The sequence below is a fragment of the Engystomops pustulosus genome, chromosome 1 (genome assembly GCF_040894005.1).
Source record: "Engystomops pustulosus chromosome 1, aEngPut4.maternal, whole genome shotgun sequence".
Lineage (NCBI taxonomy): Eukaryota > Metazoa > Chordata > Amphibia > Anura > Leptodactylidae > Engystomops > Engystomops pustulosus.
The window spans coordinates 221099212-221171300 of record NC_092411.1 but is presented as its reverse complement, the minus strand read 5'-3'; positions in this window follow the sequence as shown (position 1 = coordinate 221171300).

The window sequence follows — 72089 nt, the reverse complement described above, 5'->3', positions numbered from 1 at the left end:
AAATAAGTTGTTGCTGCACCCTGTGTCAGTAACTATTACTTAAAGATGATGGATTTTTTTCTCTAGCTCCCAGTATTACAGATAAATAATCTCTGTAAATTTTAGCAACCAACTCCTTTGTAGGCTGTACGGTCATGTGTTTCTTGGATGTCAGCTTTAGCCCAAAGCCACCCACCTTATTGGTTAGACTTGAAGGACTGATGTTTTTTTCTAACCTTTTTTTACTATGATACTATGACAGCTGAGAGCCTAATTATCTTATTGAGTTATGAAATTAATAGCATTGATTGTTCTAGAATGATGGGGGCCAGAGGAAGAAAATGACATGTGTTGTAATTAATGGAGTTGGAACTACTAAATAAGGAATTGTAGAAGGTCAACTTTACACATCCATCTGCATAATTGGATAATGAGAAATTAAGGTCAGGCTGAGCTGGATAACATTGAGTTAATAGATTGCAATAATTTTGAATGATTAGTACAGCATCAATTGGGTCATATAGACATTCCAATTAAATCTCCTAGGTTCAAAAATGTGGAAGTCCAATCAGTGAAAACCTAAAAACTTAACATTTAATGATACACATAAAAATAGACCCAAGATGTACAAATTAATTTATTATATGGCTCATGACAAGATAAACCATACATAAAACAATGATTGTCGCAGAGCCTTTGCATTAGTATTTGTATACTACCGATGATATATAAGCAGATAAAGCGGAGATGTCGGTGTCATATATATGGAGTATGTATGATTGATCAGTAAGAAAGGATAGGGTGTATTATTGGTCAAAAAGCTAGTGCCTTCTGCCATTCACCATGCATGGATTACCCTGCAGAGCATCCGGACACCATTGGGTGCACTAAGACACTTCTCCTTCAGGTATTTTTTGTGTCAAGAGAGAGTTGTTTATACGGGTTACCCTGTTTTTTGAACCTTAAAAGCAGGACATGCTTTTATTTGTTCTATGATATACCCCTGATGAGCCTATGATTAGGCGAATAACACATTAGTTATGGGGTTAGCGGTGTATTAGAGTTTATTAGGGCCACTGTTCATCAAGGGTTACAATAGGGTGGGACACCACGGTGACGCTTTTTGACCAATAATACACCCTATTTTCTTCTTATGGCCAAGTCATACATACTTGATATATGACACCGAATCCTCTGCTATATCTGTCTATATCATTGGTACTGCTGACGGTTCCCTATACCAATACTGATAGAGAGGGAGATGCCACAAGGTATGAAATTATTCATTGAGGCGTTATTGTTTAATGTATGGTGCATCTTGTCATGGGCTGTTTATTCAATTTTATTTGTACATCTTGGATCTATTTTTAAGTGAATATCATTAAATGTTAAGTTTTACATTTTTTTCACCAATGATTTGGAATGAATATGTTCATATTTTGTGGAATAAACAGAGTTTAGGATTTGATTATTTAACCATCAGTAAAGCAGACTATTTTACAATACTGTATGCAATCATCTAGAAGTACAATTGCATAACAATTCAGACAATAATCTGGTCTACAGGACAACTACAACATTTAGAATAAACTGTATAGATATATGAATCTTCTAAGCCAGTGCAATGTTCTAAGTCAGTGCTTAGAAAATTCCCACCTGGCTTGCACAGGGCAAAAGCTAGGGACTCATGGAGATGTAGCATCTGTACATCCTTACATAACTTTCCATCACAATAACTTGCTGCATAATGATATCTTATCTTTGAGGTGGCAAGTCAACCCTATGCACCACAATGGGGCAGATTTATCAAGCTGTCTGAAAGTCAGAATATTTCTAGTTGCCCATGGCAACCAATCACAGCTCCCCTTTGAAATATTCATTGGTAATTGGTAAAATGAAAGCTGAGCTGTGATTGGTTGCCATGGGCAACTAGAAATATTCTGACTTTCAGACAGCTTGATAAATCTGCCCCATCGTGTTTAATGGGCTGTGAATAAAGTTAAGCTTTACTACATCTTTACCATATATGGTTGTCTGTGCCTTTAAGCTCTTCTTATCTTAAATTCCACTGCATCTGTGTTTTCAACTTTCAGCATATAATTGATATTGTTTGCATAATTAAAAGTTATACAATTTCCCAATATACTTTATCAATTCCTCACTGTTTTCTAGTTATTTTCTTGCCGATATTCAACAGTAAGCTTCATTGTTTAGTTCCACGGACAGAAATCTGTCCTTGCATCTGGTGCACCTGTGTGACATCACATGATCAAGGATCAATGTTTATCCATTGTTTCCAGTTGAATAACAGCAAGCAAAGACCAAAATGGAGGGAGGAATTTATACGGAACATATAGAGAAAAATAGCATGAAAACGAAATATTAACCTAAATATTGACCTGTGGTCATCCATTGAGGGTACTTATTCTGACGCAACACATTTCTGCAAACACAATAAAAAAAACATATATTTAGTATTGCCATGTCCATATCAAACTGTACAATAAATCTAAAGCAATATTAGAGCCACATGGTGACTTACATTAAAAAAATCGCACATCCCCTCACAAAAAAGTTCTGTGCACAATATGACACCACTGAAAACGGCAACCCTTTTTGCAAAAAAATAAGCCCTCAACTACTCAAAAAATGCAATAGTTATGCCTCTGAAAAGCAGTCGATAGTAAAACAAATGCCATTTTCTCCAATAGGTAGTACTGTAATTGTGACTAGAGAATATATATATATAACATTATATTTATGGAACTGTAAGCAGCCAAAACAATGGGGCACATTTACTAAGAATGTGCACTCTGCAAACTGCTCTGTAAACTTTTTCGGGTCTATCTTTAACATGAGGCGTACAACACACTTGGGACTGAGCACAGGAACGCCCCCAAATTTGTGTTACATGATGCCTAGTGCAGCTGTGCCATAAAATGATCATGTGAGACACATTTGTGGTGCAGACACTTCTTAAATACCTGTACAAGCAGTTTACATCAGAAAGAACATGCAAAGTCCGACAGAAATCTGATGTAAAGCCCGTAATAAATGCACCCGCTGTGTTAAAAATCTGAAACAAAAATGTATGATTTTCTTTGTGTTCACTTTGAAAAAGTTTTTAAATCTTCTGAATAACCTATAAACCTCCCAAAATGAAGTATATGTACAATGTATCTTGCAAAAAAAGCTCTCAATGGAAATTTACCATTTATTTTAATGCATTGTGAACACAACCAAAACATACCTTGAGAATGCTGTAACGACACTGATGCAGAAACATATTTTGTTTAATTCCTGAGCTAAGTGGTTTTGCTGAAAAAAAAACTATTATCAAATTATGATAATAAAGCTCTGTCACTTCTGGGCCTGGGCTCAGCGCTTTTCGCCTAACATTAGTTATATACTGTTCACAGGATGATGTGTTCTTCCTGCCAGGTAGAATAATCAATTGCTGCACCATCCCCCAGCAGCTGTGTATGAGTTGGCCAGCTAAGGTTTACTAGTCCTGTATGGACAGTTCAGGAAGCTCCATGTGTAATGTGTTTATGCATGGCAGTTAGCAGCACCCAGCTTTTCCAGGGTCCTGAGTGTTATATTGTTTTTTTTTAGAAAAACCACTCAACTCGTTAAAGGGATTTAACAAGATAGGGTTTTGCATCAGTGTAGCTACCTTTAAATGTCTGCATTATCACCAAAATACATTTTATAGCCTGTACAATGTGACAATACACATCTGCTTTGAATGTTTCTGCTTTCATTCAATGCCCAGTCCTTTGCTTATACAGCAGTTTACCACCACATATGGGGTATCGGCACACTCAGTATTGGGCTTCAAACTTTGCAGAGCAAATTATCATTTTATCAATTGTGAATGTGTAATGTTTGGCCTAAATGAATGTATTTTCCAAAAACATTACAGTTTCTAAATCACAAGGGTTAACACAAGTCATAAAAGTTGATTTATATACATTGAGGTGTGTAGTTTCTATAATGGTGTTATTTATGGGGCTTAATCTAGGCCCCTCAAAGTCACTTGAAAGATGAGAAAATAAGAAAAATCACACCTACAGTTTCTAAGCCTAACACCCTAGACCAGTGATGGCGAACCTTTTAGAGCCTCAGTGCCCAAACCTCAACCAAAAGCCACTTATTTATTGCAAAGTGCCAGTGCAGCAATTTAAGCAGTAATGTATTTCTCTTTGTTCATTAACAACTTTCAATCCTTCAGCCTCCCAAGGACACCAACACAGTTGAAAGGAAGGGGGTAAATTAATCTATCATTGTAGGATGATTCTGCAGGCAGATTCTTTGAGTTCTGCCTGGTGAACTTCATTCTGGGGTGATGGCCTGGGTGCCCAAAGAAAGGGCTCAGAGTGCTGCCTCTGGCACCCGTGCCATAGGTTCGCCACCCCTGCCCTAGACACATGAAGAGACACATCAAAAATTGAATAGTTTACATACCATGTCACATACCATGTACCTCTTTCACATGTGACCCCCTGCATGGGGATATTGTAGCTGTGAGGATTGTACAGCTTATTATTTGCATTCTTAAATAAAATTATTTAAAAAAACATGAGGAAGACATTTTGCACCTAGATATGTGTTCCAAAATTATAACCAATTACCGTGACACGTCAGATTCTAAAAATAGGTTGTGGTCACAGTCATGTAAACTGGCTTCAGTGGCAAGGGGTTAAATTATGCCACCCTCAAAGGTTTAATTGAAAAAGATACATTTTTATTTGTGGGTAAATTTTGAGATATCTCACAGTATACAGACGGTCCCCTACTTAAGAACACTCGACTTACATACGACCCCTAGTTACAAACGGACCTCTGGATATTGGTAATTTATTGTACTTTAGTCTTAGGCTACAATAAACAGCTATAACAGTTATCAGAGGTGTCTGTAATGACGCTTTATTGTTAATCCTGATTTTTATGACAACCCAACATTTTTAAAATCCAATTGTCACAGAGACCAAAAAAGTTCGGGCTGGAGCTACAATGATAAAATATACAGTTCTGACTTACATACAATTTCAACTTAAGAACAAACCTACAGACCCTATCTTGTATGTAACCCGGGGGCTGCCTGTATTGCACAAAACGTAATTGGGCACATTTACTTAGGGCTTTGCGTCACACTTTAGTCAGACTGTTCACGTTCTTCATTGCTAAAACGGCTTGCACAGGTATTTAAGAAGTGTGTGCGCTGCGGTGTGGCACATGCGACCCCTTTGTGGTGCAGCTGCGCTGCCTTCCATGCAACACAATTCAGGGGGTGTGCTGTTGAACAGTCCGACTGATTCAGACCATATTTAACTTTCAAATTGCATGCCCTACATTAAAGATACACCACAGAAAATATGGTGAACTCTGTCGGGCCAGTCCAGGGAAGTGACACATTCATGATATTGGGCGCACAATCTTGGTGAATAGCCACAAGTAGCATTATAAATGGACAATGCACTCTCAGTGAACTCCAGTGACCTGGTAATTAAATGTGCCCCAAAAAATATGGAATTATAATTAAGGCACCTAATTAAGGCAACTTCCATCCCAATGCTGGTGCTGCCTGGCAGTTGTTGGCAGTAGTGGATTATAATATAGGTGATTTGGGTGGTAGCCTGGGGCCCAAGCATTCAAAAGGGCCCATGGTCACCCAAAGCACCCTACAAATTTTATAATGAGAAGTACCCTCACCCATGAAATTTGTCTATGCTCTCAATACATATGTAAACAAAAGCTATGTCAGGACCTTTGAAGGCCCAAAGGTCTTGAAATCGCATATTGAAAGCAGGCAAAAGGGACACAAGCTCCATTCCTCAAGAATGTTGTTCCTCAAGAACCAGTGAATTTCAGACTTGTAGGGTCTATAACAGTGATGGCGAACCTTTTAGCGGCCGAGTGCCCAAACTGCAACCCAAACCCCCCCTTATTTATCGTGAGGTGCCAACCAAAAATTAAAGCAGTAACTTATTGCTCACTGTTCAACAACTTTTAATCAAATTGGCCTCCTGAGGACAGCAACACAGTAGAAAGATGGAAAATTTTCATCATTATAGCTTCTTTCCAGTGTCCCTCTGTACAGAGAAAATCATGGGGCCAGCAGGAGGTCCTCCAAAGATAATTTGGCCCTGTCTATTCATTCTCCCTCTTCCTACAGTCCCAAGTAGCGAAGTAAGTATCAAAATATGACTGAAAGAAGCATCTTTTAAGTTGCTTGGAACTGCAGGAAGATTCTTTGAGTCCTGTCTGGTGTGCTGATGGCCCGGGTGCCCACAGAAAGGGCTCTGAGTGCTGCCTCTGGCACCCGTGCCATAGGTTCGCCACCACTGGTCTATAATATACAGCCCATGGCCCATGGCAGTGTTAACCCATCCCTGGTTGTTGGTAAGGCATATTTGGCAATGCAGATTTTACAGACATGGTAAGTAGCACAGTATTTGGCCGGTTTAACAATCTAATTCCTGGAATTCTAGGTCACTAAGGACATTAATAACATAATATACAGAGCCTAACGTTTGGGAAGTCTATACTTACGAGCCATATTACTCATTACATGTTTATCTCCTCCATCTTAAAGGTAAGTCTTAGTACTTCATGTTATCTAGCTAAAATTTAAATCCTGCCAGTAATTCACTCATTGAAAGAAATAGAGGGAGGGTTTTGGAACAGGGAAGCATGCCAAGACATTAGATGATCTGCCAGACAGTAACATTTCCATTTTCTCTTAATTTGTGGCTCTGCGCGCTGTTTGAGATTGTCATTCTTGGGAAATAAACTTTGAAAAGACTCTGCAGATGACAGTGTGAATATCTCCATGGAACAGGCAAGTGACAAGAATTCTTCAACTGTTGCAGGGATCAGCAAGCAACAGCAGTAAAACCTGCTCCTTAGTGAACTGACACACAGAAAATGTTCTAGATGGTAGAAAGTCTTCTATTTTTTAGCATTTTCAAATATTTATACATTTATTTTATTTGTTTTTTTATTTTGCTTATGAGTGACACCACAGCCGGAAATCTATCATACTTCTCTACTGGAAGGAGAATAGAAATGTGTGTCCTTATATATTCACACATGGATTGTGCTGCTGAACTTAAAGGGAACCTATCACATTAAGAATACAGTAGATACCTGCAGGGAGAATGTTATAGAGACGAGGGATTTGACCAGGTTGATTTAACATTTTGTTAGAATGGTTTCAGACTTGAGATTTGAGAAATAGGCCACACAGGTCTTGCCTCTCATAAAACTGACACTCTAGAACAGTGATGGCTAACCTATGGCACTGGTGCCAGAGGTGGCACTCTGAGTCCTTTCTGTGGGCACTCAGGCCATCACCAGAGATGACTCCAGGTATCTTCCTGCAGTCCCAGACAGCCCAGAACTTGCTGTGCACAGAGTTTTTTTTAAAGTGACAGCTCTACCTGGGACTATTTTCTGCTTTATTGGTGTCCTCAGGTGCTGGTATCAATGAAAACTGTGACAGAGCGGGAGTATAAATCACAAATTAAATTTCTGTGTTTGCGATAAATAAGCAGGTCTTTGTTGTAGTTTGGGCACTCGGCCTCTAAAAGGTTTGCCATCACTGCTCTAGAAGGAAAATGTATGTATATATGCGATCACAGGGCAAGGGAATTACTACATGTTGGATATTGATATGAATAGACTTGTAGTTTTTTAGCCTCTAATTGTTATAGTCTCAGATACCCCTCTATTATTTAGTATTTGTAAAGCTACATTCACATTAACGCCGTAAACGTCGGCAACCGGATAGAGGAGGAGGGGATGAGCGCTGCTCACACCGGTCCCTCTCCACAGACTAACATTGCGCATGGTGCCATACTCCGGGGAAAGATAGGACACGTGTGCTGCACCGTACCGCTCCCATACAGCGCTTTGCGCACATTGACGTGTATGGGGGACGTATATACCCCTTGTGATTTGCACTTAATTTGCACTTTGTTGTAAAAAATTGGAGAAGTTGTTTTCTGTGCTATGTTTGCCCTATTTTTCTTAGTAGGGCTTTTTTGATTTGCAATTTTATTTGTTAAGTGCAAAAAAAAGGCACAGAAAAATTGCAAATCACAACTTTTTGATCAGAGGACTTGCACCTTTTATAAAAAAGATAAAACCAAACATGAGTTTGAATACATTTAACATAGCAAAAAAAAAAAAACCTTTTGATTAATAGGCAAAAAAAAAGAAAAAGAAAAGGGCAAAAAAAAGAAAAAGAAATAAGAACAAATAGATCTCACTATAATAAATTCACCCCAATGTTTTATTGGCAGAGGTACAGTTCAGTAAAATGTATTCTGTGGCTTTGTGTAAATATTATTTCATTGCCTGTTAAAAAAAAAAAAAAAGTTGCTCACCGCTCCCTCCATTCAGGACCTAAATGGGCACATAAAAAAATAATTTCCTGTAATAAAAAATACTTTGCTCCGACATTACAATTATAGTTGAAACTGTTTAGTAAATAGCTGACCAATTATTCTTCCTACACATCCCATTTGATGAGTTCACGTAGTGGCATTTAGTCCTGATATAGAAGTAAAATTCGTAAACTTGCATTCTGTTCGTGAAAATTATATGAATAGATGTAAATGTGTTTAATGTTTTGCTTCTCATTTCATGATCCTTTAGATGTTACTCATAATTAATTGTATACAATGTTTGGCAAGGTTCTAAATAGATAATAGAAAAAACTATAAAATTACAGGCAGTCCCCGGGTTACATACAAAATAGGCATCATAGGTTTATTCTTAAGTTGAATTTGTATGTCAAAACTGTATATTTTATGTATTCCATTATTCCATTATGTATCTGGTGAAACACCTGAAAATTCTGCCTGACACAGCTCGTTTGATAAGGGGATGATGTGCTGTATATCCTCTTGCGCTCCAGAGTCTGGGGTATAGACAGTTGAAAGTTGCGCATGGAGACATTGGTGGACACTGTGGAGGATCGTGGAGGCGAAATGGACAAGAAACAGCAGGGGCAGTATGAATGGATGCCTCTGAGGCTGCCTAATCTTGGAATGGAGCTGGCGGTCCGCTGCCAGACGAGCTTTCGCCTGTCCAAGCCCCTGTCTCTCGGCTCCTCCCCACCCAAAATGGGCCTGGGGGCCAGAAGCGTTTACTTTGAAAAAATAATACATTTTCAAAGCAGGCGGGGTCGTTTGAATATTTCATCTAGGAATAATGGAATAGCATAGCGGTTCTATTTTTAATTGTTTTTTTCGGAAATGGTTCCATGATTAAAAGCGACAGTATGGGGCATCTATATTGCGCTGCTATGATTGCAACTTCAGGTCTCCAGCATGGCGGCGACAGATGCGCCGAGTTCCATTATGTATCTGGTGAAACACCTGAAAATTCTGCCTGACACAGCTTGATTGATAAGGGGATGTAGTGCTGTATATCCTCTCGCGCTCCAGTGTCTGGGGTATAGACAGTTGAAAGTTGCGCATGGAGACATTGGTGGACGCTGTGGAGGATCGTGGAGGCGAAATGGACAGGAAACAGCAGGGGCAGTATGTATGGATGCCTCTGTAGCTGCCTAATCTTGGGATGGAGCTGGCGGTCCGCTGCCAGGCAAGCTTTCACCTGTCCAAGACCCTGTCTCCCGGCTCCTCTGAGAGTATAATTTTCAAAGCAGGCCGGGGCTACAAACAGCACTTCTAAGAACCTTTTGTATAAGATCAAGTGTAGTACTGTTCTTATAAGTAATTGGCTTGGTTATGGTGGGTGAAGGGATTGTAAATGATAAAAGTTTGCCAGTATATTTTGTGGATAACACAGCAGGGTGGCGACAAAGTTAACAAGTTTGATGCGGAAGCCATGAAAACAACTCAAAATTCTGCCTGACACAGCTCGTTTGCTAAGGGGACGATGTATGGAGGCAGCTATATGGACGACTCTGGGAGGCAGATATGGAGATGACGTGTGGAAGTAGCAATGGAGACAACGTGTGGAGGCAGCTATAGAGACGACGTGTGGAGGCTGCTATGGAGACAATTAAATTTGGATAGTGCCTGTATGTGGCAGTCCAAAAAATTTTCAAACCAGAGCAGCAGGTAGGTAGCCCTCCAGAAAAATTAAATAGATTGAGTGCCTGTATGTGGCACTCCCAAAAATTGTTTAAAACAGAGGACCGGGCAGGTGGCCCTCAAGAAAAATTAAATACATAGAGTACTATAGCTAGAGCCAGTTGGCCCTGGCAAAAAATAGCCAGTTTCCTCTGCTTTAGTGTACAAAGAGGAGGAGAAGGAGGAAAATGAGGTGGAGGAGTGCATACATTATTCAGGTTGAGCTTCTTTCACCTGATGGAGAATGGAAATCCTGAGAAATCCAGGCTTTATTCATCTTGATAAGTGTCAGCCTGTCAGCGCTGTCAGTCGACAGGCGTGTACGCTTATTGGTGATGATGCCACCAGCTGCACTGAAAACCCGCTCAGACAACACTCTAGCGGCAGGGCAGGCAAGAACCTCCGTGCGTGCCACATGTCCAGCTTTGAAACCCAGTAGTTGTAGGGAGCTGTGTGATCATTTAGGACGATGGTATGGTCAGCTACGTACTCCCTCACCATCTTTCTGTAAAGATCAGACCTACTCTGCCGAGACTGGGGACAGGTGACAGTGTCTTGCTGGGGTGACATAAAACTGGCAAAGGCCTTGTAAAGCGTACCCCTGCCAGTGTTGGACAAGCTGCCTGCTCGCCTACTCTCCCTCGCTACTTGTCCCGCAGAATTACGCCCTCTGTTGCTAGCGCTGTCAGAAGGGAAATACTGTTTCAGCTTGTGCACCAGGGCCTGCTGGTATTCATGCATTCTCACACTCCTTTCCTCTCCAGGGATGAGAGTGGAAAGATTTTGCTTGTACCGTGGGTCCAGGAGAGTGAATACCCAGTAATCGGTGCTGGAATGAATTCTTTGAATGCGAGGGTCACGGGATAGGCAGCCTAGCATGAAATCTGCCATTTGCGCCAGAGTCCCAACTCGCAAGAATTCACTCCCCTCACTGGCCTGACTGTCCATTTCCTCCTCCTCCAACTCCTCCAACTCCTCTTCTTCTGCTCATACATGCTGAACAGTGAAGGACTGAGCAATACTCCCCTCTTCTGTCTCGCCAACATTCTCCTCCTCTTCCTCCTCATCCTCCTCCACCTCCTCTGATATGCGCTGAGAAACAGACCTGAGGATGCTTTGGCTATCAACAAGGGAATCTTCTTCCCCTGTCTCTTGTGACGAGTGCAAAGCTTCTGACTTCATGCTGACCAGAGAGTTTTTCAACAGGCCAAGCAGCGGGATGGTGAGGCTAATGATGGCGGCATCGCCGCTGACCATCTGTGTTGACTCCTCAAAGTTACTCAGCTCCTGACAGATATCAAACATCCACGTCCACTCCTCATTGTAGACTTGAGGAAGCTGACTGACCTGACTACCAGTTCTGGTGGAAGTTGACATCTGGCAGTCTACAATCGCTCTGCGCTGCTGGTAAACTCTGGATAACATGGTTAATGTTGATTTCCACCTCGTGGGCACGTCGCACAACAGTCAGTGAGCAGGCAGTTGGAGGCGGCGCTGCGCTGCCCTGAGAGTGGCAGCATCTGTGCTGGACTTCCTGAAATGCGCACAGATGCGGTGCACCTTCGTGAGCAAATCAGACAGATTGGGGTATGTCTTGAGAAACCGCTGAACTATGAGATTTAACACATGGGCCAGGCATGGCACATGTGTCAGTCTGCCGAGTTGCAGAGCCGCCACCAGGTTACGGCCGTTGTCACACACAACCATGCCTGACTTCAGGTTCAGCGGTGCCAGCCACATATCAGTCTGCGCCGTGATGCCCTGTAATAGCTCTTGGGCGGTGTGCCTTTTATCGCCTAGGCTCAGCAGTTTACCGCCTGCTATCGCTCGTCAGGGCAAAGATGATGTTGTCTGACACGTGCTGGTGCAGGGCTGGAACGGCACATCAGGAAAAGTAGTGGCGGCTGGGGACCGAATACCGAGGGGCGGCCGCCATCATGAGATTGCAAAAGTCCTCGGTCTCTACCAGCCTATAGGGAAGCATCTCCAGGCTGAGTAATTTGGAGATGTGGACGTTGAGGGCTTGGGCATGTGGGTGAGTTGCACTGTATTTCCTCTTGCGCTCCAGCGTCTGGGGTATAGAGAGCTGGATGCTGCGCATGGAGACATTGGTGGATGATGTGGTGGATTAGGGAGGCGAAGGTGTGGTTTTCGCACGGGAGGTGTTTGGGCCGGGGTCCTGGGCAGGGGGCTGACTAGCAGAGGCAGCAGATGACACAGGGGAAGGAGCAGTGGTGTGCCCGGCTGGAGGTGAACGGCCTTGGTTCCATTGAGTGGGGTGTTTAGCATTCATATGCCTGCGCATACTGGTGGTGGTTAAGCTGGTAGTGGTGGAACCCCTGCTGATCCTGGTGTGGCACAGGTTGCACACCACAGTCCATCAGTCATCCGGTGTTTCTTTAAAGAACCTCCAGACTTCCGAAAACCTAGCCTTCGCCACGGGAGCTTCACTACCTGAAACATTTGGCGCTGATGCACCAGCTCTCACCACTGCCTCTTCCAACCTGTTCTCGTCGAGGACTCGCCTCCGTCTCAGAAGCACTGTGTTCACCCGGCCTATCAACCCAGCTTGGGTCTGTCACCTCATCATCCTCCGATCCCTCAGTCTGCTCCCCCCTCGGACTTCCTGCCCTGACAACAACTTCACCACTGTCTGACAACCGTGTCTGCTCATCATCCGACACCTCTTTACACACTTCTTCCACTACGTCAACAATGTCATCATGACCCACAGACTGCGTCCGGTGGAAAACCTGGGCATCAGGAAAGAGCTCAGCAGCAACCGGACAAGTGGTTTGTGACTCTGGGAAGGGTCCAGAAAACAGTTCCTCAGAGTATGCTGGTTCAAATGCCAAATTTTCCTGGGAGGGGGCAGACTGGAGGGGGGGGGGGCTGAGGTGGAGGAGCTGGAGGAGTGCTGATTTCGGTGACATGGGTGGACTGCGTGGAAGACTGACTGGTGGACAAATGGCTAGAAGCATTGTCCGCAATCCACGACATCACCTGTTCGCACTGTTCTGGCCTCAACAGTGCTCTACCACGAGTCCCAGTAACTTGAGACATGAACCTAGGGAGTGTAGCTCTGCGGCGTTCCCCTGCTCCCTCATCAGCAGGTGTTGTCTCACCACGCCTAGGACCTCGACCTCTGACCCCTGCAGTAGTTGGACGCCCACGCCCTCGTCCTCTAGCCCTAGCCCTCGGGTTCAACATTTTCAAAATTAAAGTGTAAACTAAATTATTTTGTTTTTTTGTGTTTTTTTGTGTTTTTTTTAATGTTTTTGTATTTTTTTATTTTAACAAAATGATCAGAAGAAATCACACAGCAACCATAGAAGATGATGATGATTGCTATGGCTAGTTTGTAACCTACACTGACAGCACACAACTGGATTTTGTGCTTTGCCTGTGATGACTTTTAGTTTTGAAAAAAAATTAAAGTAAAAAAAAAAAAATCGGCAGACTGTGCCTAATTCAATCAAACCCCTAATAAATTGTCCCACTTTTGTGTTTGAGATGGATATGTGTGTCACTAAGAGCTTAATAGAATGTTCCCAAGTCTCCCTCCAAATATGGTACTAGCTGCACTACTAGTGCCAGCAAGCCCAGCCACAAGCAAATTAAAAAAAAAATAATAATAACGCTATTCTAGCCCTAACAAGGGCTGTTGGGTTCTTGTGGACTCACTCCTGCCTAACAGTAAGCTAATATAACACCCTAACACTATCCCTGCAGCAGCAGCAGATCTCTCCCTGATGGCATCCAGACAGAGAATGATGCGAGCAGCGCGGGCAGGGGCTAGCCTATTCCAGGGTCACCTGATCAGGCCAACCAACCCCTGCTATCGACCTTTAAGGGTACCATGTCATGCTGGGTGGAGTGCAGAGTCTCCTGGCTTGTGATTGGCTTTGTTTCTGGCCGCCAAAAATCAAAACGGCGGGAGATGCCATTTTCTCTAGCTGGCGAAGTATTCGTCTGAGCAACGAGCAGTTACGAGTGCGTTAATGCTCGAACGAGCATCAAGCTCGGACGAGTGTGTTCGCTCATCACTAGTGCTAATACATTTTTTATAAACGAAAGCACTAAAGCTGTAACGGTTCAGGTGGATTGGTTTTCCCATTTCTGCAACGTTATGATTAGTAGTGACTGAGAAAGATTTACTGCGGGGTTAATGCTGTATCCTCATCGCCCTTTTCTGTATTGTGTCCTGATATTCCACTATGTCAGAATTCGCAATGTAGATTTAGCGGCTGAAGGGTCTGTATCCTTTATAACCAATCTTTACACACCCCACCACCACTCAGCTGCTCTCAGCAGTCAATGCACAGAACACAGAACTGAAATCAGACAGCTTGATCCTTTGTTTAGTGAACAGACCTGAATACTGCAATAACTCAGTTGAGCCACTATTTTTAGAAATGTAGCAGTCTTGGTCTTGATCCATTCGCTCTGCATTGACTATAGAGTTTATCGGGTTACCAGGTGCAGATCCCCCAAAAATCTGATATTGTTGAGCTATTCTAATGATACTTATCAGTATAGCTGAAGTCACATGTTGCATTAAAACTTCATCACAATCAGCTTTCAGGTGGTTTTAGGTGAAGTTTTGATAATTTAACAGGTGAAAGACATTTGTGAAACAGGTTTCCCCTTCAAAATAAAATTCACCTGTTCTGTTAATTTCTTTCACCTGTTAAATTAACAAAACTGCACCTAAAACCACTTAAAAACTGGTTGTGATGAAGTTGTAACTGCAACGTGTGACTGCACCCTCACTCAGAATTCACCTTAACGTTCTCAACTTGGTTAAGCTGAGTTAAATTAAGTTACACTGTTTAGCCTCCCACTTGCCCTTCAGGGTGCAGTCACACGTTGCAGTTAAAACTGCATCGCAGTTAGTTTTGGGTTGGTTTTTAGGTGGTATTACTATTTAACAAGTGAAAGACATCAAATCAACAGGTGAATGAAATTTGTATAACAGCTTTCTCCTTCAAAATAAGTTCATGTCTTTTACCTGTGAAATTGACAAAACTGCACCTAAAACCACCTCAAAACTTATTGCGCTGCAGTTTTAACTGCAACGTCTGACTGCACCCTTAATCTTAGTATCAGGCTTATCCTAGATATACATGTGTAGTTAATTTATCAGTTATCTGTATTCAAGGCAATTACTAACTTTAAGTACATAGTGTTCTTATACATTCTTCAGTCTCCAATCTGGTGTTTATCACATGCAATCTGTATGTGTTCTTAGGTTGCATCCCCTACGGCGATCATGGAGAAAAGACAGAAGCTGTAAAGGTAAGCTCTTTGGAGAGTGATGACCCTGAACTAAATATGTACTCATGTGTTATATTTTCTGACTCTTGTTCTCTATGGAAAAGATTTGAATTATTGTATTAAATGTGATTTCTGCTTCATATTGTATTTATTTAATTGTAGGTATACTTTTTATTCTTGTATTTATATTTAGAGGGGATAATGAACATTTTACATTTTATCTTTATTTTTATTTCACTGTTACTTATATACTACTGTGTAATATTTTTTCAAGGAGGTAAGCATCAGACTAAGGTATCTTCTGAGGAAGCAACTGTAATGGCAGGACGCAAACAAGGACCATGAGCCTTGGCACTGACACCCCCAATCTGTCCCTTCCTACTTATTTGGTCCCCCCTAAACGGAGACCAATAACTGGTCGACGTTCCCTCCCTGGGTAAGGTGTGAACATGTAACAATACAGACAAACAAACACAATAATGCAAGGTATACAATCCAAGTCGGCAACAGCGGAGAATGACCGAATAGAGAAGTCAAGACACAGGCAAGAAATCAGAAACTAGAGAATACAAGAGAAGCTAGAAACACAGCAAGAAAGCAGTTCGGCCAGCAAGGAGTCCAGGCTAAACTGGACACTTATAGGACATCCCGACAATTTACATTTTGCGCCACTGGGACAGGGATTTGAAAGGGTTTTTTGGCGCACCCGATCGGATTTGGGCGCAATCATGACACCGGGCGCCAGGATCTTTTCTGGAACATTCTCAGGGGTATTGCTGGGAAAACTACTAGATAGAGCATCAGCCTTAGTGTTCTTAGACCCAGGATGATATGTTATAATGAACATAACCGAACGAACCTGTCTAGGATTAAGCCTCTTAGCACTTTCTAAACACAGTAAATTCTTGTGGTCCGTTATTTCTGTAATTTGATGGCTAGACCCCTCAAGGAAGTGCCTACACTCCTCAAAAGCTCATTTAATGGTCAGGAGTTCACGATTACAACATCATAATTGTTCTCCGTAGTGGAGAACTTCCTTGAGAAGAATGCTACAGGACGAAGGTTAGTAAGGAATTCAGGACCCCGAGACAAAACGGCTCCAACCCCAAACTCAGAAGCATCAACCTCTACAATAAAAGGTCGAATGAAACAGGATCAAAACAGGAGCATTCATGAAAATGTTTTTTCAACTGCATGAAAGCCAACTCAGGGTCTGGAGTCCAATGGGTATTGATTCTTTACAATAATGTTATTAAGTTCACGATACAAGACCTGAGACCACCGTCCTTCTTTCCGACAAAATAGAATCCTGCACCCATTGGAGAGTTAGACAGGCGGATATGTCCCTTTTGTAAACTGTTCCGGATGTACTCCTGCATGGCCTCACTCTTTGGGGGAGATAAATTGAATATCCTCCCTATGGGGTACTGGACTCCGGCAGGATATCAATTCCACAGTCATAAGGCCAATGCGGGGGTGAGGACTCAGCAGAACCTTTGTCAAAAACCTCAGTAAAGTCCAGAATGTAATCTGGCAGAATGACATCTTAAGACTGAATTTCAGTAATAGGCAGGGAAGAACAATGAGAGGAACACTTCTGACCCCACTTAGTCCATTCAAACCATGGAAGACCCAAGATGATATCAGCAGACAGATCAGCCGACTCATTGGGGGTCATTTACTAAGGGCCCGAATCGCTATTTTTCGCCAGGTTTCCCAAAAATTTATTGATTTGTGCCGAATTGCCCAGGGTTTTTGGCACACACGATCGGCGCCGGCATGCATGCAACGGAAATGGGGGGAGTGGCTGTCGGAAAACACAACGGATTCGAAAAAACCGCAGAATAAAAAAAAAAAGGGGGGCCCTTGACACGTGCTTACTTGCACCCAAGATAGGACTGTGAACTCCGGCGGACTTCAGCGCAGCAGCGACACCTGGTGGACATCGGGCGCACTACCTTAGTGAATCGCCGGAAGACCCAATCCTCGACGGAGAACGTGCAGCTGGATTGCGACAGGACCTGGTAAGTAAATGTGCCCCATTGTGAACAAGCCAACCTGCAAGGAAATTTGAGGAGTTTAAGAGTCAATCTTACCCACCTTTAAATGGAGAAGAATCAGAACCAGTAACCTGGAATGGAGCCAATACAAAATTTAAATTAACAAAATTAGCTGCAGCCCCTGAATCCACAAAGGCTTTGCCAGAAACAGACCTCTCATTAACTGAGAGGGTTATAGGTAATAAAATTTGTGATTGAATCGGGAAATACCTGTGCACCTAAGCGACCTTCCCGAAGGCCACCTAGGCGCTTGGAGTTTTCCACCGCTGGTCTTACAGGGCACGTCCTTATCAGGTGACCGGAGTTCTCACAATCACAAGAGAAACAGAGTGAATTCTTATTACGGTGTTCCTTGCGGTCACAGGGAGAGGTGGCTCCAACCTGCATTTGTTCTTCTGCATCCCCCCGTGAGAGATAGGAACACGGAAAGCAGACACACGCTCATGCTTACGTTCCCTAAAGCGCCTGTCTACTCTGACTGCCAGAGACATTGGCTATTCTCTTGTTAGATTCGGGATAACCCACTAGCAAATCTTTAAGGGCATCAGACAGTACCAATCTGAAGTGATACCGAAGTGCACGATCATCCCAACCCGTTGGGATCACCCACCTCCTGAATTCAGAGCAATAGTCCTCCAACGCACGTTTACCCTGATGTAAGGCAGTCAACTGTTCCTCAGCCTAACTGAATTTGTCTGGTTCCTCATATAGAGATCCTAAGGCTGAAAAGAAAAGATCCACAGAGGTCAATTCAGGTGTATCAGAGGCTAATGAAAATGCCCACTCTTGGGGACTACCTCCCAGTAGTGAAATGATAATGCCCACTCTTTGAACCTCATTTCCTGGAAAATGAAAATACACATTACAACTCTCCCTGAAGGAGAAATAAAGCTTCCTATCACCACTAAAGAGATCAGGCAGCTTAATTTTAGGTCCACACATCGGAAAAACCTGAGTTAGCAGGGGGGTGCTGTTCCTGCAACTGAACGCGCTCAGCAAGGTTCTGTACTATCTGAACTAAGCCATGCATCTGGTTGCTAATAGCCTCCATAATACTGACCTAGTAAGAATATAATTTTTGGGCTGGTCAAAATGTAATGACAGGACACAAACAAGGACAGTGAGCCCTGTCACTGAGATACCCAATCTGTCCCTACCTACCTATTGGGTCCCCCTAAACAGAGGCCAATAACTGGGCGACGTTCCCTCCCTGGATAAGTTGTGAACACGTTACAATGCAGACAAGCATTAACAGATCCACAGTGTTAACTCTTGCAAGACAGAATGCGTGAGGGGCGTGGCAGAATCAGGTCAGACAGCCATAGAACCTAGTTCAGACTGCAGGATGATGAAAACACAGCGTCTCCTAATCCTACCAGCATGGATATAGGAGACAGCAGGCGCAGATGTGACAGAAACACTTGTGAAACACACGTCATGTGTTTGCAGTATAACCTTTGAAGGGTGTAATCTGTTAATTTGTATATTTGCTTTTTAATACATATGGAGCGATATGTTATCTATACAGACTCTCTATTAAGTTACTTATACAGTTAATAATGTGCAGATTAACAATATTGCAAGAGACTTCGTGCCAGCCATCTGATTTATCCTGATGTCTGCATTAGAATCCTCGTTATCTGTTGTTTTGTAACCTGTACATTTAGTTTTCTTTTTATGTAATATTTAAAGTAATAAATATTTTACAGAAAAGGGCCTCCCTTTTTTCCCGATATGTATAAACTATGAAGGTAAATCTCACTTTTAGGTAACTGCCAGTAATTCTTACGGCTTCATCGTTACAAGGATTTTGCCACTGGCTTATCTTCTGTCAGAACAAAGTGCCAAGAATGTATTAATCCAACATGTGAAATCCCTTTTTTCTGCAATATCTACCATTTTAGAAGAGCCACAAATCACATTAGGTATTCTGCAAACTGCACAGAATTAAGTGGGCTACACATTACAAAGCTAAATTTTATATAGATCATCAAAAAATAAATATATACAGTACAGACCTAAAGTTTGGACACACCTTCTCATTCAAAGAGTTTTCTGTATTTTCATGATTAAAAAATTTCCTTTAGCATCCTCATGTAAGCCAGTTTCTTTGTAGCGCTTGATGGTTTTTGCAACAGCACTTGGGGACACTTTAAAAGTTTTCCCAATTTTTCAGACTGGATGACCTTTATTTCTCAAAGTAATGATGGCCACTCATTTTCTTTCTTAGCTGCTTTTTTCTAGCCATAATACAAATTCTAATAGTATATTTAGTTGGACTATCAGCTGTAATAAATGCAACTTCTTAAACCTGACAGGGCACCTGTGATATGAAAACCTTTTCAGGTGACTACCTCTTGAAGCTCATCAAGAGAATGTCAAGAGTGTGCAAAGCAGTAATCAAAGCATAAGGCGGGTACTTTGAAGAACCTAGAATATATGACATATTTTCAGTTGTTTCACACTTTTTGTTAAGTATATAATTCCACATGTGTTAGTTCATAGTTTTGATGCCTTCAGAGTGAATCTACAATTTTTATAGTCATGAAAATACAGAAAACTCTTTGAACGAGAAGGTGTGTCAAAACTTTTGGTCTGTACTCTGTATACATAAATACATAGATACATAAATCATACTTAAATTTACACACATACATTACTTAAGTATTACTTAATACATTTTAAAATAAATAAATCATTATCTTATGAGTGTATGTGTGTGTATATGTGTGTATGTACAGTATGTGCGAATGTCCGCTAAAGGAATTTGCACAGTCACATTTATAATCACCAAGTTTTACACAGGTGCTCTCTTTGACTCAGGGAACATCATAGACTAGATTTTTAGTCAAATTTTTCACCCCGCATTTTCCAATGTACACTTATTAACCTCCATCTACAGGAGCCAGTTAGTGTCAGCTGCTACCGTTGCAGTTAGCAACCAATCACATCTCAGCTTCTAGGAACCAATCATAGTTCAGTTTCTGAGCAATTTGAGCTTTGAGCTTTGATTGGTTACTATAGGCAATGAGTATAAGAAAACTTATATGTATGGAGATATGTGAATTAATTTGAAGTAATATGATATATATATATATATATATATATATATATATATATATAGATAGAAAGAGATAGATAGAGATATAGATAGAGAAATATAGAGATACATAGATAGAAATACATACATAGACAGAGATAGAGATATAAATAGGTATAACATTTTTTTGTTAACCCATTCTATTTTGTTATAGCTAAGAGTAGTTATTTACTATCTCGCGCAATGCTGGAGGCTACAACTAGTTATCTAAACAAAACCCTAAAAATAAATATATCTAAGATTAAAATAATGTAAAAGTTTAGTGTATAATATATGAAGTAGTAATGACTGTCAAATGTGCCATAAAATATGGGTCAGAAAATACATGCTGGGGAAGGCTACACAATCTGGTGCTAATAAGCACAGAACACCTCTGGCTTGCATATTGCACAATATACAGAATTCCTCTACTATAATAATGTAACACTTTCAAGAATGTCTCATTAGTTTCCTAGCATTGCAAAAAGGTTAAAGCTACAACTCAACCACACTGGAACCAAAGGTCAAGAAATATGCCATCTTATTAAAACATTCCCTCTGCTATGTTTTTCAATAAAAATGTGGCAAATGTAAAAAATATCTTTTGGATTTAATATTGGGACCCATATGATTGTTCAGAGTAAGGAAACATATAAGCGCACCTACATAAAGCATTGAAATGAGTATTTATATAATTCACACTGCGGATAAAGCCGTTCAGCCTAGAAAACACTTCCCTTAATTTGAAAAGAAAGATTACTGGAGTGTCATATCAACAAAAGGAAATGTACTTTTTATGTATAGCCTTTAAAGGAGTTGTCCGGGTATACAAACAAAATATATATGACACAAGGGCTATTAATAACAACAAACCTCTTATACAGACTAGCAGTCTCTGTTTCCTGGGTTAGTGTGAACATGGTCTTGTCTACCTAACCACCTGGCCGAGACTTCTTTCAAAGAAACAAGTCAAATAATTGCCAAGCGGTCAGGTGTCTCAGTGGCATCAATAAGGTAGATCCCCAATCCGGTACAGGCAGTCCCCGGGTTACATACAAGATAGGGTCTGTAGGTTTGTTCTTAAGTTGAATTTCTATGTAAGTCAGAATTGTATATTTTATCATTGTAATCCCAGCCAGAACTTTTTTTGGTCTCTGTGACAATTGGATTTTAAAAATGTTGGGTTGTCATAAGAATCAGGATTAACACTAAAGCTTCATTACATACACCTTTCATAACTGTTACAGCTGATCATTGTAGCCTAGGACTAAAGCACAACAAAATTACCAATATCCAGAAGTCCGTTTGTAACTAGGGGTCGTATGTAAGTTGAGTGTTCTTAAGTAGGGGACAGCCTGTATTGGATAAAAGCAGTTCATGCAGTTAAGTTTAAGCAAAAAAGGAAAAGCATGTCTAATGCTCCCTGATTCAACAATCAATATCATGGTCACAAAGGTCACTAGGTTAGACACCTGTACTAAAAAGTTATGTGATACCAATTGTCAGAGTATGAAAAGAGCAAAGCAAAACAAGAGATGGGATCAGGAGCGTAACAACAAACGTAGCATCCATAACAGCTGCTATCAGGGGGTGTCGGGGGCTCGGCACCCAACCTGCCACATTATACAATGAAGGAGGTACACTGTTACATATATTATACTTCACATTGTATGTACACTACTATATGTGGGTATAAAATATGTATGTACTATACTGTATGTCTAGGTATATAATCTATCTATACACTATATGTGTGTATATAATACTTATGTACTATACTGTATGTGTGTATAAATGTATGGGTGCGTACATACTGTGTATACATACTGTATGAGTTTGCAAATACTGTATGTATAAGTGTATAAATATATATATAAATATGAATGCTGCTGTGGGCCAGCCTCTCCTAGTTGCCCCACTGAGTGGGAGGTGCCCCAAGACGACTATTAGCCTCCAAATTTTTTTAATTTTTAGACAACCCATTCAAAGAATCTATATCAAATATATGATTTAAAAATTTACAACAAATATATGGAAAATTATGTACAATATTTGCTGAAAATAATTTCAGAAGTCACAGTGTATCACCCCTTGTCCAGAATTCACCAGTCAATCCAATCTATGCCCAATAAATAACGTGTTGTATCATCAAGGATAAATTAGAGTTATTGCTGAAGGCAACACCAATGCTAGCGTAATGGCAGCAGTCTGTGCCTATGAATCTCAGCATGCTCTCGCCCCCACATACGATTGTGCTCCTGGCCATGAGTGCCAGGGTCCTAAGCTGCAACAATTTCCTGCATATTTAAAGGGCCAGTGTGCTCACAACTATCTAACCACCCACCAACCAGTGTGACCTTCCCATACTTGGAGGTACCCGATCTCTTTTTTAAAAGAAAAATTTTGGTTGCCCAGATTTTGCTGGATTACTGCTTGTCTTAATAATTGCTACTACATCTACCTGACCCCTGGTGTTTTGCCTCAGTGTCCACTGACCTGGCTGCAACCGCTGCTATCCACTCCAGTACAACCACCAGAGGTAGAAGCAGCCTAGCAATCTCTTGACAATTCCAGATCCTGGTATCAGGGCTGGATTAAAGGAGGGGCTCGCGCCCGAGGGCCCCCACCTCTTTCACTTTTTAAGGGGCCCCCACCATTTTTCTCTGTGTGCAATGTGCAACAGCCCGTGGCCGCCCGCAATGCACATAGGGGTCTAGGATGACAGCTGGGTCAGTGAGACACAGCTGCCTTTGCTGGGGGAGATCGCCGAGATTAGCCTACAGTCTCCTGTAGAAAATGGCAAAGTCTATAGGGAGCTGGTGGCTGTATACTACAGGGGGCTGGTGGCTGTATACTACAGAGGGCTGGTGGCTGTATACTACAAGTGTCTGGCAGGCTATATACTACAGGGGGTTGACAGACTACATACTACAGGGAGCTGGCAGGCTATATACTACAGGGGGCTGGCAGGCTACATACTACAGGGGGCTGGCAGGCTACATACTACAGGGGGCTGGCACGCTATATACCTCCAAAAACATTGTTGGAAGGGCCCCCACCAGTTTGCGACCAGGGGCCCCCACCACCCTTAATCCGGCCCTGCCTGGTATAGATGTGAAAAGGTGATTGCTGGAGAGTCCCAGAGATAATGCCCTTAAGTCTACAATCACACGACCATTGGGGGACGTGTATACGGCCGCAAGCTTGGGATACAATACCGCTCCATACACAGGGAAAAGATAGAACGTGTCCTATCTTACCCCATGTTACGGAGCTGTGTGCCATGCATGTCTATGGAGAGGTGAGGTGTCCCCCCTCCTACCCTCCATCATGGTGAACGTATGCCCGCTGGGCGGCATACGTTCATGTGAATGCGGCCTTAGTGTGTGACCCAAAGTAAAACCTGTCGGGTAGCACAGTGGGTCTACAACTCCCTGTTTGTTTTACCATAGCTACCTTTAACAAAGGCCATGTTGGTTGTTGCCCATTTTTTAAATAGATGTATTACTATTACTCAAGTCTAGTTTATATTTTTTTCTACACACTCTGAAAAAAGTCTCAAATATTATGGATAGAGTCCTTTTTATACTTGACAAGATGTAGATGCTATTGACAATGAGTGTGATGTTGCCAGGAAGCTACCTTGGTACATGTGACATTCTGATCCAGTATGTCATCGTACAACCACTCCCACTGCTGCAGTAAGATGCTAGGAAGTGGAATCTGAAATGCTGGCATAGGTAAGTAACTGATTATTATTGTTCTTTTTTAATATCCATAATTCAGGGGTAAGGGGACAGTAGCATTTATGGGGTGCACAGTATATAAATAGTAATGGAGGAACAGTATACTGAACAACATATTAGACAGTGTGTGGGTTGATAAAACATAACTTTTAACTTAAAGTTTAATTATTTATTTATAGAGCACCATTAAAAATAATAATAAAAATTTAAAACACTCAATGTGCAAAGTGCCGTTCTTCCACTTATTGATAAAAACTTCAGATTGCTAGAACCAGCTGTAATCTCACTGATATAGATGCTAGGTCCTTATACTATTGTCACTAGATGTATGTTAATTGTCATAAATATGGGGATAGTGTGCTTGTGCAGCTACACTTGTCCTGTGCTAGCCAAGAGGGAATGACGCTTATGTAACTTACACCCAAACACATTCTAAAGCAAATCAGATATTTCAGACCCTACATGTTTCAAGTCAATACTTTTATCAGGGGTATAGGCTATTAGATAGAGCAGCATGGGCTTCCTCTGCTGTATTGATGTTATTGGCAGTGTGTTCAGAAAGATGCTGTGTATATAATAGACTTACTTGTCCAAATATCAGTTGTGATGTGCAACTAGCAGCTAATGGCATTACATAGTGTCCACAGTATGTACTTTACAACTTGTTGATGCTAGGTGGAGATGGCCTGCCCAGAAAAGTAGCAGCGGCTGCGAATGACGTATGCGGGACAGCCACTGCCATAACATTTTTAAAGCTTTCCAGAATGCAGCTTTATCAAAGGCCAACAATTTTGTAACTGTGTCAGCCTGGCACGAGGCTCGTGGGTGAGATGAGTCAAACTTCCTCTTTCTCTCCATTGTTTGGTGGTTAAAATGATTTATGCTTACATGGAATGGTGTGGACAGGCTTTGAAGTGGTGGTGCTGGTGGCACATACTCCTTTTTTGGGGAGACGAGTCACCTCTTGTCACTCAGGTGAAGGCTGGTAAAGGCTTAGAAAACTGAAGCAGCAGAGGGAGCCACCGATGTTTCATGTTTTGTTTTTTAGTGTATCATCCACTGCAGCTCATGTTTTTTTTGCGGGGGCATGGTGATATGAGTAGTGCACAGAACGTTGCTTGTCTCGGGGATTGGTGGCACAGTGTTACAGTGTGCAATTGACACATTTTGTCTTCTGCACATTGCTTGAAAAAAGTACCATGCTAGGGAGATCCTCTGGGCGGGCCTTTCTATGCTCCTTCCTGGGCACAGATAGTGGTAGCAGGCCATGTTTTGGCTATTGGCTGACCAATTTTTGCTGGCAACCTAGGGCTATGTGACCAATGCCTATTACTCAAATTTATCATTGCCTTTGAGCAATGTTGGATCTAGGACATCATCTTTACCCCACAGACCTTCTTCCACCAAGCCCTTACCTTAGCCTTCCTTGTCAGCCTCCATATTGCTGACAACCCTCATTCTCAAGTTGCTGGGAACTCAATGTCTGCAATTGGGACATGGGCAGGTTGAGGTCTCATAGAATCCTAGCTAGAAGAGTTGTCATAGAGCATGTGTGACTGCTACTTGACCTGTGGCTGAGACATCTTTGCCATTTTTGAAGGGGTGAGGTAGAGTTGGATCCCATTCTGACACTAGCAACATCCAAATTTGGTGGAGTGATGAGTCCTCCTCACTGCTTTATATGTTTCACAGCAGCAAAGCTTGGTTCTACATCTCAGTATCAATCATATCAATGAGACTAAGCTACAACTTGGCCCATTTACCAATGGTTATTGTATCACTGATAAGAGAAGAGGAAGCATAAATGGTCCAAGTGCATCAGTCTCTTAAAGCAGGTGATCAGCAAGAACAGGTCATAAGGATAATTCTTCATCAACATTACAGTACCGTATTTTTCGGACTATAAGGTATGCAAAAAATCCTTAGATTTTCTCCGAAATCAAAGGTGCGCCTTATAGTCTAGTGCCCCTTATATATGAACCGTACTTACAGACAATAGCTGCCTTGAACTGTGCACAGGTCTGCCACCTGCTGGTCATTCATCCTTATTATCAGGTGCGCCTTATAGTCCGAAAAATATTGTAGATTAAATACTATCTTTATATAAGATTAAGCATTTTGTAAAGATCTAAACTATGTCCAAATTCTATGTTTTTTAGCGCATTTTATAAATATAATGAAATCTAATCTTAATCGTGTAAATATATATTTATCTTGCTGCCTTTAAATTTGCAAGAAATCCTTACAATTAGAAAACAAACATGTCAAAAGCAGAAGAAAGATAGTTCATAAAGGATAACTTTTTACTTCGACTACCACACAGTGCAATATAGATGTCGCAGATGATGCTATATTCTGTACTGTGCATGGATCTCCTGTGTATTCTTTTATCTATCTGTCCTAGATATTTTCTTTGAAATGTTTTTTTATTGTTAGCTCAATACCCTTGTAGGACATTTCTGGGTGGTGCCAATAAAATAATCTACTGCGGATGGAAGCTATCGCAAAAATCCTTGACAAACCTTCAACTCCTCCTGTATAGCTCAAGCAAAATGATTCGGCCTTTTGACATCCACCACAGCTGCTGCCAGCTTCTTATAAAATACTTTCCTTGGCAAAAACGGCATGTTCTAACAATAGCTGGAACTTCTACAAATTCACATTGTTAACTTCTAACTCCTTAGATGACCCCTAGAACACGAGCGAAAGACAGAAAACCACGTAAATGGTGTCTGTCTCACTTCAAAACCAACAGGAACCATTGAATGTAATACAAATATGAATCAGCTAGATAACTTTGAAAAACCTTTACTACTGCCTGGTGCTTCCAGACTAAATAAGCAGATGCCACTAAACAACCTCTAAAATGATAAAATACTTTTGGAGTCATAGTATAGGGCACACATATTAACGCTATAATATGTAGCAAATGTATGATACCTGGAAAGTAGGGGAAAACATATATTCACATCATTTTCTTGTAGGCTCGGCTTTTGCGGCTTTCACTGTGTGCTACAAAAAAACACACAATGGGTACACCAAATGTGTACAGGTGTTTTTAATGTTTTAATACTTTCAAAAATATTAACCCCTTACCAACATGTGACATACTATTACGTCACATTCCGGTTGCTGGTGTATGGAGAGTGCTTATGGGCTGAGCCCTCTCGATACAAGGTGGGTGTTTGCTTCATATTGGCATGAATGCATTTTTTAACATTTTCACTGGATTTGGAATTTTTTCCCACTTCGCAGTACATGGCATGGAATATTAAATAGCGTCACTGTGAAGTGCAATTTGTTACGCTGAAAACAAGCCCTCATACAGCTCTTTACATGGAGAAGTAAAAAAGTTATAGATTTTTGAAGGTGGAAATACAAGATGGAAAGATGAAAAAATAAAAACAAAAAAAGGGCCTTGGTGGGAAGGGGTTATAACACTCTGTAGGATAAAAATCTATTTCTTTCACCATCTTCTGGAGCTAATAACTTTTTCATTCATTCTTTGCAGGATGAGCTGATGTTTTCATAGCAACCACTTTGGGGACTGTTTGACCGTTTTTTGTATATGTTGTAAATTGGCAAAAAAGTGACATTTTGGACATTGGGGCACTATTTTCCGTTACGGGGTTCAACGCCAGAAATACCTGTTATTATATTTTGATAGATTGGGACTTTTGGACATGGCGATACCTGGTATATTTGGGATTTTAATTGAGTAATTATTTTTATACTAGCTCTAGGGAAACAGGGCGGTGGGTGATATGAACTTTTCTTTTTGTTTAATTTATTTAACTTTCTTTGAACATTTTACTATTTTGCAAACCATTAGGGATACTTTAACCTTAGGTTGTTTGATTGATCCTACTATATGCTGCCATACTACAGTACCATTGTATTGACAGATCATAGCTCCTTGATGACGTTACAAGGAGTGACGATCAAAGCCAATATGCCAGCACTATGCAGCAAACATACGCCTTGAATAGAGACAGCTCAGCCCGTGAGCCCTCTCCATACAACCTTAAAGAGCTATTCCAGGAATAAGCATAATTCATATACAAATGGTTCACAAAAATGTAACCTAATATGTAATAAGTTGTTATTTAAAATTTTGCTCCCCTTAGCAGAAAAATGCTGTGGTCATATACTATAATGAAGAATGAAAATGCTACTGGCCCTTTAATCAGTCTCTTGATTTTTTTCCACGCAGAGCAGACACAGGACAGAAGATGGCCGCTGGTCACATGTCCACATCATATGTCCTGCACCTGCCCGGGAAGGTCAAGTGATCACCACTATGTTTGGCTGTAGTCGGTCAGTTGCAGTGCATCCAGTATGGCCAGTGTTGTAGTGAGACGTCATCTCAGGGTTGGCAGTAATGCACAGGGATGGCAGTTACACATCATTACTGTTGTAACAGAGCAGGACAGTCTGTTACATCATCACTAGGAGCAGAACATAAGAGGAAGGAGGAGTTACTGAAAACTAAATGTTTATGGGACATGTGATTTCCAGTGGTGACCATCTTGGTGATAACTCCGCCTACTTTAGAGAGGTCATAACATTTTGTGAGTCATAAAATCAAACTATTTAAGATCCATTTTGTGACTAATGACATTGAGTTTTGTTAGATTTATTTATTTATAACATTATGGGGTTTTGTATCAGGCGTTCATATTCCCGGAATACCCCTTTAGAAGACTAGTGACTACTAATACATCACAATTCATTAAGGGGTTATTGCAAACCCAAGGTTGATAAAAGAAGGAGGTACAATGAGTAGATCATTTGGAATAGTAAGTAGCTGTATTTTTACTTTGTTTTTGATTGTACGAACAACATTATGAACAGCTTCGAAAAATCTGACAAGGTAACTAGATCACAGCAGGCTCACAGAAACGTAAGTGTGGCAGAACTTGCAAATAAATGAATCATGTTCTTGCTGTTAGTAATGCTCAGGCTACTTGATCTGTAGCATGGACAAGTCAATTATCTAGAAAGAGATAGCAGAGCTTACTGTTGCATTACAACTCATGGAAACGTTAAAAGCCATTAAGATAAAGCAAAATACCACAGAAGGACCAGGACTGCTGGACTGCATAGCAGAAACACTCCATGCTATAGTATGTGCACTACAACTGGTAAATTACATTTATGCGAGTTGAGTAAAAACGTCACAAGGTAAAATTATAAGGTAAACCACGGGATTCTGTTCACATCCGGAGGAGTTTCCACTTTTGGCTACATCCTCCCTCAAATGGTAGATTTCATTCAAATTATCATTCACCAAAAGAAAAGCAAGTGTCTCATGCCTGTGATAATGTTGTGAATGGATCATAAGATGTTGTGGGATCCTTTTTAAAAAGATTAACCCCTTAGTGACCAAACTCATTTGCACCAAGACCAAGGCCTATTTTTCAAAACCGGCATGTGCCACTTTATCTGATAATAACTTACCCAGGTGGTTTTGAGATGGTTTTTCCGTGACACGTCCGACATATACTACCCACATTAGTTACTAACTAACATTTACCATGTCTCAGCTTTGTGTTGGCGTCATTTTATAGGTGTGAATTTTTAGGCGCAAATCTGCACCTGGTCCAGGGCAGGTGCAAAGGAAGGATTTTTTTCATGGACCCTGTTTTAATATGCAAATATGAAATTATTTCACATGCTTTAAATGTTTAAAATTTTGCAAAGTAACCTGTTTTTTGAAAATTTTTTGGAATTTACATGTTTTTTTTAAGCGCAATGTAAATGTAACGTTAATGCATACGCTACTATGCATTTTGTCAATACAAATGTTAACAGTAATGTAATTAGGCAAATCACCTCTTCTCAGCTTTTGTAATGTGTTTTAAAATGCAATTAAAACACAATTAAAATGAAACGTGTGACCGCACCCTTAACGTCAAGTGTGACCACAGCCTCATATGTCATCATCTCCCTGGGTTGTGACTACAATGTTTAAAATGCAGAACACAGCCTCAAATCCAAAATTTACAGTAGTGTCCTTTCCTGCATTAATATTTTTAGGTCACTCTGGAGGTCATTTACTAAGGGCCCGATTTGCGTTTTCCCGAATATTTCCGTTTTGCGCCGATTTTGCCTGTATTGCCCTGGGATTTAGGCGCACGCGATCGGATTGTGGCGCATCGGCGCCGGCATGCACGAGACAGAAATTGGGGGGTGTGGCCGTATGAAAACCTAATGGATTCGGAAAAACCACTGCATTTAAAAAAAAAAAAGTGTCGCTCGACACGCGCTTACCTGCACTCAGCGGAGGATGGTGAAGTTCAGTGCAATCCTATGAACTTAAGTGCAGCAGCGACACCTGGTGGACATCAGAGAAACTACCTTAGTGAATCCTGGCCACACCCGAATCCTCCGCACTACCAGATCTTTTCAGTGGAAACAGATTTTTTTTTACTTTTAACCCCCTAACAACCCTTTTTTGTTTTTTTTTCATTTCCATTTTTCACTCCCCACCTTCAAAAATCTCTAACTTTTTTATTTTTACACATAAAGAGCTCTGTGATGGCTTCTTTTCTGCATAACAAATTGAACTTCATAGTGATGGTATTTACTAGGAAGCTGAAATAAAATTCCAAATACAGTGAAAATGGAGAAAAAATGCATTTGTGCCGTTTTCTTGTGGGCTTGGATTTTACGGCTTTCTCTGAGCTCCCCAAATGACATGTCTACTTTATTCGTTAGGTCAGGATGATCATGGGAATACCAAATTTGTATAGGTTTTGTAATGTTTTCATACATATAATTTTTTTCTTCATTTTGCCATCTTCTTGCACTAATAGGGTTATACTTTGGTATACGGAGCAGTGGGTGATGTGATTTTGTATGACTTTTGATGCAGTTTTCTATACTACCGTTTTTAGGACTGTAAGACCTTTTAATCAATTTTTATAAAATTTTTATATTTTTCAAAATGGTAAAAAGTGGCATTTTCAACTATTTTTCATTTCAAGGTTAGAAAACGTTATTATATTTTGATAGATCGAACATTTTCAGATGCGACAATACCTAATGTGTTTATGATTTTTACTGTTTATTTATATTTATATCAGTTTATTTTTACTATTTTTCAGAGCCCCTAGGGTACCTTAACCCTAGGTTGCCTGATCAGTCCTACCATATACTGCCATACTACAGTATGGCAGTATATGGGGATTTTCCACCTCATTCATTAAAATGTCCAAATCACTCATTGTAATGAATTAAAACGAGACAGCCTCGGGTCTTCGGAAGACCAGGGGCTATAATGGCGACCGATCGCCGTTCCCTGGTATAATTTCACTCCTTTGTGGAAGCCCTCAGAAATGTTTGTTTTCTGTATCCCCAGATGCTGTCAGTGGATCTTTTTTTTTTTCAGCTTTGGGATCCTTATATTGAGTTTGCCCTTACCTGTCAATCTGCTGAAGGCAGGGCTGTAAAGGGTTAGTTCGTCACAACTTATCCATTCTGTCAGTGAACGCAAAGTCTGGACGTGTTTGTTGTTTGCTGGACAGGTTCTTGGCAGAAACGTCATACAATTTTGCTATATATATATATATATATATATATATATATATATATATATACATATATATATATATATTCTTTACCAATTTCTCATGGTTTTCTAGATCTCTGCTTGCTGTCATTCTATAGAAAGCTTCATTGTTTACTTTCTTTGGATAAAAACATGGTCATGGGATGTCACACAGGTGCACAGCTTTTTAGAATCACTTCACAGTAATCAGAGCTGTTTGTTATAATGAGTCGTGCACTTGTGTGACATCACATGACCATGGACCGGTTTTATTCACAGGAAGTAAAAAAAAAACAAAGCTTTCGATGGATTATGAACCTGGAACATTTGGTACAGAAACTATACTGGAAAATGTCATGACTTTTCATTTGAAAAATGATCAATTATTGGCTAAAAGTGGACAACCTCTTTCATATGCACACATTGGACTACTAATTTCAGCAAAGTTTTTTTTAAAAAGAAACAATGAAAAGTCCTTTGTAAGAGAATGTTGGGTGCATAGGCATTTTTTCAGTAAAACACCTTTAGAAAACTCAATCATAACTGTTGGTGGTTTATTGGCCCCCAAAATAAGAGAAGATTCCCTTGAAATATACTATGCAAATAACAGAACTGAGATTAAATGAATTGTAAGAGTCTAAAGTTTTACACTACTAATCATAAGGATAAATAAATAAAAACCTTCTCTGCTTCGGCCAATAACATTGTTGTATATGTCAGGGAAGCCGTGATTCTTTCCCTTAAACACACTTCTATAGTACCAATCACAAATACTTTTGCCTTGCTCTTCTGTTTATTGTTGAATGAATTTACAGATGCTCTTGTGAGAAACGCTATGGGAGTTTCTCGTAATGCCATAATGGAGTTAGCATCAATAATGTAATGTTTATTTCCCAGAAAAACAAGCAACGTGTTCACAAAACATTTTTTAAAATGACATACATAATTCTTTTATGTGTACCATGAGAATCATTCCGACAAATAGCAGTGAATAATTCTCTCTCTCTGGGTCCTTTGAGTAATGAAGGGAACATTGTTTGAAGAAGAATCATATTTTTCAGAAAATATATTGTAATGCTGTATATGTACACTGAAAGCATCGTACTGTTGCTGCTGCTCCTAATAAACACATGCATAAATGATAAGTGCATAATACATGGAGGAAATCACTGCTTGCTTCCAGATAAATGACAACAATTGTGTATTTTATTTACTATAAAGTTGTCGTGTGATTCATACACCTGGCAATATACTGCACTGTATGTGTGGTAATTAAACTTGAGTTTAAAGGAGATACAATGCCATATGATATACTCGTATTGTTAGATATGTAATACTTTCTATTAACCCCTTAGTGCTTTATCGCATTTTATCCGGAAGCATCAGGAAACACAGGGTGTCAGCTGTATCTTACAGATGACATTCCTGTGTAACAACCTGTGCAACAGGTGTTAACCCATTAAAAGCCATGGTCAACATGATTGCAGCATTTAAATACCTACACTGGAACATTGGAATTCCCAGCCCGATTCCCCGCCCCGCACAGCTTTTCTTGGGGTGGCAGTCGTTGCTGTGATAACCCTGGGTTCTAATCAAAGACCGGTAGCACCGTTGCTTGCACCGAACGTGGGTGTTTTCACCTTGATCGCCGCCGGCAATGCTGCCGCCATCTTGTCGCGGATCGTCACTCCCCGATGACGTCACGGGGTGCGGCGATCCGTCACCGTGGTAGCCTCGGGTGTTCCGAATACCCGAGGCTACTTCGTTTTAACCCATGCATCACAATGCGCTAATTGCACATTGTAATGAATGGGGAGTAAAATCCACATATACTGCCATACAGTAGTATGGCAGTATATGATAGGATGAATCAGACTACCTAGGGTTAGAGTACCCTAGGGAGTCTGAAAAATAGTAAAAGTAAAAATAAAAAAAAGTTATAAAAATTATAATAAAAAAAACCTAAAAATACAAATCACCCCCCTTTCCCTAGAACTGACATAAATATAAATAAACAGTAAAAATCATAAACACGTTAGGTATCGCCGCGTCCGAAAATGCCCGATCTATCAAAATATAATAACGTTTTTTCACTGCGTTTAATCCCGTAATGGAAAATAGCGTCCAAATTTTGAAAAATATTTAAAAAATCATAAAAAGTGATTAAAAGGTCGCACAGTTCCAAAAATTATAGCAATGAAACCGCCATCAAAATTCGCAAAAAATGACTTTACCCACAGCTCCGTACACCAAAGTATGAAAAAGTTATTGGCGCCAGAAGATGGCAAAATAAAAAAAAGATATTTTGTACAGGAGGTTTTAATTTTTTTAAATGTATGAAAACATTATAAACCTATACAAATTTGGTATCCACGTGATTGTACTGACCCAAAGAATATAGTAGACATGTCATTTAGGATGCAGAGTGAAAGCTGTAAAATCCAAGCCCACAAGAAAACGTTGCAAATGTAGTTTTTCACCATTTTCACTGCATTTGGAATTTTTTTCCCACTTCCCAGTACATGCCATGGAATATTAAATACCGTCACTATGAAGTGCAATTTGTTACACAGAAAATAAGCCATAACACAGCTCTTTATGTGGGAAAATAAAAAAGTTATAGATTTTTGAAGTTGGTGAGTGAAAAATGGAAGTGAAAAAACTATAAAAGGCCAAGTCGTTAAGGGGTTAAAGTAAATAGCAAATTTTTGTTAATCATGTGAATACTGGAAACTTGTTGGTATCTGACCCCTCACCAAATAACTAAAATCTATCTAGTTTAGATGGGACATTGTTGGCAGGGGTGTAATGATTTGGCCTCAACACTGCATATATAGTGTTAAAGCTCTAAGGCTACCCAAACAAGTCATGGAGACTTGTAGCCTACCATGACAACCAATCACCACCTGTCTGTCTGTCAAAAATGGTGGCGTCCATGAGAAGCTATGTTAACCGGTTAACTGCACGAGCGGTACTCTCCATACACCCCTGCAGGGTTTAAGCATTATGATCCACACCTGTTTTTGTCTTCAATAATGGATAACGGGTGTCATCTACATTAGTTTTTGATATTGGAGTTTTTAACTCTGATATTAACTCTGTCTCCAGTGATGGTTTATTTAAAGATTCCAAGAGCATTTTTTAAATTGCCATCCCAAAAGAACAGTTGTGCTAAACATACAAAATTTTATGTTTTAGATAAAAAGAATAGGCTGCTAAAATGTTCATCAGAGAATCAGGCACCAAACAGAGCAGCAGAGAAAACAGAATTCAATAACATACTGATATTTCCATTCAATGCAGCAAATAGCTAGTAATTATAGCTTTAGCACTGGTCTGTTGTACCTCTTACCCAACTCATTATACAACAAAGCATTTTCATAGATATTTCCTAAGCCATTTTATTTTCTAAACATTTGCTTTATTCTATCTATAATTTGAGTATTTTATTTTCAAATGTTGCTCCTATTCAATACAACTAGAAATATGTTCTTGCATCTCACATTTTTCAGCATATTTGTTAACTGGACTACTTTTCAACTATTACTACCAATTAATTTTGTATAAATCGCTGTATTAGAAACCCTGTCTTCCTGAAAATAAGACAGCATCTTATATTCATTTTTGCTCCTAAAAATGGACAAGGTCTTATTATTATTATATTTTCAGGGGATTTCTTATTTTGAAAAGTACAAGAATTCAAATGTATTGTTTATTTAAAAAAATCAGCATTTATAAATATACTGTAGTTATGCCATCAAATACATCAGCATAACCAGCCAAACTCTGAATTCCATCAAGAATTCCATCAGATCCCAATATCTTAAGACATTTGTATCATCATGTTCAAAAAACCTAAGATTCATGCTGAACTTCTTGTGACTCCTTTTCTTTTAGAATCATTGGCCCCAATCTCAGTTGCAAAAGCACCTTTCCTAAAGGTGGACTTCCAAGTAGCCTACGCATGCCCAGTTTTTTTTAGATCAGGACTGGAGCGAAGTGAAAATAAAGTAGGAGTAGCTCCTTTCAATTATATATTCTCACTCATTATGATCCACACCTGATTTTGGCTTCAAAAAGTCTCAAAAACTGAACATGTGGATGCATCCTACTTGTAGCGCATTTACAATTCAGCTGTCAGTGATTCTGACCCTTTAATTCTTCACCCATGTCACAACATTGTACAGTATCTAAATGATCTCCTACTGCTAATGTATGGGGGGAGCCATTGTAATGACTACCACTAGGTCTTATTTTCAGGGGAGAGCTTGTATTTATAAACATGAAAAAAGTGCACTGGGTCTAATTTTTGGGGAGTGTCTTATTTTCAGTTTTGTTCCCATGACTGTCCCTTAAAGATTTTACTGGATGATGCTTGAACTGAAAACAATAATCGCAAATGCTATTTTATTACTAGCACTTGCGATTATTTTCCACAATCTGCTACCTTCACACCAGTGGGCTGTGAAGGGGGGCACAGCCAGGTGAGCAGTGGATGCAGACGGCAGGTAGTGGGCCAGTGCCACATGGGATAAATCGCCGGCTGTGTTTATTTCTACACCAGGCAGAAATCGCTCTATGCCGTCATCAGGGAGCGACAATCCTCAGGAGAATGGTGGCGTGCACATTTACAGCATTTAAAAAGTTAACCCTGGTGATTGGTGCCAACATCGATTCCATGTGTTACTGGTGGGGGTGGACCCAAACCTGCAAGGTTCAAAACTGATCCAAGCAATGCATTTTGGGTTCACTCATCAATATTTGTAAATGGTCAAAATAGATTGAAATTATTTTAGTTTATGGCAAAAATGGATAAATCATCATGAAGACTAGTCACAGGAAACATAAAGTTCTATGTAAAGGAACAAAATCTTCTCTTCTACTGGCTTACTCTCACTCACCTCGCAGTATAAATAACATACCATTTACTTTATTGAGATAAATCATAAGAAAGGTTTAAATGTAAAAAAATCCTCATGGCCTTAGTGGTTGAAATGTGTTCTGGTAAATCTAATCCAAGTATTTCCCAGCTTCCTCTCATGCGCATTCATGCGGATAGTATTCAGAACTAAGATACATGTATTTATTGTGCAGCTTCACCAGACAGTCAAATGCATCACATTTTCAATACCAAATGACTTTTGACATTCAATTTAGGACCCAAAATAGCTTGTAGTCTAACTATCCAAAAGTAATAGCGTGGAAGCAGCAGGATAGTCAGCTTGACGCAATGGATTTTTAGAGCTGCTTTAAATGAGTGGAAGCTAAAAAACGTGACACACAAAAAGGATAAATGTTGGAAATGTTTCCTTGCAAAATATATCTAGATGTTATGTCAGAATTACAAAGCTCACTACAAAACTACTGTAAGCTGGATATGAACTGAACTATCATTTCACAGTATTATTCTAAAGCCACCTCTAAGTGTCACTATGTGGGGCTCAATGTCTCTATATATGACTCAATGTAAATCTCATAGGATAATGACTTTCTCTCCACCCATAAGGGGAGGGGGGGTATTTATCAGGGCTTCTGCGCGAAGGCAGTGCCATAGAAGCCCTGAATGAATCAGAAATGCTAGCTTATTGGACTCATTGGAGTCAAAATGTTGGTGTTTCAAAAAGTCCCAACCCTGCTAGAGTGGAAAGTTAAGATAAATCAAACAAGCCCATCAGCCTTACCCCCCAAAAAAACAGGCACAAATTTCCAATCTAAAGATAAATTACACCTAATGTGCTTGACAGATCACTTTTGTCCAACTTCAGTATGCAACTTCTTTCCAGACACAAGTGATTAACGTATGGTCTGCCAGACAGGTGCACCCCCGGAGGGATTGTAAAACTGTATAACACAAATCTGCATGTAGTATTTCTGAATGGGGTTCTGCATAGGTGAGACACCATAAGGTAAAACACCTGGTATAGCCTTTCATACAACAGATCCCATAGAAATCTATGGGATTCATTCTGACATCAATCCAACATAGGTGAGAAATGCCAAAAGGAAACACATGCCATAGTAACAACTAAGAAACAGATTGGAAACGCAGAAATTTTGGTTGTTTTTATAAGAACAGAAAAACAGGCTAGAGGAGATTTATTATGGCTTCCCCACCAGCTGTCTGGCAGAGAAACCATTTGAATTTCCCTCTCCCTGCTGGTTTCAGAGACCCGGTGGGCGTGAACACCCAGCCTGTCACATTTACTGTACTTTTCCCCCAGAAAAGATCAGAACTGGAGCTTGCACCCATATTCACTGAGAGTCATGATCCTCTTAGTGTATATGGGCGCCATGCCACCGGCAGAAGGAATTTTAACACTGGAGTTATAAATGCCAGGCCTAATGAATCTCCCCCATTGAGCCCTAAATCTGAACCCACCAATACCATACTCATACCACCCTAGGTGGTGGCAATTTACATGTCAATAATTCCACCCCAAGACCAAAACACAGAAGACAAAGTCAAACAGTACAAACAGATAGAAATAGTCACCAGAGCCAGAACACATCATAAAGAGCAAACAAACCATTCACAAAATGGTTGAATAGTCCGAGCAGGAGCCAAAGGTCATAATACCAAGAAAACAATGAACAGAGTGACAAGCAAAATATGGAGTAAATTAAGAAGAACTATATAGCCAGCCCCTTAGGAAGAGTGGGCAGGACATTTATGTGATCTCAGAGCCCCAATAGACTCGATAGTGATTAGGCCTGAACTCAAAGATCCGAACAACATAGTGAGCAAGTGGCTAGTGTGATGGGTTGACAAATGAGGAGCCAGACCCAATGCTGCAAGAAAGTAATGTGTGTGGCATTCAATCAATCCAAACTGTATAATCAGCTAAACCCGTATTTACAATGTAGTAGTCGATACAGGTATAATCAGTGTCTCCTCAGCCAAACATACATGGTGTATTGTACCTTCCTAAGTGGCTAGAAAAAAAAAATAGGTAAATTTGTAGATGGAATATTATAGCGACCCCAAAGCTTATAAACACATTCTTTACAAAATACATCTGTGTCTTATTTTAGCTAAAAATTGCAGTTCGCATTTATTATTCATTTTAAAATGCAATGTACAATTCCACTGAATGTGTTAGGGATCACTCTCTCAATTTTCAAGTAAACTTCTAAAATTAATAGCTATAAACAATAATGATGTGGTGCCTTTATTCTAAATCCATCATAAAAATGCAGCAGAGCAACAAAGCAAAAAGAAATATATACATTACAAGCAACATTACCTGTCTTATGCTTGCTCCAGGCAACCAACCTTGCCAAAGCAAGTAAAGATCCCAGGAAATGCCATGCCATGACTTGTCACAGCTTATATAGTTCTATATGATATTTGTATCTTATAATCACAATGCCCTTCACCGTGGCGCTCAAGCTTACTTTCTTACAGAGGCTGTTAACCATGGCTTTCAAGGTAATAAAAAACAATGCAAAATGCAGTCTTGAAAAAGAAAGAAATAAGGACACTTATTTAAAGGTCTTAGCAAATATATTGAAAAAAAGCCAATAAAGCTCACCCTGGAAATCCTTAATGTTATGGATCCGTTCACATTTCATGTCCATGCCATGAAACTAGTTGCCTGGATATCAACGAAGCAAATGCGGAAGCAAAATTGAGGAAATTCAATCACAGGACTAAAAAAAAATCTTCAATATTTTGTTGAGTTACGTTAAAAAAATGACTACATATAGACAGAAAATCTGACGCGTTTTGGGCAGAAAAATGCCCTAAAAAATGACTAAGGGCGTCTTTTTCCCCCTCGAAACGCATGAACTTTTCTGTCTGCATGTAGTAATTTTTTAATGTAACCTAATAAAGTGTTGAAGCTTTTTAGGTCCTGTGCTGGAATCTCCACAATTTTTCTTCAGTATTTAAAGTTCTCTTTAGGATTAAAAAAATATTGTCAGGCAGCTGGGGCTGTTGGATCTCCACTTTCTTCTTCTTTTCTTCCCAGTATGGGGGTTTCCATCACCAACAGTCTCTATTTTACATAGAGGTTGTAGTAGTAATGTCACAGTGACGGCACATGACCGCTGCATTCTGCCACATGGATCAGTGATGTGGCTAGTATTAGGTTGGAGAAGTAACCTATATAAGATATCACTGCTGTAGAATCTACCAGTATTCACACACAGAGGCTAGGGCTGACAGGAGGTGCCATAGTGGATCTAATGAAGTGGGGTAGGTAAGTATCAGTCCTGACTGCATAACAATCTTTTTTATAATCCTGTACAACACCTTGAACTCACAATTAATTTAAATTCTGTCTCATTCAATATACAACTAAAGTAAACCCAAAAATGGAACTTAAGTGGGGTAGGAGGTGAGGCATGCAGTGTAAGGTAGTATGCTAGTTGTTGTAGAAATGAAAGAGATCTAATATTGCTTTCATTTCTACAAAAAATCCCAATGTAGTAACCACTTACTCTAAGGCCTCTTGCACACTAGCGTTGCGTTTCACGTCAGGGTGCAATGTGTGAAAAACTGACGTTTTTGCTGCGTTTTTGTTTCATTTTTGTTCGCGTTTTTTTGCGTTTTCGGTGCGTTTTTCACGCGCGTTTTTTTAAGTCAATGGGACTTTTTCAAAGGGACCAAGGTTCGGGAATAAAATGTTTTATTTAATTGAAAAATAATGTCTTCTGATAAGTTGCAAACATCTGCGATCTATTCTTCACTGTTCCGCGCGTGTATATTATCTCCCGACAAGTTAGCAGATGTGAAGAACAGTGAAGAATAGAATAAAACCAGTGAACACAGTGAAAACAGTGACCACAGGATCATTTAAGAGAAAAACACAGTGCAGAACACAGTGCAGAATAGATTACAGATGTTCGGCACATCTGCTTACTTGTCGGGAGATACGCGCGGAGCGGTGCGAACAAAATAGCATGTGAAGAACAATATATATGTGTGAAGAAGACATTGCAGATGTATGGAAACATCTGCAATGTGTTCTTTACACACATATATATTGTTCTTCACATGCTATTTTGTTCGCAGCGCTCCGCGCGTATCTCCCGACAAGTAAGCAGATGTGCCGAACATCTGTAATCTATTCTGCACTGTGTTCTGCACTGTGTTTTTCTCTTAAATGATCCTGTGGTCACTGTTTTCACTGTGTTCACTGGTTTTATTCTATTCTTCACTGTTCTTCATTGTGTTTTTTTAATTAAATGATCGTTCGCGAGCAGGGGAAATACTGTTATACTGGTCACCTAGCAACCCTTACGTTTAAAACGCATTGCACTCGCATTGCACTTGCAATGATTGCGAGTGCAATGCGTTCTTGATGCATCTCCATAGACTTGAATGGGGCGTGAAAATTGCGCGTGACTCGCAAAAATAGAGCATGCTGCGATTTTGACGCGCGTGCAAACGAACGCAAGCACGCGCGTTGAAAACCACGCAAATGGAGAAAGACCCATTGAATACAATGGGACAGAGTGCAATGCGAGTTCTGAGCGTCAAATGCACGCGCAGAACTCGCGCGTGAAAAACGCCAGTGGAGAAGGGGCCTAACACTTGCAATTTTTTTTAAAGCTAGAACATTTTTAGAAAGATATCCAAAAACATCATACATAATTATTTCCTTATGACCTGCCCATTTATATAGGACACACCCCCATCACAAATAACTCCATGATGCATGAAAAGCTTTTGCAGATCAACATGATATTTAGGTGCATTACTACCAGATGCAGAATGATCACTGGCAGAGGAAAAATCATCTTACAAACACAGTTTATTTAAATGAAGGAAAGAGAACAGGAGGAATATGGAGAATGAGGGTCTAGTTTTTACTAATGGGTTTGAGTACCAGGATGAACATGTGTCCTAACGCTTGATCCAGTAGTCTGAGAGTATGGGAGGAAGTGGAGGGCCTAAGCAGTGGAGGGCCTAAGCAGGGCCTAACCCCCCCCCCCCCCTTAAGGGGCCTCTATCACACGTAATGTAAAAATAACTTAAGCATTAAAGACTACACAATGCAGCAATGGTAAATCTTGTATATAGTGCCTATTAAGATATATATGAAAAATTATTAATAATGGTCAACATTCATAATTTGCAATCATAAAGCAACAAAACAATAATAATAAAATAAATAATATTAATAGCAATAATAAAAAATAACAATATCAAGGCATATTAATAATCCACATATGAAAATTCATATTAATATTCATGTGAATATTATTAAATATATTAGAAAGTATAAAGAATAGAACTGGCAATTATGTTTTCTGAAAGGTTCCACTTTTGATAATGGATCATTAAACTTCTAAGGCTCTTTCTATTAAAAACAGGCACTTAACATTTCCCCTATGCTACATTCATTATCTTCAATCCCTTCTTAATCAACTGTGATGGATGTGCTCATGTTGTTCAAAAATAATATCAATTTCATGCTATAAAATTAAAAGCAAAAAAAAAAATCACGAAAGTAATTAAGAAGAGTGAAAATGCCAATTGTTTTAATGAGAAACATTTCTTACTTGCACTTACCAGTACGGTTGTTGTAATAATTAGCATGTTACATATCTCATTAAGAGATACTGTACATGATTATAACTGATGTGAGAATCCCAATGATCATCTCTAGGGGGCAGAACAGTCTATTTTCACATAAATATGAAATTCACATCTCAGTATAAAACAAATTCCATCCAGTTTAATCATCTCTAATGTTACGGACCAACAGCAGAAACTTAACTTTCAATGGGTGCAACCCCCCAGTAATGTCAAGTTTAGGGCTGCACTTACAATATGTGTATTTTACTCACTTTTTTGCTTCTGATCCCACACTTTTCCATGATGTGTTATCACAGCAACGTAGATAGAAGCAGTAGTATCTCTACCTAGTGTTATTCCCCTCCTTACCATAGCCCTCATCAATCAGCTTGTAGCTAGGCTGACATTGCTGCTACACTATGGTTGAAGCAAGTATTATAGACAGCTCCATTCGTATTCTATTGGCCTTGCAGCCTCAATGCATTTACTTTAATGAGAGCTGTGCCTGTAGTGCGGCAGCTATAACACTATACAAAACAGATCTGTGGTCTTTCTATGCTGATAGTGCTGCACAAAGTGTGACTGGTGGTTTGTTACATCCCCATCAACTTATAATGACCTTAGTAATATAAGAGCCTGGAAATCTTCATTTTTCATACTGCATGCTGTTTATTTATGGCAAGTTTTGATATGGGTAACAGCTACAATCTACAAACTTCAATGCAAAGTCCAAATCATTTTGCTTCTTTTTTTATGTTGGAACTTAGGTCCCCAGACATGCTCTGTCCATCAAAACAGACCGGTGTGCTGGTCAGATCTTGCAGCACATTGCAGTGGACAGTGTTAGCGCTGCTGTTCTGCTGGAAACAGGGCCATATTTATGCCTAGGCACCATGGACATATTGGGGTCATTTACTAAGGGCCCGATTCGCGGTTTCCCGACGTGTTACCCAAATATTTCCGGTTTGCACCGATTGTACCTGAATTGCCCCGGGATTTTGGCACACGAGATCGGATTGTGGCGCATCGGCGCCGGCATGCGCGCGAGGGAAATGGGGGGGAGCGAACGAAAACCCAACGTATTCGGAAAAACCGCCGCATTTAAAAAACGAAAATGTGTCGCTTGGGAAGAGCTTACCTTCACCTGGTCCAGCTCGGTGTATTCCGGTGCGTTCAGATGATTTGCAGTGCAGCAGCGCCACCTGGTGGACGGCGGAGGAACTACCTTCATAAATCCCGCCCGGACCCGAATCCTGTGCAGAGAACGCGCCGCTGGATCACGAATGGACCGGGTAAGTAAATCTGCCCCATTGTCTAGGGCGTCCAGGCTGGGGGAATGGGCGGCTCTGTGGGGGGCGGGGTGTCTTAAAAAATTTTAAAACGTGGGTGCTGGTGGAGCAGCGGTAAGCTGGTGGAGCAGCGCTACCAGCACTAACTGTATATTATCTACAGTACATGAAGTTTAAAGGACCTGCAATAAGGTCATAATCATGTGACTTTTGTGTGGGAGAAGCAGCACAGAAACATGCCGGCTGCAGTCTGATGCATGTGCTGGGACAAGGTAAGGGAAGTGATGCAAAGCAGCCTGAGCAAGGGGGGTGGGATGCAGGGGAAGAATGTGGGGTGCAGGGGGAATAAGGGGTACAGTATGACATGGAGGTAATGTGGGGGTACAGGGTGACATGGATGTAATGTAGGGTACAGTGTAACATGGATGTAATGTAGGTTGCAGTGTGACATGGAGGTAATATGGGGGTACAGGGTGACATGAATGTAATGTGGGGATGTGCAGGGTGACATGGATGTGATGTGAGGGTGCAGGGTGACATGGATGTAATGTAGGGTACAGTGTAACATGGATGTAATGTAGGTTGCAGTGTGACATGGATGTGATGTGGAGATGCAGGGTGTGTGTGATATGGATACAATGTGGGGTGCAGTGTGTTATGGATGTAATGCGGGGTGCAGGGTGTGTGTGACATGAATGTAATGTGGGGTGCAGGGAGTGTGTTACATGAAGGGATAACTTTTTATGTGTCTAAATCTTCAGAGCCAAGTTCTCATCTGGTAGAAGCCGAATTATCCTCCAGATAGAAGAAGAAAGAGAAATCCTCCGAACAAAGACGCCATGTGTGAGCTGCTTGAGTTACAGTAATTTCTGGTATTAGGCAATATCTCACATTATCCACAACACTGAGCTTGGTTTTGGTTCTGTTTTTATGGTTCATCTATGGGGTACATTTATCATATGTTTTCCTTTGCGACTTTTTAGAGTTGGCTGCAGTCGGATATTTAGAAGTGCTATGTTACTTTCTAAATCTGCCGTTTTTTTCTTTTGCCTAAATCATTTCCAAGACTCCCCAGCTCTAACGATAGTGGAATAATTCCATCACTATATTTTTGTACTTCCACCCAAACTTCACGCCAGTAATATGGTAGTTTGTGACAACACCACAAATATGGGGAGGATCCGCTCCTTCTATAAAACATCTGGGACATTTGTCATTTTCTTTTCTACCAATACTAAATTATATGGAGTATAATATAATCTATGTATGACATTAAACAGAACCTTACGTTGGTTACCATTCTTTGCCGCCAACCTAACATTGCTATAAATTCTTTTTCAAATAGCATCCTCTAAAGGAGCAGCGTTGTTTCTCCATAATGAATACCAAAATGATGTTATATACAGTTTTTACTCAAGTATAAGCCGACCTGAGTATTAACCGAGGCCCGTAATTTTACCACCGAAAACTGGGAAAACCTATTGACTCGAGACTAAGCCGAGGGTGGGAAATGCATTGGTCACAGCCTCCCAGTATGTAGCCAGCCCCTGTAGTATATAGCCAGCCAGCCCCCTAAGTATACAGACAGTACCCTTTAGTAGCCAGCCAGTCCCATTCAGTAGCCAGCCAGTCCCATTCAGTATACAACCAGCCCCATTCAGTACACAGCCAGCCCCCTGTTTGCCAAGCCCATTTAAAAAAAAAGTTCCATACTCCCTTTCGGGTGGTTATGATGCTCAGCGCCGTCATCAGCGGCGACACATCATAGTGTGCACCGGCCAGCAGATCGCATGAACTTCTCTCTGAGAACAGAGAGAAGAGAGAAGACCAGCCGCCAGGAGCAGCGCGAGCATCGGGAAGTTGTGTCAAGCATCGGAGCGATGGAGGGTGAGTATGCAAGTTTATTTTTTTTATAGACTTGTGTATAAGCCGAGATGAGGTTTTTCAGCACATTTTTTGTGCTGAAAAACTTGGCAAGTATATACAGTAACCATGTTAATATTTCTTTTTGTGTACCCTTTACTAGATACTCACTTACAATCACTGGGCATTTGCTTTTAAGGAGCTTATTTTTATCTCCGATAAAACAATCAGCATATAAAAGCTGTATACAGGCGGTCCCCTACTCAAGGACACCCGACTAACAGATAACCCCTAGTTAAAGACGGACCCCTCTGCCCACTGTGACCTCTGGTGAGGCTCTCTGGATTCTCTTCTTTACTCCCAGACTGCAATGATCAGCTGTAAGGTGTCTGTAATGAAGTTTTATTGATAATACTTAGTCCCATTACAGCAAAAAAATTTAAAACTCCGATCACTGGGGAAAAAAATTGTCTGGATCTACAATTATAAAATATTCAGTTTCCTCTTACATACAAATTCAACTTAAGAACAAACATATGGACCCTATCTTGTCTGTAACCCTGTATATTCGAACTCAAATTTATCCAATAATCCATATTCCTCCTTCATTATTTCCCATGGTCTGATTTCACCATCTATTAGCACATGCTTCAGTTTATTTATCCCTCAATGACCCTAATTTTGCCATTTCTGGATATTTCCCTATAAGGGAGTAAATTCCAAATAACTGTTTCTACCTTCCAAAATATTAATATAAAGTCAACATTTATATAGCATGACCACCATCAGAATATTATATTTATCTCCAAATACATGACGTCCTTGTTCTAATGCCACCCAAATTCCCTCTCTCCACATTACTATTATTCATTTTTGGCATATACAGGAACTCACTTTGATAATCTTTATAAAGATATAGTAGTGGGGCAGCCAAAAAAATACAACTTAATATTTGGTAACCCCACACCTCTTTGTTTATGGTGGAGCATCAGATAATAATATTTTAATCTCACTCTTGTTCGACCCCCAAATCAAGCTATTGAAAAAAAAATAATTTTCCTGAAAAGAGAGACTTATATCCATAAGGGAGAACAGAAACAGTATTTTTGGGAGTAGTACCATCTTAATCAACAATACTTTATCCGCTCTAGACAAAGGTAACCGATTCAAACATTTTCTTCATGTTCTATTTGCTTACTAAGTGATTGGATATTTAATTTACTGAACTCTTATCTCCAACGAGATCTGAATCCCCAAATATCTAAAATTTTCTCGTTTTCTCTAAAAACACTTATTCCCTATATCCAAATCCGCTAAAGGCATTAAAACCGACTTTCCCCAATTTATTAAAAAACCTGATCCCCTCCTGTATTGTTTCGATAACATAATCCAAAACTATATTCGTATCACTTAGATATAACACCATGTCATCTGCTTATAGCGCAATTTTGTCCACTCTCCCCCGGGTTCAAAATGCTCAATAAATAGGTCAGCTCTAATTTTAATTGCAATTAAAACTAGAAGACTTTTTAATGTTGTATTCAATAAGCTCAATAAGCAATAATCTCTCTATAGAAAAGTAGCAAAAACGTAGGCAGCACTCCAGACTTTCAAAGATTCCAAGGAGGTGAAGTTTATTGAAACAGTGGCGACGTTTCGGGCTCAACCACACGTATCAAGCTTGATAAAGATGGTTGACCCCAAAACGTCGCCACTGTTTCAATAAACTTCACCTCCTTGGAATCTTTGAAAGTCTGGAGTGCTGCCTACGTTTTTGCTACTTTCCTATACAAGGGATCTATGGAGACTCTGCACCCCCTCTATTGAGATTTCCTCTCCATTGTGAGGACTTAGTTTTTTCTATTTTGATTATCTCTCTATAGCAGATAGATCATAGAATTAAATATATGGATAAACAGACATCTCAATATGGTTTCTCTGGTATTCATTTTTCTCATTTCTTACCCCCTGGTAATTTAATTTTCTAAGTTGTGCTTATTCCATTAGTATGGTTTCTGGTTTCCATGTGAAATTTCATACTTAAATAGAAAACAATCGCCCAATCAGGGACATAATCAAACACATTAAGCATATTCATATTCATTATGGAGAACTCACATTCATAGAATTTCACTAACACTGACTAGATGCAATAAATCTTTGAATTAATGTGATTGAATTTGCTTACATCAACATTACCAGAGTTCACAGAATACTCTAAATTTAGATTTTGTTTTTAATTAAGCATAATCATAACTATAACAGGATATTTTGTAGAAACCAGGGACTGGAAATAGAAATGTATGTGTCTATAGTCGAGAAATACAAACCCTTCTAAATTTGACTGATAAGAATGGTAATGAGTGCCATCTGCTCCTGGCTAGAAGGACTATCTAGGCACAGATTGCAATTGTAATTTGCCAAGTCCAATGACATGTGTCAAAGAAAAAATGGGCAATGTTCAGCAAATGGTGATGTACAGTAACACTGACAAAATGGAATGGAATGTTATACTATGCCGAAATATTATGGTAATGATACTAATGATATCAGCGGGCTTTAGTGTCTACAGGGTTTTAGGTATAAATGAAACAGTGTGCAGTTTAATATCCAATGACAAACAGGTCTGTGGTGCCAAGTTCACTTCATCTCTCTGACTCCATGGAGTAGACTTATCCATAGTTTCTGAGAGCAGAACTGTCCTAGTTGCCCATGGCAACCAGTCAGAGCTCATCTTTTCCCACAGTTGTTTATAAAATTAAAGCTCAGCTCTGATTGGTTTCTATGGGCAACTAGAACAGTTCTGCTCTCAGAAACTTCTGATATGTCCCCCCCATTATAATAGTATGTTAAAAAAAACCTGCTGGCACAGATCACTGGTGTTAACCTGATAAATGCCACCAGCAAATCTGACATCAGCATTTAAATCCCCAGCAACATGTGGGCGCCACCATCTTGACCTGGTCATCACTCCCCTTAACATCATTGAGCAGCGATGATCAGTCACAATAACATCCTGGAGTATGTATGTACACAAAGAAAAAAGATCTTCTCCCTAGGGGAGGTCTGCAAATACAGTAAAAAAATTAAGTTTTAAAAAATTTAAGAAGTGATCAAAGGATCATGCAGAAATAAAGTATTCATCATGTCCCACAAAAAAAAGTGACACTTCGCACAAGTCTGTATGCCAAAGTATGAAAAAGTAATTTGTCAGAATAAAGACAATTTTTGTTCACAAGGTTTAGATTTTTTTGAATGCATTAAAATTTAATAAAACTTTTAACATTTTGGTATGCCTGTAATCGTGCTAACGCAGAGAATAAAGGGAAGATGTCATTTAGAGCCCACAATAAAAGCTGTAAAAACAGTGCCCAGAAGAAAAACAAATGCGTTTTTCATCAATTTCACTGCATTTGGAATTTTTTCCTGCTTCCCAGTAGATTGCATGGAATACTTAATACTGCCACTAGGAGGTACAATGTGTCACACAAAATAAACAGGCCCTTACAACTCTGTACATGTAAAAATAAAATAGTTATTGATTTTTAAAGGAGCGAATCAAAAACTGGAAACAAACACAAAAAAGAGTATTAGTAGGAAGGGGTTAATGTAACTACTCTTATGTATCTGTTATTACTAGCAGAAAAAACAGACATCCACTGCGGCGCTATTTTCTCTGTTTTTAATAATGGAATGTTTAAGGAACCTGCCAAACATAGGTGTGAACTTCGCCTAACAATGACATGAAAGAATCTGAAAAGGCAAACAATTTTTTGCCACCTCAGGAATAACAAAGTCACAGCTCCCAGATAATAAGCGCAGGTGATGAGATTGTACAGTCGCAACAGGTCATGTGATACTGTTCATTTAACGTATATAGTAACGTTACAGTATTAGAATAATTATTACTATGATGTGAGTGACAGGTTTAATAAAAGCAACAGTGTGACAGCAACGTGTGAGTAGAGCAGATGTGACAATGTATTGATTATGAACTCAGTGATGTCACACTACAGATAATAAACAATTTGATGTGCAATTACACAAAAAATGAATGAAGAATTGGCAGAAAACAGACAAACTAAGGCACTGGGTAGTTTCAAAGTACAAAAGTAATTAACATAGCACTTGAAAAGGTACAAAAATAATGCACACAGTTATGGGGCAATATATTTAGCCGTTGTATGTGGACACCTAAGCTTATCCCAAAAGCGTTATTCAGGTTTCCTCATTAGTATTCACATTTTGCTATTTGGATTTTGCTGTAAGCAGTACACAAGGGTGCTGACGCTTGTAAAGGTCTTGGTGGAGGTGGCAGCTGGAGGGTTGCTGATGTGAGGCACCATAAGCCAGGTAGAGTATGTTAAAAGACAACTCAGGATACGAGCAGGCAGAGGTCAGGCAGAGATGAGAGCCATAGGTCAGAGCAGACTGTAAACGGACAGAACTAAGGTACAGACTAGAGGTTGCAACACAAAATGATAGATCAGGGTAAGGTCAAGCTGAGGACATCAACAAGACAAATTCAAACCTGAACAGGATCACAGTTGAAGAACAGGGACAGGGTCAGAAATACAGATAATTGCAGATTAGCATGCCAGGACACCAAGATCCTTGGCACACAGGCTCCTACCACTGTAGGATGGTGCCTTTTATTACAATGTCCCACATTTACTAAATGCAGTAAATGCTGTGTAATGTGCAGGGTGTGCCAGAACCCTGGATGTCCCGATTTGTGGTGCATGTTCTTCATGAAAGTGCCACTCCCTGCACTGCCCCGACTTAATTGTCTCAGATTTTGCATGATAAATGTGGCACACGGTCCAACTGAGCACTGGAATGTCCATGCAGAAATTTGTGTTAAAGAATAGTGCAGCCTCGCCGCAATAATAATTCCTTTATTTATATAGTGCACAAAGATTCTGCAGCACTATACAGAAATTTTTAAATCAGTCTCTGTCCCCAAGGGGCTCACAACCTAATAAACCTACAAGTATGTTTTGGAGTGTGGGAGGAAACCAGAGGACCCAGAGGAAACCCACTCAAGCATACAAACTCTTTACAGATGTTGACCTGTATGGGACCTGAACCCAGGACCCCAGTGCTGAAAGGCTGTAATGCTAGCCATTAAACCACCAAGATGCCCAATACAGTCACGTGCAATAACAATGTGGAGCAGGCACTTCTTAAATACATGTGAAAATAGTCTGCACTAAAAAGAATGTGCAAAGTCTGTCAGAAAACTGGTGCAAGGACCTTAGTAAATGTGGGCCAATGGGTGTGCACTGACTGGAAGCGGAAGGGCTCACTGTACATTAGAATCATAAGACACAGCTTGGGACCCAGAAGTCAGTGACAGCCAAGTGACAAGCATGGCCATGAGAAGCAGAGGGACCCCGACAGCTTGAGGGGTGGGGGAAAAAAAGCAGCAGAGCACTGGTGGCAGTCCCCACTAGGAAAGGTAAGAAAATACTGTAGTGTTCATTTGCCTCAAAGGGGTTTTCCGATCTTTTTAAGTGATGGCAACTCACTGAACTGCAGGAGTTTTCATTTATAAGACTCATTAATCCTGAGAATGATGGGAACAGTGTTCTAGATCAGCACTCCAGTGTTTCATTACCTTCTCTTACCCAGTGGGGTAACCCGGATGTGCAGGGAACTGCAGTTGTCCCAATTCATTTATAAAACAATAAGAAAGAAATGCAACATTAAACAGGCCTTTAATTTACAGGATCAGTGGGAGCCCTTAACCCCTTCACGCTCCGCGGCGGATATATCCGCCACGGAGCGCAGTGACTTAGCGCTCAGTGGCGGATATATCCGCCACGGCGCTTATGCCGGCTCGGCTCTGGATCAGAGCCGAACCGGCATCGGGAAACACGGGGTGCCGGCTGTAACTAATAGCCGGCACCCCAGTGTAACACCCGCGATCGGAGTTGTCTCCGATCGCGGGTGCTTAACCCGTTAGATGCCGCGGTCAGCGCGACCGCGGCATCTAACAAGTATCTGGGGGGTCTTTCCCCCACTATCGGCCCCCCCAAACCGTTTTCGGGGGGCACCGATCGTTGCTATAGTAACTCTGGGGTCCGATCTGGACCCCAGAGTTACTAGCAAGAATTGCCAGTAAGATGGCGTCTGTGACGTCATCTTACTGGCAAAGTGCCAGCCTATGCAAGTGCATAGGCTGACACTGATAATACTCTGCAATACATCAGTATTGCAGAATATTATCATGAACAAGCAATCAGATGATTGCTTGTTCATATCCCATGGTATAAAAGTGAAAAAGTAAAAAAAAAAAGTTATTCAATAAAAAAATAAAGTCATAAATCACTAAAAATGCCCCAAACCCCCAAAACATATAAAGAGACATATAACTCAAAAAAAAAGTCTAAATCATAACACAAACCCCACATATATAGTATTACCGCGTCCGTAACAACCCGTAGAATAAAAGTAAATCATTATTGAACCCCCACGATAAACGCCGTAATAAAAAACTGTTATAAACCCTCCAAAAATTATGATTTTTACCTTTTCAATCCCACAAAAAATGCTATAAAATGCGACCAAAAAACCATATGTACTCAGACATGATACTGGTGCAAAGTACAACATGTCCCGCAAAAAACAAGCCATCAACCAGCTCCGTAGCCAAAAACGTAACAAAGTTATGCCACTTGGAAGATGGCAATACAAAAATTATAGATTTTTCCCCACATTAGGGTTTTGTTTGACAAATTTAGTTAAATGTAAGAAAATATATTCATGTCTGGTATCCCCGTAATCGTATCAACCCATAGAATAAAGCTAACATGATTATTAGTCTATACGGTGAACACCAAAAAAAAAAAAGTCAAAAATCCAGTACAGAATTGATGCTTTTCTACTCCTGCCCTCAAAAAAAGTTCCTAAATTTTCAACAATAGGTGATACCAACCCCAAAATGGTAACAATGGAAAAAGCATCTCATCCCGCAAAAAAAATGCCGTCACATGGCCCCAATAACGAAAAAGCGAAAATTTTATAGCCTTCAAAAGGGGCCAATGAGGAAACTAAAATCCTGGCAGCTGCAGCGCCCTCCTTCCCTTCTGCGCCTTGCTGTGCGCCCATAAAACAAGTCACAGCCACATGTGGGGGGTCTTTGTACTCAGGAGAAATTGCAGAACAAATTGTATGGTGGGTTTTCTCTTTTTATATTTTGGAAATGTGTAAATTTTAGTGCTAAATGAACGTATAAGGGAACAATATGACCATTCTAAATTTCACCTCCATTTTGATTCAATTACTATGAAGATCTCAAGGGGTTAACAATCTTCGTAAAAGCTGTTTCTGATAGCTTGAGGGGTGCAGATTTGAAAATGGGTAGATTATATAGGGGGTTTTGATGCTAAATATGTAAAATTTCATTCAAAACTGTATTTATCCCCAAAATAGTCAATTCTGAAAATCCGGAAAAGCGATATTCTATTTGTAAGCCGCGTGACGTCAAAATAAATTATCCAGACATTTCAGAAATTCTGAAAATGTAAAGTAGACAAATGGGAAATGTTATTCAGCAACTTATTTAGCTGGTAAATCGATCTGCCTGAAAACGCAATGATTTAGAATTTCGAAAATGGCAAATTTTTCAAAAAATTTATCATATTTTCTTTTTTTTGTAAATAAACGTAAAACTTATCAGCCAAAATTTACCACTAAAATGAAGTACAACATGTTGGGAAAAAACAATATCAGAATCGTTTTGATAAGTAACAGTGTTCAAAAGTTAAACCATATAAAGCGAAGCAAGTCAGAATCCAAAAAATCGGGCTGAGCCTTAAGCTGTAAAATGGCTGCGTCCTTAAGGGGTTAAAGGACACCTGTCATCAGGTCTGTGTCACTTGTCCTGTCACTACTACCTGTTGTAGCAGCTCACAAGGATCCCATCCCAGCCTTTATCTAGTCAATTAATAGATTAATTATTGCAAAATCATCTTTTCTTTATTATGTAAATGAGGCTGGTCACATGGTCAGAGGCAGTGATGTCACCCCTGTTCCCCCTCCCCTCTCCTCCCCCTGCTCATGTCTGTGTGTATTGTATAGTAAAGCATAGTTAGTGTATCTGCTGACATGCTGCATCCTCCTAACACACAGAGACACAGACATCAGCTACACAAGTACCTGACATGTACTCCTATAACATGGCTGCCTGGAGCGGTTTTATCTCTCCTATACTCTCACAGGCTGCAGGGGCGCCAGAACCAGGAAGCACATAATTATACAGCCTCACATCATTATACAGGCTGTCAGTCATTCACACGGGGTGTGGCTGTGCCTCCCACTCATGAATAAGCTGGACAGCTTGAATATGCTAATAACTCATTGGACATTTCACAGGTCATTTGCATACAACTTTAGGACCTCATTGCTTTGGTTTACAGGCATGGAGAGGGACAATGAAGGGATAGAGGCAAAGCTTTCTAATGGCAGGTTATGAAAATATATTTAGTTTAGGGGGGTTATTTTGCCTGACGGGTTCTCTTTAATATATGATCTCAACCTCAATGAGAAAGCAATGATGAATCAGAGGGAAGTGCCATAACTTTACAAGGTATACTTTAGTTATATTCCTGCTTGTTATTTTCTCAACAATGTGAGGCAAGACCTGGTGTTGTTCTTCAGTACATTCTAGATAAGGGTGGAAACTGTTTAATAGTGATTTGTGATATAAGGTCTGACCACATTTCAGAGCATAGGTCTGTGCTGCTACATACAAGTACAGTCAAATATGAGGAAAGTACATTCGAAGTACAGCCAAGTCGAGGAAAATATGCAGAAAAGTAGATATAAACAAATTTTATTGGAGTCTTGACACAAGAATGAATTTTTGGGGTTAGAACACCCCTTTTTCAAGTGCAAATAAGACCAATGTTGTGGGTGAGGGGGAGTGAACTTTCAAGAGTTACAATTGTGGCTTCCATAGATTCTTGTCACGGTTGTATTTGAGTTATAAATGTAATTTGTACATTTTTCAACAACATTAGAGCACAATTATTATTTCTGTTGCGTAGTCGTTTTTTTGGCGTTTAAATTGTGTGTTTTTTATAGATGTGATTTTAGATTGTGTCACAAAGGCTTAATAATTTGACACACGGTAGAAATGACTCTCCACATTCATGAAGGTGTTATGGAACTTGCTTTTTGTACGTCTAAGTGTGTGACACATATTGCACCAGAAAAAGGTGACGATGACCTAGAAGTACAGAAAAAATGTATACGGGAAAAAACTGTGCCCAAACTGAGACGCTTCAATTCCACAATGTTCAAATTGCTAAATCAGCTAGAACACATTACTAGGGCTAAACCATTTATGTAGAGCAAGTGACTATGACGAGACATTCACCAATGAATAAGGAGAGAGAGAGTATAAAGGTTGGATATAAGGGCTAATGGGAGTCTAATACCTTAGCTAATCAAATTACCTGCATTAATAAATGGCTGGATTCCTGGTGCTAAATACTCGCTGCATGAGCATTGCATTCATCTGTAGGAGGAAAGGAGGTGCCAAAAATCAATAATGGACAAGCCAGGTCTGAATAACGTCACTGGAGCAACCTGTGTGCCCCAACATCTACAGGCAAATGGATGTGCATTGTGTACAACAGGAAACACCATGGCAATGCCCATACAATCAAAAATGGTGGTGTACAGAAAAGTGGAGCGGCTCTGGTAAGTATGCACTATAAAGGTGCCGTGGAATGAAAAATGAATGTGAATAAATAATAAATGTTTTGGCAGAAATATTCATAAATGATTCATGCTCTAGGACCTGACCATATTTCAGAGCACGTGGCTTTGTGTTACATACAGCTACCACAAAATAACAGTTGAAAAAGGTATCTGACCGAAAAACATTTGTGGATTTCATAGATTCTTGTAAATTTTTCAACAACATTGGGGGGAATTAACTATAAGGACTGGTGAAAAGCAACCCTGATCTACTAAGAGGCTAAGGTCTCTTATTAGATCAGGAACCCTTCTCTGCCAAGTCGGAACTGTTTAGACCAGTGTTCTAGTGGAGACTATAGTATATACGGAGGACTAGGGCAATCACATGTGTGCCTCTTCTCTGCCACCTCATGCCCAATGTGGTATAGAAAGTATCAGTGATGAGGCTTGATGTGTTGTCCTCTCTGCCAGAAAACTGAAAAATTCTAGAAAATTCTACAAGACACAATGGCCCGGTTTTATTATGCACTCAAACCATGATAGGTCCTTCTCAAACACCACTTACAACAAGTTCTGGATGCTTTTCCAAGTTAATTTGAGGCACAGGTGCCAACAAAATATGTGTTTTTGCCACGGATAACTATGGTACACTGATAAATAAATCCTCTCTTTATGCTTTTTCATTTGGAGTGTGGTTCCTGTTTATATTTAGATTCCTAGGTCCGACCTTTAAGACCATGTTATTTATGACTTGTGCTACATTACATCTACTGTCATATTTGCAGGTACTGAAACCCATGATTAAAATTGTATTGATCTGGACTTTGTGATCCATCTTTCTGACTGGTTTTGATTTATGTTATTACTGACAAGAAAAGCAGGTTAATATTTAGTCTTTGATGTGCATCTATTATTTTTCCTTTCCTATCTAAGTACTTTACTGCAGAGACTGAGGCAATTTTGAGAATCACTTTATGACAACTATTAAAATATTGTTTTCTGTAATCTAACAATAGTGAAAGAATTATCACTAACTGTATGTATTGTTTTATTTTACATCCTAAATCATTTTGCTTAGTTAGTTTTTTCATTTAGCATGGACAACTTTAAAATCTTAAATGGGAACCCCATTTTATATTGCATATTAGGATTCCCCAGGAAAAATTACATTAATTTAACCTACGATTAAAATAGGTAAAAAAAAAATGTTTAAAATTGGGATATCTTGAGCAACACACATGAGATCTAAAAAACAAAATATGTGACAAATATTTCTTAACCCCTTCAGGATGCTTTTGTCCCCTAGGACGCGGCCCCATTTTTCAAATCTGCCCTGTGCTATAACCTATCCAGCGGATTTTGAGATTGTTTTCTGGTGACACGTTGGGGCACATTTACTTACCCAGTAAGTAAATGTGCCAAAATCTGCCAAAATCCGATGGCGTGCGACACAATCCCCTTCTAAATAGATGTCACAGCGGCGCAGATCCCAAAAATTTCTAGAAAGCTGACGAAAGTGCAATCCACGAGACACAAATAAGCCCCATTGTACTTCAAATTAGTTTAAAAATTTGGATGATATCTTTTGTGTTTTGTTATGAAAAAAATGGAAATTTGGCAAAAATTCTTTATTTTTGAAGTTTTAAATTCTCTATTTTTGAAGGAGATAGTCATTGCACCCAAATTCATTCAAAACTTATATTTCGTAAATAGCTGCTTTATGTTGGCATGGGTTTTTAACATTAAAGATATTTTACTAGAATCTTATGAGGCTTAGAATTTGGGTGCCATTTTTCACATTTTTAGAAAATCACCAAAACCTGTATTTAGAGGGACCTGCTCAAATTGTGAGAGGCCTAAATAATAACTAGACTTGTGAATTACCCTATTATGGTAACTAGACCCTCAACTTATGAAAAGGCACTTTTAAGAAGTTTGTTAACCCTTTAGGTGTTTTATAGGGGTTAAAAAAAATGGAGGTGCGGTCTACAAATTGTAATATTTGTATTAATTGTATATTAATTGTATATTGTAACCTTTGCTGTGAGACAATGTGGAAAAAAGTTCAGTTTTCAAAATAATTTTTGGGCAGGGTGATTACCAAAAAAAATATATACCATATATACTCGAGTATAAGCCTAGTTTTTCAGCACAAATAAATGTGCTGAAACCCCAAACTCGGCTTATACTCAAGTAAAAAAATATATCAAAACTCACCTTTCCAGCTTCCCCCGCTGCTGGCTATATACTGGGGCAGGGGGCTGGCTATATACTGGGGCAGGGAGCTGGCTAAATACTGGGGGATATTGGGTGGCAAGCTATATATTGGGGAGCAGATACTGGCTATATACTATGGGGCAGGGTTGGGCAGGCTATATACTGGGGAGGCTGTGACCAATGCATTTCTCACCCTCGGCTTATACTCGAGTCAATAGGTTTTTCCAGGTTTTTTAATAAAATTATGGGCCTCGGCTTTTACTTGGGTCGGTTTATACTCGAGTATATACGGTAATTCCTATGTTTTTGGATACTTTTTTAAAGTGTGCAACGAATAATGTTTTTTTCTAGTGGTTCTACTAGTAGTTGTCACAGTATTATCATTTTATTGCAGGACAAGTGATCCTCCTTCCACATGTTTTATATCTCTGTAGTTTTGCATTTTGTACCTGCATTTGTTCTTTTTGAAATGTATGTGAACCCCTTATTGAGTGTACAGCACCAATAATAGTGCTGTATAAATAAAAAAATAATAATATCAACAATAATAATCACAATAATAAAAGGCAGATGTTTGAAAGGGGAAATAAATAAACACAATATATATTTTTTTTAATTTTAACATGTGCCTTACTATACTTAGTGGTTCCCAGAGCACCTCCATGTTTCACCCAGCTCCCTGCTCCTTCAGTACTTTCCCCTCCCTCTGCCTGATATAATCTCACTGCAGCAGAGGAAACTGCAGCAAAAAGAGGATCTGGAAACCACCACAGTAGCCCTTCTGGCTGATTAGCATAATTTTAAAAATTTATTTTAGAAAGGAGGATGCCAAAATATAGGAGGAGGATAACAAATATAAAAAGATTACCACAGTCCTGGTGACTGGATCTTTTAGTGAGTGCCCCTGGTTTATCATCCTTCAGTTTGATGGTAGATTTCCTTTAGTTGGGAACAGAGCACTTAATTAGGAGGGCCCCGTATATATAGGCACTCCCCAGGTTACATACAAGATAGGTTCGACAGGTAAGTCAAAAATGTATACTTTATAATTGTAGATCAAGACAATTTTTTTATTTTTTTTTTGTCCCAGTGACAATTGGAGTTTCAAATTTTTTTGCTGCAATGGGACCAAAGATTATCAATAAAGCTTCATTACAGACACCTTACAGCTGATCATTGCATTCTGGAACTATAGTCAAGCTTCCAGAGAGCTTCACCAGGGGGGAGAGTGGGCTGAGAGGTCCGTCTGTAACTAGGGGTCGTCTGTAAGTCAGGTGTTCTTAAGTAGGGGACCGCCTGTACTGTTCCACCTCCTATTGAAATAATGAAAATGTGCTAAATTTGGAAAGGTTCTCTTTAGGATCCAAAGTGGTTAAATATGAAGACTCTTTAAATGCATTTTAACATTTAGTAGAGGATTCTTATTTTAGTGCATTATTCTGCTTACAGGTTCATCTTCAGAGATAGTTTTTTTCACTTTTACCTGGGGAATAGCTCAAGGCTAAACTGTGTTTTTATGTTTATATATCAAATTTGAAGTTCTGTCAATTTTCACTTCCATGCACCTGCATTTTATACAAGAGCTGTATTTCCTTTTTTGCCACAAGCCTCCTAGGATGAAGTCTATGTCTATGTTTTCTTCCAAGTTAAAGAAAAACATTGCTTCAATGTACTGGTGCAACCAGGCAGCAGAGGAGAAAAAATGTTGTATTTCTAAATCTCAAAGGTTGAAAAGTTCAGTAATGTACTTATTGTATGAAGTGCTAGGAATGAAAAATTGTTAATGTTAATACTGCTGAAGACTAATATTTGTCTATCGGTCTATTATATTCTAAATTTAAGAGAGATTATATGGCACACACTAGCCATTACTCTTTTTATCAGGTTTTTGCTAAATATTTCCTGAATTATGATTCAGTATAGTGACGAAATATTGCAGTTCTAAAATCCTATAATACTGAAGAAACAAAAAAGTAAACAAAAAAATGCAAAATAGGCAAAAGGGTGGATAAATGAATAAAATGCTTTTGCCAGGTATAATTATAATGTCACAAAATGTGAAAGTTGTCCACAATTGACAAAAAATAATCAGGCCAATCTAGGTTAATACAGTCAGTACCGAATGCAGAAGTTGTATTGGTCTTGTCTTTAAAATATGCTGTGCCAACTTATATTTGTACAGAATATAGGGGCACATTTATCATACACTGGCGCCCCTTTTCCCCCCAACATGTGCCCCTTTTCCCCCAACATGTGCCAGATTTATTAGGAGGTTGCAGTCTCCTTAAAGCAGCGGTTCTCAACCTGTGGGTCGTGACCCCAGCGGGGGTCGAATGACCAAAACACAGGGGTCACCTAAAGCCATCAAAGGCCACAATTTTATTGCGTTTTTGCAGAGAATCACATGTTTTGGGGTCACCGCAACATGAGGAACTGTATTGTGGGGTCACAGTATTACAAAGGTTGAGAACAACTGCCTTAAAGGAACTAAGATCTGTTTCTATTTATCATCTGTAGTTTTATGTGCAGATGTCATGTTCAATCGAAATTGATATTTAAGTTTATAACAGTTTATAAAAAACAGAAAAAGAAAAAATGTGCTTTAGCTCACCCAACCTCAGTGAGTGAACACAACTGTACCACTTGTACAAAAAAGTGCAAAGAAGGAAGAGACTTCCAAACTAGCTCTAAATTTGTTTTTAGATCTTGTTGCTGACATTTGGGCACTATTTTTCTTTATAAGGTTCACCGTTGGCAATAACTTTTTTATATTTTGATAGATTGGGCATTTTGTGACACAGCAATACCTAACATGTTTGTGATTTTTACTTTTTATTTAGTTTTATATTAGCTCTAGGGAACTTTTCATTTTTAATTATTATTTTTATTTAATTTTTTTTAACTACTATGTTTTAGACCCCCTAAGAAACCATACAGTCTAGGCAATTGATGACCTCTCCCTGATGATGTCAGGGGGAGCGGTGATCTCAACCAAGATGGTAGCGCCAGCATGCAAACTTGCTGGCCACAATCAAGGGGTTAATGTCTATATGTCTGTATGTCTGGACTAATCAAGCTGCGGGATGGTGCAACTATCGATTACTATTGCCTGTGAGTGACAACACAGTTATTACATCATTCTCTGAAGCAGTGCATAATTAGGGTAAGAGGAGAAATGCCGAGGAAGCCTCAATTTACAAACCAAGAGCCGTACAGTAGCTGAGAGGGAAAGCAGAACTTTATATTATATTCTGCTACTTCCGCCTCCAATGCCACATATTTGGACATTTGATATAGGTTGTATTTTATGCAGTAGTAGGGTGTGCCCCAAGAATCATTTTCCCCTGTGGGCCCTAGGTATCCCAGTCCGACCTAGGATACAAGATTTATGAAAAGTATTATGTATTCTTTTGAGGGAAAAGTAAATGCAAAGTAACAGGATTGAATATAGACAAGAGGAATGATAAGCGCACAATGGCCCTAGAATGTCGGTGGTATAGGGCGCCACCATTTTGTAGGGGAGGAGCATTGATCCAGCATGAAATAATAATTTAAATTCTGCTGGTGACTTTGTCAACATCATTTGTAGATGTTACTGGTGGGGTTTCAGGTCCAGGTTTGATACCTGGAACAGAAAAGATTTTTATAATTTGGACAAACTAAACATGATTCTAAACTGCAAAGTTTTTTTGTTTTTCACAAATCAATGTAGAACAACTTTGTCTATTATCTTTGCTACCCCCCCCCCCCTACATTAAGCAGTAGCTGATTCCTCTCCCTGGGAGGAGAGAAGCTGCTACTCCTTGCTCACAGAGGAGGGGGCCATATGAAGCAGAGCTGGATGTGTTCAGAACGGTGGATGCAGATGTATCCTGCACAGAATAGTGAGGAACAAGATCTCCTCTGTTCACTATCAGTTCCTCTATCCAGGCTGTGTTTTTACAGACCTTTCTCTTCCTCTCTGCACCTCATGCTGCAGCCCTGCCCCCTTCTTGTCATCGGAAGTGTCAGCTCTGTGCAGATAAGCTAGTAAGCTATACACTTCATATATCTGGTATACTTATGATTTCTACCACTTATTATATATTTCCTGCTCCTCAGTGGTGTAACTAGAAGCTGGTGGGCCCCAGTGCAAAGTCTGTGCCAGGCCCCCGACTATAATATATGATTCATAGTAATAGTCTTCACATATGGGAAAGTGATACCATAAGGGCCCCCTAAACCTCTTGGGTCCAGGTGCGATTGCAACCTCTGCACCCCCGAAAGTTACACCCCTGCTGCTCCTCCAGGTGATGGAAGCTGCCAGGCTAGTCACCATATATATCCTGTGTGTGCAGTGAGCAGTGTTCAATGCATCACAAGGCATCATGGAATCAGGGATCTGTGGGCAAACTAACTGGCCTCATCTTGAGGGCATAGACAGACAGACATTAGTCTCCGCCCACATCACCTCTGGTAAGAAAGATGTTTGTCAAACACTTTTAGAACAGAAAATGCCATAACTTTGGAAAGAAAAGGGTGAACAACGCAAAGTAGGCATAATTCTGTTTGTTTTTAAAGGTGGAATCACATATAATAATTTGGCAAAATGATTATAACTTTACAGTTGTGCTTTAAGTTCAGCTGGATCTGCTTCTCAGTACTCTTTGCTAATGATGCCTTAGGAATTTAACACTCTTGCAACTCTCTGCCCAAACTGTGCACAGGTTAGTAACAGTGGATTAAAACTATAATTGCAAAGGGATGGAAACATGACACTAGAAACATTATACTGATTATGTGCAAAGTCTGCCAGTGCAAAATATTTCACCCATTTTTTCAGTCAGAAAGAAATCCAGAAGAATGTACCAGTACCATAAGTAAAACGTAACTTTTAATAATTACTGATAAAATAAGTTCCCAGTGAACCACAATAGTATGCACATCAACCATCTAGTCAGCAAAAACACATCAGAAAGGGAGCTCGTTCAGACCTCCAATAAGTCTCGTCTGACAGGGTCCCCAGAAATACCTCACCATGCCTTAGTGCATTCCTGTATAGCATATGACACGGCGCATCATCTCAAAACCACGGACCAACATTAATCCGGACTGTAAGGAATAATAGGGTGGATCTCACCAGTCTGCGATGCTCCGTCTCCTGGTCGAGCGGTACTGGTCCGGTGGTACAGGACCTATTAAGCCCTACGATCGCTTTGTATCCTGACCCCGCAATATTGCTCCCGCCCTGACAAGGACGGTCCCAGTACTGTCCCTTTCAGACCCTGTTAGTCCCTAATATGTAATCCCTACGCGTTTTGTACGTCGTGGTAGCCCATGCCACCATACTAGCCACCATACTATTATAACTTCTATTATACGGGCCACTGCTCGTTTTTTGATTCATTTTAAACCTTTGATGTGGAGCTTTTGCAGCCATACTTAGCAACAAGACTGCATAGCCCACTACATTACTTTATTCCCCTGATGAGTGCGTCACACGATGTACGAAACGCGTAGGGATTATATATTAGGGACTAACAGGGTCTGAAAGGGACAGTACTGGGACCGTCCTTGTCAGGGCGGGAGCAATACTGCGGGGTCAGGATACAAAGCGATCGTAGGGCTTAATAGGTCCTGTACCACCAGACCAGTACCGCTCGAAGAGAGGAGACGGAGCATCGAAGACTGGTGAGATCCACCCTATTATTCCTTACTGTCCGGATTAATGTTGGTCCGTGGTTTTGAGATGATGCACCGTGTCATATGCTATACAGGAACGCACTAAGGCATGGTGACTTATTGGAGGTCTGAACGAGCTCCCTTTCTGATGTGTTTTTGCTGACTAGATGGTTGATGTGCATACTATTGTGGTTCACTGGGAACATATTTTAGTAATTATTAAAAGTTACTTTTTACTTATGGTACTGGTACATTCTGCTGGATTTCTTATTGATTTATGGATGTATTTTTCTTGACTTGAAAAGTGAGTTAGCCAACTAGGCAACCTTTTTCTGTATTGTTTAAATTTAGCATTTTTTCAGTCAGACACAAAACACCTTGGATACTATTCAATTACAAAAGCGTTATAAAAGTCTAGCTGAACAAGGACTGGGGAAGAGCTAAAAGAGTCTTTAACGTTTTGAATGTCTGGACAGTAGAGATGAGCGAACATACTCATCCGAGCTTGATGCTCGATCGAGCATTAGCGTACTCGTAACTGCTCGTTGCTCGGACGAGTATTTCGCCCGCTCGAGAAAATGGCAGCTCCCGCCGTTTTGCTTTTTGGCGGCCAGAAACAGAGCCAATCACAAGCCAGGAGACTCTGCACTCCACCCAGCATGACGTGGTACCCTTACACGTCGATAGCAGTGGTTGGCTGGCCAGATCAGGTGACCCTGGAATAGACTAGCCCCTGCCTGCGCTGCTCGGATCATTCTCTGTCTGGATGCCGCTAGGGAGAGAGCTGCTGCTGGTCAGGGAAAGCGTTAGGGTGTTCTATTAGCTTACTGTTAGGCAGGAGTGATTCTAAAAGAACCCAACAGCCCTTCTTAGGGCTACAATAACGTTATAATTTTTTTTTTTTTTTATTTGCAGCTAATACCATATTGTGAGGAATTTGCAGGGGGACATGCTACCGTTGTGTTTAGCTCTTAGTGACACACATATCCACCTCAAACACCAAAGTGGGAAAATTTATTAGGGGTTTGAGTAGAATTAGGCACAGTCTGCCATTTCCTTTTTTATTTTACGTTTATTTTTTTCATAACTCAGCGTCATCTCATCTGGCATAGTAGTGTGCTGTAATACTTGGCTAGAAAATAGCCATAGGAGAATACAAACGGCTTAATTACGCCTACAGTAGCGTTATATATATTTGATTTCTGGTTGATCTGCTGGTGGCTGTAGTTGTTGCAGTGCATCTACTAGTAAATTGTGAGCAATTTGGAGTCAGACTTGCGACCACTGTGTTTTAGTGACGCACATATCCATCGCAAAGACCGAAGTGGGAAAATTTATTAGGGCCCGGGGTTGTATTTCAATTAGGCACAGTCTGCCATTTCCTTTTTTATTTTACGTTTATTTTTTTCATAACTCAGCGTCATCTCATCTGGCATAGTAGTGTGCTGTAATTCTTGGCTAGAAAATAGCCATAGGAGAATACAAACGGCTTAATTACGCCTACAGTAGCGTTATATATATTTGATTTCTGGTTGATCTGCTGGTGGCTGTAGTTGTTGCAGTGCATCTACTAGTAAATTGTGAGCAATTTGGAGTCAGACTTGCGACCACTGTGTTTTAGTGACGCACATATCCATCGCAAAGACCGAAGTGGGAAAATTTATTAGGGCCCGGGGTTGTATTTCAATTAGGCACAGTCTGCCATTTCCTTTTTTATTTTACGTTTATTTTTTTCATAACTCAGCGTCATCTCATCTGACATAGCAGTGTGCTTTCATACTTGGCTATAAAATAGCCATAGCAATAGGATAGCATCGTTTGGTTTTAAAAACTAAAAAACACAAAAAAAAAAAAAAAAAAAAGTTAAAAAAAAAATTCAAGTTATAACTCTCATTTTCAAAATGTTTAACCCGAGGGCTAGGGGTAGAGGACGAGGGCAGGGACGTGGGCGTCCAACTACTGCAGGGGTCAAAGACCGTGGTCCTGGGCGGGGATGAGACACCACCTGCTTATGAGGGAGCAGGGGAACGCCGCAGAGCTACACTCCCTAGGTTCATGTCTGAAGTTACTGGGAATCGTGGTAGAGCACTGTTGAGGCCAGAACAGTGCGAACAGGTGATGTCGTGGATTGCCGACAATGCTTCGAGCAATTTGTCCACCAGTCAGTCTTCCACGCAGTCCACCCATGTCACCGAAATCGGCACTCCTCCAGCTCCTGCACCTCAGCCTCCTCCCCCCCAGTCTGCCCCCTCCCAGCAAAATTTGCCATTTGAACCGGCATACTCTGAGGAACTGTTTTCTGGACCATTCCCACAGTCACAAACCACTTGTCCGGTTGCTGATGAGCAATTTTCCGATGCCCAGGTTTTCTACCAGTCGCAGTCTGTGGGTGATGATGACCTTGTTGACGTACTGGAAGAAGTGTGTAAAGAGGTGTCCGACGATGAGGAGACACGGTTGTCAGACAGTGGGGAAGTTGTTGTCAGGGCAGGAAGTCCGAGGGGGGAGCAGACTGAGGGATCGGAGGATGATGAGGTGACAGACCCAAGCTGGGTTGAGAGGCCGGGTGAACACAGTGCTTCTGAGACGGAGGAGAGTCCTCGACCAGAACAGGTTGGAAGAGGCAGTGGTGGGGCCAGACGGAGAGGCAGGGCCAGAGCTGGTGCATCAGCGCCAAATGTGTCAACTAGTGAAGCTCCCGTGGCAAGGGCTCCTGCGGCGAGGGCTAGATTTTCAGAAGTCTGGAGGTTCTTTAAGGAAACACCGGATGACCGACGGACTGTGGTGTGCCACATTTGCCAAACCAGGATCAGCAGGGGTTCCACCACTACTAGCTTAACTACCACCAGTATGCGCAGGCATATGAATGCTAAACACCCCACTCAGTGGCAACAAGCGCGTTCACCTCCGGCCGTGCACACCACTGCTCCTTCCCCTGTGTCAGCTGATAGTCAGCCCCCTGCCCAGGACCCTGCCACAAAAACCCCATCGTCGCCTCCACGATCCTCCACAGCATCCACCAGCGTTCAGCTCTCCATACCCCAGACGCTGGAGCGGAAACGCAAATATAGTGCAACCCACCCGCACGCCCAAGCCCTTAATGTGCACATCTCCAGATTGCTAAGCCTGGAGATGCTGCCCTATAGGCTAGTAGAGACCGAGGCCTTTCGCAGCCTCATGGCGGCGGCCGCCCCTCGGTATTCGGTCCCCAGCCGCCACTACTTTTCCCGATGTGCCGTCCTAGCCCTGCACCAGCACGTGTCAGACAACATAATCCGTGCCCTGACCAACGCCGTTTCTGACAAGGTCCACCTGACCACGGACACGTGGACGAGTGCTGCCGGGCAGGGCCACTATATATCTCTGACGGCACATTGGGTTAACTTGGTGGAGGCTGGGACCGAGTGTGACCCTGCGGCTGGTCATATACTGCCGACGCCGAGGATTGCGGGGCCTACCTCGGTCCAGGTGTTTCAGGCCTACTATGCCTCCTCCTCCTCCCACCCCTCCTCCACCTCCTCCTCCGAACGACCATCCGTGGGCATGGCGCCATCAGTCGGTAGCTCTAGGCACAGCAGCAGTGCCGTCGCTAAGCGACAGCAGGCGGTGCTCAAACTGCTGAGCCTAGGCGATAAAAGGCACACCGCCCAAGAACTATTACAGGGCATCACGGCGCAGACTGATCTGTGGCTGGCACCGCTGAACCTGAAGCCAGGCATGGTTGTGTGTGACAACGGCCGTAACCTGGTGGCGGCTCTGCAACTCGGCAGACTGACACATGTGCCATGCCTGGCCCATGTGTTAAATCTGATAGTTCAGCGTTTCCTCAAGACATACCCCAATCTGTCTGATTTGCTCACGAAGGTGCGCCGCATCTCAGGGCAGCGCAGCGCCGCCTCCAACTGCCCGCTCACCGACTGTTGTGCGACGTGCCCATGAGGTGGAATTCAACACTGACCATGTTATCCAGAGTTTACCAGCAGCGCCGAGCGATTGTAGACTGCCAGATGTCAACTTCCACCAGAACTGGTAGTCAGGTCAGTCAGCTTCCTCAAGTCTACAATGAGGAGTGGACGTGGATGTCTGATATCTGTCAGGTGCTGAGTAACTTTGAGGAGTCAACACAGATGGTCAGTGGCGATGCCGCCATCATCAGCCTCACCATCCCGCTGCTTGGCCTGTTGAAAAACTCTCTGGTCAGCATGAAGTCGGAAGCTTTGCGCTCCTCACAAGAAACGGGGGAAGAAGATTCCCTTGTTGATAGCCAAAGCACCCTTAGGTCTGTTTCTCAGCGCATATCGGAGGAGGTGGAGGTGGAGGAGGATGAGGAGGAAGAGGAGGAGAATGTTGGCGAGACACAAGAGGGGACCATTGTTGAGTCCTTCACTGTTGAGCGTGTATGGGCAGAAGAAGAGGAATTGGAGGAGTTGGAGGAGGAGGAAATGGACAGTCAGGCCAGTGAGGGTAGCGAATTCTTACGCGTTGGTACTCTGGCGCATATGGCAGATTTCATGCTAGGCTGCCTATCCCGTGACCCTCGCGTTCAAAGAATTTATTCCAGCACCGATTACTGGGTGTTCACTCTCCTGGACCCACGGTACAAGCAAAATCTTTCCACTCTCATCCCTGGAGAGGAAAGGAGTGTGAGAATGCATGAATACCAGCAGGCCCTGGTGCACAAGCTGAAACAGTATTTCCCTTCTGACAGCACTAGCGGCAGAGTGCGTAGTTCTGCGGGACAAGTAGTGAGGGAGAGTAGGCGAGCAGGCAGCTTGTCCAGCACTGGCAAGGGTACGCTTTACAAGGCTTTTGCCAGCTTTATGTCACCCCAGCAAGACACTGTCACCTGTCCCCAGTCTCGGCAGAGTAGGGCTGATCTTTACAGAAAGATGGTGAGGGAGTACGTAGCTGACCATACCATCGTCCTAAATGATCACACAGCTCCCTACAACTACTGGGTTTCAAAGCTGGACATGTGGCACGAACTGGCCCTGTACGCCTTGGAGGTTCTTGCCTGCCCTGCCGCTAGCGTCTTGTCCGAGCGGGTTTTCAGTGCAGCTGGTGGCATCATCACCGATAAGAGTACACGCCTGTCGACTGACAGCGCTGACAGGCTGACGCTTATCAAGATGAATAAAGCATGGATTTCTCCTAATTTCCAATCTCCAGCAGGTGAAGGAAGCTCAACCTGAATAATTTATCCACTCCTCCTCCTCCTCCTCATTTTCCTCCTTCTCCTGCTCTTTGTACAGTAAAGCAGAGGAAACTGGCTATTTTTTGACAGGGCCCAAAGGCTCTACCTATAGTACTTTATGCATTTAATTTTTCTGGAGGGCCACCGACCCGGTCCTCTGTTTTAAACAATTTTTGGGAGTGCCACATACAGGCACTCAATCTATTCAATTTTTCTGGAGCTCCACCTACCTGCTCCTCTGGTTTGAAAATTTTTTTGGACTGCCACATACAGGCACTCAATCTATTCCATTTTTCTGGAGGGCCACCTACCTGCTCCTCTGGTTTAAAAACTTTTTTGGACTGCCACATACAGGCACTCAATCTATTCAATTTTTCTGGAGGGCCACCTACCTGCTCCTCTGGTTTAAAAACTTTTTTGGACTGCCACATACAGGAACTCAATCTATTCCATTTTTCTGGAGGGCCACCTACCTGCTCCTCTGGTTTAAAAACTTTTTTGGACTGCCACATACAGGCACTCAATCTATTCCATTTTTTCTGGAGGGCCACCTACCTGCTCCTCTGGTTTAAAAACTTTTTTGGACTGCCACATACAGGCACTCAATCTATTCCATTTTTCTGGAGGGCCACCTACCTGCTCCTCTGGTTTGAAAACTTTTTTGGACTGCCACATACAGGCACTCAATCTATTCCATTTTTCTGGAGGGCCACCTACCTGCTCCTCTGGTTTAAAAACTTTTTTGGACTGCCACATACAGGCACTCAATCTATTCCATTTTTCTGGAGGGCCACCTACCTGCTCCTCTGGTTTAAAAACTTTTTTGGACAGCCACATACAGGCACTCAATCTATTCCATTTTTCTGGAGGGCCACCTACCTGCTCCTCTGGTTTGAAAACATTTTTGGACTGCCACATACAGGCACTCAATCTATTCAATTTTTCTGGAGGGCCACCTACCTGCTCCTCTGGTTTAAAAACTTTTTTGGACTGCCACATACAGGCACTCAATCTATTCCATTTTTCTGGAGGGCCACCTACCTGCTCCTCTGGTTTAAAAACTTTTTTGGACTGCCACATACAGGCACTCAATCTATTCCATTTTTCTGGAGGGCCACCTACCTGCTCCTCTGGTTTAAAAACTTTTTTGGACTGCCACATACAGGCACTCAATCTATTCCATTTTTCTGGAGGGCCACCTACCTGCTCCTCTGGTTTGAAAAATTTTTTGGACTGCCACATACAGGCACTATCCAAATTGAATTGTCTCCATAGCAGCCTCCACACGTTGTCTCCATTGCTACCTCCAAAAGTCGTCCATATAGCTGCCTCCATACATCGTCCCTTTATCAAACGAGGTTTGTCAGGCCGAAATTTGGGTTGTTTTCATGGATTCCACATCAAAGTTGTTAACTTTGTCGCCACCCTGCTGTGTTATCCACAAAATACACTGGCAAACTTTTACCATTTACGGATATTATTTCAGCGCTTCTTGCGCATCTGTTTACATTCCCCTCACCCGCCATATCCTAAACTTATAAGAACGCTACTACACTTGATCTTATACAAAAGGTTCTTAGAAGTGCTGTTTGGGGAGTAGCCTAGAGACAGGGGCTTGGATTGGCGAAAGCTCGCCTGGCAGCGGAGCGCCAGCTCCATGCCAAGAACCAACTAACATAGTTTTAACTGCAGCACCTTTAATCTACTACTAGTTCACTGCCTCCATACATGCCCGCCTTATCAAACGTGCTGTGTCAGGCAGAATTTTGGGTTGTTTTCATGGCTTCCACAACAAACTTGTTAACTTTGTCGCCACCCTGCTGTGTAATCCACAAAATATACTGGCAAACTTTTACCATTTACGGATATTATTTCAGCGCTTCTTGCGCATCTGTTTACATTCCCCTCACCCGCCATATCCTAAACTTATAAGAACGCTACTACACTTGATCTTATACAAAAGGTTCTTAGAAGTGCTGTTTGGGGAGTAGCCTAGAGACAGGGGCTTGGATTGGCGAAAGCTCGCCTGGCAGCGGAGCGCCAGCTCCATGCCAAGAAACAACTAACATAGTTTTAACTGCAGCACCTTTAATCTACTACTAGTTCACTGCCTCCATACATGGTCCCCTTATCAAACGAGCTGTGTCAAGCAGAATTTTGGATTGTTTTCATGGCTTCCATGTTAACTTTGTCGTCACCCTGCTGTGTAATCCACAAAATATACTGGCAAACTTTTATCATGTACCGATATTATTTGAGCGCTTCTTGCTCACCTCCTTTGGTTCCTCTCTGCTACCCATTGGTTTGAAGCCTGAGTCCATTTAGGGTATGTCGCCATGCCACTCTCTAGCCTTCCGCTGCTGCCGCTGCCTCTGCATGCCGTCCCCTATAGTGTCAGGGTCAATTATTGGATGTTTTAGATGCTATCTAGCTTCATTCTGTCACTCTGTCATGGCCATGCTGTTGCCCATAATTTTGGCATAATGGTGCATTTAAGCAGTCTCAGAGGCATCCATGCATGCTGCCCCTGCTGTTTCCTGTCCATTTCCGTGGTGTTTCCATCCTTTTCTGAGGTTCCCAGGTGTTTGGCCAAGCTTCCCTGTGCAGAGCCTTGGTCCCCTTGAAAAATGCTCGAGTCTCCCATTGACTTCAATGGGGCTCGTTACTCGAAACGAGCACTCGAGCATCGGGAAAAGTTCGTCTCGAATAACGAGTACCCGAGCATTTTAGTGCTCGCTCATCTCTACTGGACAGCATCTGAGGCCAGCTTAAGGGATCAGATTCCTTCCTGGTAAGCAGGGGCATAACTAGAGGGGTAACAGCTGCTATGGGGCCGCAGTGTCAGGGGGCCCCGGCATCCAGACTAAAGAATGGAAGTTATATACATATTAAGCTGCACATTTCACAGGATAATATGCATATAACACTGTACATCTTCCACAGTACACAGCATGAATCAACATCTCAGAAAATAAATATCAGGGATGAGAGAGAGGTGACAACACAACAACAGAACTAGGGATGTCTCATCTCTAATTCCTGCCATGTACTTCACTCTGTCTCACCACACTGTGCCCGAGCCAGGAGGCCACAAAAGCAGAGTAGGTCCTATGGATGGAGCCCGGAAGGAGTAGGTGTCCCTCTACCAGCCTACCTCTACATCATAATAAGCAAGCCCAGTGCAGACCCCTCTGCTCACCACATGTCTGCATTAACCCTTGGGTTACTGCAGACAAATCCAGGGCTTTTACCACACACCCTTCATCTGCCTGTAGGACAGATAGCTGTTCTCTCAGCAACACCTCTCACTTTCTCACAACTCACATATGCATTTGCATAATCACACACATATATAGACTCTTATAAACACACATATTTATACGTATATACATACACATTCAATTCTTCACTCATACCGATACATTTATACACACTTAAAAACATTTCTAAACTCATGCGCAGTGACACAGAATATACAGACCATACACATCACATAAATAAAAACACATGTGCACCGACGTATGACAGCCACAACGCTGCTCCGGCGCAGCTGTATGTATCCGACATGGCCCTGAACTGAGCTTATCTCCACACTAGGCCCAGGGTACAAATAAACACAGTCAAAAAATTTTCACCCCCTTCATGCCCCTCCGCACCACACTGGAGTGAAGGTGGTGGATTGGGGAAAATAAGGTATCCCCCATTGAGCTTATACACATCACAGATACATATATATATATATAATATAGACATCACATATATGTTACATACATATTATGCTGTCCAATGTGCTTCATATATGTATATAATGGTGCTCATGCTCCACT